Genomic DNA, 57,794 nt, shown 5'->3' on the forward strand with positions numbered 1-57,794 from the left:
ATATCTATATGTATTTTAGTATAATATAAATATATATGTTCATGTTTTCATAGTAAATGTTATCTTGCAGTAACGATGCAGTAGTGCGTAAGCTGAGTACACTAATACTTGGGGAGATTCTAAAAGTTCTCACTGAAAAGTACCTGTTTATTAATTTGGTTGGTTCAAACGATCTGTGCGCTAAAGATATTGAAGTAAGAAGCGATATTATTGAACCAAATTAAATGAACACTCTTATGGAGCTCTGAAATTATCTTTTTTCATTTTTAGTTGGGTCTTGTGGAACTTCAAAACGGAATAGAAAAGCCGCAAAGTATTGGCGTTCAATTGCAAAAGAATCAACCCTACGGTTTACTAATTTACATCTATTTTTACAGCCAGTCTTCAGAGAAGTAATATCTAGAACGATTATAATATGTCTATCGATAATATTTTTTAAAATTACACATTATTTATTGTTTTCTTTCAGTCCAGAAGAATCTACGGCACCTTTGTTGCCTTACTTAGTGGAATATGTTTTGCGTCTACCGAATTCTTTTGTACCACCCTCGTATATTATAAAAGCACTTTGGCTTGTATTTGCTGTAATGTATATTTTAATAACTTGACTATATAGCGATTCTATCGAAAAATATATTAAAATTAGTTTTTTTCTTCCTTTTTATTTATGGTTAAAAAATCGCAAATAAGAATTGAAGGGAATTTACTTACATATAGGATAAAATTTAGCAGAAGTTTCTTAACATTTGATTTTTTATTAATTTACGAACAGATGTCCACAATTTCAAATGGCACAGTAGATTCCTTGAACGAAAGAGTTTATTTGGAAAAGGCCACAGACCGTCTCGTGGGTTTCCTACAACCAGACCCGGCCATATACTATACTCATCATCCAGCTATTTTATTCTGGGCATTTACTTCTTTGCGAATACCAAATTATATAAGAATGATTGTCGTAAGTCCATACCTAATATTGAAATGGAATATTTTAACCCCCCACATTATTATTTTTCAATGCATGATGCATATATTTGTTTATGTATATGACTCATCGTTTTTAAATTTAACCTAAAAATTTTATCATAATTATAAAGAAGTATATCATATAAAAAGTCACGTTTGAATTTTTGTGTTAGCTTCTAAAATATGTAACTAACTGTTCCTGCTTAGCTTTCACAGTGGTTAAAATCAGAGACGAATCTACCAGAAGGCCTGGTAAAGGAACCATTGGTTTGGGAACTTCTCTTAGATGTTCTTACCAAAATAAGAGATAACGATATAATATCAAACTGTGTGAAATCTCTTAACTCATGTTTGGAAGAAGGGGATGGTGATTTGAAGGAAGAATTTGGGGTTCTGATTTGGTCCATGTTGCCGGGAGTGTTGTCTAAGGCTTTGATAGACTGCGAACAAGAAATAGGTCGGTAGTTGATGTAAGAAATAACCAAATTAAAATCATTTATTATTAGAAAGACATAGAACAGATTCTTCAAGGACTCAGTGAATTCATGAATCATAACAACAATAACATTAACGTTTATCAATAATCCCTTAATTCAACATCAAATTTTTGCTGAAAAAAAATTATAAACTCAAACTCAGACATTTTTTATTCCATTAGACTTCTTGAAAAGTAAATTGTGAATAATCATAACACATTTACCATTATAAAAAGTTTGATTTTAACATAAATTATAACATAAACTGTTTGGTTTAAGAAAGGCAGAACCACTTTTATTTATAACTGTCTCATGTCCGGTATCAACTGTCCGAAGCCTAGATTCCGAGATGACAGGATAGAAAGATGTAGTTCCTTTTAATGACCATATCACGTGTAATTTCTTTCTTCTTTTATCGATTTGACCATGAAGTTTGTATGTTTATTGTTAAAATGTTATAAAAAAAAGCATTTTCAGACACAAACATTTGCTATTTCCTCGACTTAGCGACTAATCTCTTGCCGTCGGAATTAGATCAAGCGGTGTGTTTGAAAATATCTGTTCTGTTAACTACGATCTATTCAAAGAACATTCCAGAAAATTCTAGTGAATTGGAAATAAAATTTCACTATGACTACGTGTGTTTAAAACTATGTCTCTTACTGTTACAATTTGCAAGTGACCAAAAGGATTCTAAAGGTATATTAATAACTGCCTACTTACCTATATTATTTAATACTATAATATATATTAAGCTAAATTGTAAATTTCGAAGTATATCCACTAATTAATTATTATAGAGGAATAACAAACTATATATGTATAATTAAATAAGTCCATAATGGTAGGTTAACTCAAACCCAAACATTTATTTATTCAATTAGACTTCTTATAGAAGCACTTTTGAATCGTCAAAACATTCGGAAAGCAATTTCTACAGAAAAGAGCCTAAATAATTAAATTTGCGAATATAATTGCTTTTCAATAAATTTATGTAATTTAATTTTTAGTTTTATTAACATACACGAATAAACCGGGTTTCTTGTCAAAAGTTTTAACAAATATTAACAGTTCAGATGAGAACGTAGCCTGTACCGCACTGCGACTGCTCTCGTATATTGTGCATTACTTCCATAAAAATAATTATCAAGTAAGTTTGTGTATGAAATGTATTTAATAATTACACCTACTATAATGCGAATTTCCTTAGCCTCAATTTATTTACACTTATTAAAATTTTGCCATTTGCTTTAAAGGATTGGTTACAATCACATGAATAAAATGAATGAATTTCACATTTAACTTCCCACTTGTGACGTCCTGGTTTAAATTTCAATATCTTGTATATAATTTAATATTTTTCACTTAAATTAACTACGTTTCGCGTGTATCTATACTATATTAATAATATAAAGCTTAAGTTTTTGGTTGGACTGGACCGATTTCAAAAATTATTACACCATTGTATATGTCCCTGATAGTTGTAGGTTATAGGTTATATATGTACCAAGAACTAAGTCAGGACTAAGATTGGACCGCTACTATTAAGTCAAAAATATGACGTACAAACATTTTTAGTTATGTTTCTAGGCAAAATCCCATTTGCAAGTGAAAACTGATATATTAGTAAGGTCACTCAGACAAGATAGCTCTAGTGATAGGGGTAGTTCCTTATTACAACTTGTCTATACCGTGTTGAGCTCTGGAGTGAATACACCGCTGGTTTTGACTTATTCTATTGAGGAAACGCCTTCACAAAACCAGCAATGTAATGCGTTGAGAGCCTTGATGTTTAGGATACAAGTTATACTTTGTTATAGGGTAAGTGTTTGAATACTTAATTGACTATTATGTAAAGATCAAATGAAAGAAAATTTAATTAGATTTTTTAAATAATAATATAATATTTGTTAAAGCAATTACAATGGAAAGTTAAATGAAAAAAAAATTGCTTTTTATTCGACAATTTTAAATGACATCTGCATTCTAATTTATACCTTATTGTCTAAATATATAGGATGCAAATATTCTCTACCTCCATAATTACTTTAGTTAAAAATATTTGAAGGACTCTGAACATCGGTCCTCAGCTGGGTGGAAAACTTTAAGCTCAGTTTTTAAACACGCCATAGTATACAAAAACGATCCCAAATTAGTAGGTCTTCTGACTTGCCAGCCCTGGATATACACCCTTATTCGGTTCCAATTAGCGCAAGATGTGTCTATAGATTTTCTAACATTCCTTAAAAATTGGCTAATTCTACTCAAAATTGCTATAAAGAAGCATAGACAAGAACGAAAGATACTTATATCCAAGTACAGTTTGATCACTCGAACTATGGTGTTAGTCAAGAAATCTTTGTGTGAAGACGATAATAAGGAAACCAAAGATATAGTTTTAAATACCGTTGGAGAGATTTTAGAGGAATGTACCAGTAGAAAATGATAGACGATCGATCGATCTTTGAATTACAATAAATAATATGCACACCTTTGTTTTTATTTTATATATTATATCCTTACTCGCATTACACGTATCGTCACAACACCTCTCCCTATGTATGCTTAAATCTATAGAACTACGCAACGGATTTTGAAGGTTTTTTTTTAATAGATAGAGTGATCAAAGAGGAAGGTTTATGTGTATAACGCGTGCGAAGCCGCGGAAAAAAGCTAGTAAATGCAGTATATAAAAAATTCCCCATTAAAAAAATATTCGTCCACGTAGTTGTTAATTACTAATCATTTTCAATAAAATTAATTATTGTATTGCAATTTAACCACATAATATGGCGCGAAATAGTTCGGAAGTGAGCAATTACAGTTTCCGGTAAAGATTGGATAATGTTAGTAATGTGAGGAAAATTGCTTTTCGCATTTCCTCGTGTTACGAGCACAATGCAATAAATTAATCAAGACGTTGGTACACGACGGTTCATTAATTCATTTTACGTTTATAACATGCATCTTACCTAAATTTACAGCTGATGCATTAATTACGAGCTAAATGCATATATGTATTATGGGTTCTGTGTGATATTGTATGTTCCCTTTTTTATCATACTTATATAGTGAGGCATTTTCAAATGAACAATAATTGTATCAAAGATCTAAATATAACAATTCAGGAAAATGCTATATATTCGTATTTACAAACCCTTTTCTTATACCCAATGTTTATTTGCAAGACAATACTTATTCGTCTCCTCCTTCAATGTCCATTCCAACAAAACACGGGCAGAGTCACTTTCGCATTTGTAAAATTGGTCAGTAATAATAATTTAATAATTTAATACCTGCCATGTAAATATTGCTGATAGTTATATAACCCCCGAACAAGGACCACGTAATAATTAATTATGACTTTCTATTTTATCGGCTGCCCAAAATTATTGCTGAGGCACTTTCCATACATTTTACATTCAAAGAGTCGGGAGAAATTATAGGCTCACGCGTGTATATGCGCTCTGGAGCCCGACTTGAATAGAAATCATTATGAAAGTAACGACTATGGATTATAATTTATTTATCGCAACGATCGATGGGCATTTCCATTCAAAGGGCAAATATATGTGATATTTTGTAACTTTGTCACAGCGTGAATAGTAAACTTTAAAGCCCTAACTAAATATTCATTATTCGAATCACACATTATTTAAAAAATAATGTCAGATAAAATAATTAAGTTTGAATTTTCCATTTAAATCGTTGTGAAAATATGATCAGCAACTGCTTAATTATTTAATCACACTGTTAATTGCTGTTACACCGAAATTGTTGTAACATGTTACACAGTTTTATGCTAATCCCGTTCAGCTTTTACTATAATTCCGACTTATACTTTGTACAATTGATAAATTTCTATTTGCATTTTTTTTATTTAAATAGGTAAGACATAAAAATAAATTTAAAAAGATTGCAAGTAAGAATTTACTAACCGTTATACATAATATGTGAATACGCTTCAATTTGATAACGCGATAGAGCAATTCCACCAATTCAAATACATATATTCATTGGAGAATTCCGACCATTCGCCAGTCATTAACACGCTGAAAACGAATTTCCATATCAATTTTCCCACCACCCCGTTGAGTAGGCAAGCTCGGCGCTAGCAGCTATCAGACATTCAGACGTCATTTTTGAACGCAGACTGCGCGCGCGTTAGTGAGGTACCATAGTGCTGTGACAGTGATGCAAGCGTGTATACTCACCTTTATTTTGTGATAGATATGCATGTGTGTAGTAGCCGTAGAAAAATGAGCGGTAAGTTTTGAAAATATTTTTTTAATTGAGTATGAATATTAATAACATAAATCTTATAATTGTATTTTGTTTATAAATCAGCTCTTAAATAAACTGAATAATAATGTAAAGTATAATTGAATTGTGAACAACTTCGCTTTAGAATTAATATGTAAGTCTTTCTTTAAGATAAATGAGATACGTATTTACCTAATTGATGGTGCAATATGTATGCACAAGATATTAGATATCCGTTAGCCATTACTAGTGCGTTTAATCTGTATCGCTCTATTGACATAACTAACAAGAACTGCTAATAAAATACCAATACCAATTTATTTTATACTTTTAAATATGAGCATGATTAATTCTATAATTATTGCATTATTGCAAATAGTGGATACTACTTTACCGAGTATATAAATCTTATATCTGTATATCATATACATTTTACCTATTTAAAATTATTTACAGTTTCAGAAAATAAGATAGAATAGGAAAACACCTAAAATATATATTTTATTGTATCAAAACAATACCTGTAATTTCATTTTCGCAAAAAATAAGTCCATACAAAGCGAATTTGAGACAATTTTTCTTTATCATCTGGTTTTAAATAAAAAACAAATGACATAAAAATATAGGACAAAAGAATTAAAACATTGCATTTAAAGGTAAGGGCTAAATCTATCATTATATGGTAGAAAATAGTGATTTTTGTTTCTATTAATGTCAAAATCAACCCATTATACTGCCTTTATTGGTGACAAATTTCATCTCCTTATTAAATCAAACACTTTACCTAACCTTATAGCTAGGTATATTACGATTGCAGTATAAATAGGTGTATAACAATTAAATGATGCAGACCGTTAACTTTTAGCTTTTTAACTAGATTACAGAGCAACCTGTATTAAATATATTATTAATTAAGTTCATACTGAACACAACATCTCCCATGGGTTGAATTTCCAATTGACTCAATTGAACCATCTGTATGTCTTAACAAGAACGAGTATGACCGGCTTACACTGTTTAAATCAGTTTCCATTTTAAATTATTCAACTTTTTGTATACATAACGGTTTGCGTTTACATTTTAGTTTGGAACAAACGTAGAATACAATTAATCTATCATGCACTTGTTATTTCCATTCAATACATGAACCAGGATAAAAATTAGAGAACCTAAATTTAGGGTACTCACATAACTTTTGAATCCCCAATTTATGCGGTACTAAAAATTGCCCCTAAACGTAAGATTTGCTTGAAATTTTAAATAAGGCAAATTTTCGTATATTGTATTGAGAATTTGGTTGAATGTCACAATTTTATTTATTGTCTTTTAATATTCTAAATTCATTGTTCAAAGTTTATGCAATTGAAAGCTCTTCTTACAATAGTACAAAGACACGCTTTTATTTCACTTCATTTGAAGGTTTGAACACAATGTTTTTACTATTATCCAAAGATAGTGGGACTTAAACAAATATAAGTTATTGTCGTTTAAGAATAATGTAAAAATAGAAAGCAAGACGTGATCAATTATTCAGTTTCACTTCTTTGTTAGTTAGAACGATTTGCGGTAAATTAAATCCAGAACATTCTTTTTCATAACTCACCAGCGTAATAAGGAATTTATCTTGAATTTGTGAAAATTTCTTTTGTTTCGATTGTATCAGTGATTTATGTCGTTACACAAACCGAGAAAATGGATCTTTACATGAGTAGGTATGAGTGGGCTCGCGCTTTAAACGTGTACAGTATAGTTTTAATCTTAACGAGTTAATAGGTATAATTAAATATAACGTATGAATATCTTGTGAATCATTTATGTGTTTGTTAATTAAATTTGTGTATAAATAAAGCACTTTCTACTATTAGCCATCAAATTGGATCAGTCGCGATTTATTTAACGTAGATAAAGTGTTGTACAAAATTTATTGAATATCAGTTCAATTTCATCATACAGCTTTATTATTTTTCTTGTATTTTTTGTTTTACGATCATGATAACGATCACTTTTCTTAGAGAGAAGGAAGTACAACATATACCTTATGATTATAAGCGCAACGGTTGGCGTGTGCTAAATTATATGGCTTACTTACGGAACATATTGAAATCGACGGTAGTTTTGAGGAAACTGTTTATCTATGTACCGTGTCTGCCGTAATCTATTGAATTATCTATGAAAACTCTAATGCGCTTAAAAACTAAAATGCTATCTTCTACATCGATTACTTACGGTGATTTATCGTTCCTTTCAAACAAAAAATAACATGGTAACTATTGGACCTATACTGGATCAAATGCCGAGAGAATTAAAATCATTATTTATATCAATCAAAATAGAAATAGTGCAAATACCAATTGGCATAAGTCACACAGTGCTTGACTGCACGTTCATAATGACACATTTTTCGCTCCATTTTGGGCTCATATCTATTTACTTTCGCCCAAGACAAGTGCCTGTTGAAATTGGTCGTGTTTTGTAACACAAGTGTGTATAGTCATGGGTTATATGCTACCGTTGTTTTATGGGCCCTTACATGTTTAGTTATGTAATTCATACGCGAGTATTGTTCTACAGACTTTCGTTTATGGGCGATTTAAGTGCTATATGTAACATAACACGCTTTATATGATGTAGTAAAATGATATCACTGTGTTTATCTTTTGAATTGCGTAATGTGATATTACTAAAAATTTAATTGATACATTAAGATTATTTTTTGTTAATAAAATAGAACTTATGTTTGATGCTATCGCAACAATTATTCAACGTAAAATAGAGTCACAGTTTTAGATGTTCCAGATATTTTTATACAAAATTTGTTTGTTTTTCAAAGTAGGGAATTCTTCACTTCATCGTTCAGCGGTCCGCCCCGGCTTCGCCGGTGTTACTTGTACAACCTAGAGCCATCCTCAATAAATGGGCTATCTAAAACTGAAAGAATTTTTCAAACCGGGCCAGTAGTTCCTGAGATTAGCACGTTCAAACAAACTCTGTATCTTTATAATATTAGTATAGATTATAGCCGTAGCTAACCTTAATTCTTTTCATTATATTGATTGAAGAATGCCATTGACCTGTTTTCTTAAAAAGTAATTTTAACATTTACTAAATAGGATGATACTGCATTATTTTTCAAACATCAATTTTGGATTGTGCCTAATTCTACCAATAACCACATAAAAGTTATAACATCATTCACCAATAATTTATTCTTATTCAACTAACAGTATGATGCTTTCGTATGAATCAGCGATATCTATTGTACTACTCAGATATCCGGCTTGGGTTTTACATTATTGACCATAATGTAGCCTCTTTCAAATTTTCATTAACATAGCTGCAATGTGATTGTAAAAATGTAAGTATAAAATCTGTTTAAAAGGGAATCATTAAAAATAAATTCTTTCGAAGTACACATGTAGTTCATTTTAGATTTATTTAGCTAGGTAATCTAATAACAATTAGCTTGAGTTGAAACAAACATGCAGAAGAACAGTAAGCGAGAAATTACATAGCATGATACAGCATACAGATAACAATAGAAGTTAAAAATCGAATTTTCGAATCTTTTGTTTATTATTTAATCAGATTATTGCCAACAAAACCGCGTTTTGGTTTTGATTCAGAAATGGGTACCAACGATATTAACCATATTCAGCATATAAATAAAAGTAGTAATCAAATACCTGTTTATAGTTTACATTTCATTCAATACGAAAAACACATTGACCTCATAAAAAACCGAATCAAGTTTATGAGGTAACGTAAATAAAGTCGAGAAGAGCATGAGAAGATCATTGACCGTTCGCACTTTGGAATAATTCACTAATATTGAACTGAAATCCGAAAGTGAATCGTCATGGCGCAGGCGGGTCACGTACCCAAGGAAAGTGACCACGCGAAGGTCACGGGCGGTGAATCGTAATGAAGCCTTACTCTTTCCGAATAGTGATTAGTGTCATTACACGCAGTTTGGCTCTGTTGTGTCTTTTTAACTGCGGTATTGGCGTTTTCTATTATTATGTTACTAATTAAGCTGTAGATTCAATTACTGGCTGTAATGAGTGTAAAACAACTTATATAGAACGTTTTATTAAATCGTGATTTTCATGTCACAACTCAATAGCTTTTATTTCCATTAGACATCAACCTCAGGATTAGGGTAGATTAATAGCAATCTCAATTACATGTTGCTTAAAAATGTGTTTATTGACACATATATCAAATACTACAATTTTTATATAAGCTTATTGGATTAACAATATGTATATAGCAGAAAAATTTAACTGATTATGCCAACATTATCCTCATACTCTCACAGTCATTACGTTTTTCCCAGTCAGTTTAGCTAACTACTATACTATGCTGACATGTACAGGCAATCATTGCATAATATAACAACATACGTTGATTAAACTTTTACTAGCAACAAAACATCTATTTTCAACTGAATTCCCACATCATGAAGAATGGACGTCAACAAAAGTGACAGTTCAAATTGCCATGGCAATGACATCAATTGATTTGCATCGTGTGAATTTTGTTTTTGAGCTCCGGTTCCGCAAGAAATCAGGGAAGTGAGTGTGGGATCCTTTATATGATTTGCATATGAGCTTGTTTACATTTGATTTATTGAACGATGATTCGAAAACGTACCAACTCTTAAAATTTATTTTAAGTTTTAATGTTTGATTTTAACCACTTATAGAGCTATGTAGGGTAGAATACATAAACGATTATTTAAAAATGTTTTAAATACAGATTGCATATCAGATTTTATAAAGACGAATGACAGTTGGGCAGTAGTCCGAAATATTAAATCAACAATAGAGTTTCTAATCCCTACATAGTAGGAATATATATAATATATGGTGGTATTATTCCCTGCTGATGCGAAAGTTGAGTATAGTCTTGTCAGTCTTTATGTTACTACTTCACGCTTAAGCCACTGAACTGTTTTGATATAATTTGGTTTGTATGAAATCCTACGAGAACGACTACTGTGTGGGTTTTTGGACCCCAAGGTCGAAGCTGCGAGTGGAAAGCCAGGTAGTATTCAAGTATTAAAATCAAATCAAGTAGTAGGGTGATAAAATCTTAAAAAAAAACGAAAACTTTATGAAAGATTTATTTCTAAAATAATATCTAATATATAAAATTCTCGTGTCACAGTTTTCGTTGCCATACTCCTCCGAAACGGCTTGACCGATTTTGATGAAATTTTTTGTGCTTATCCGGTATCTATGAGAATCGGCCAACATCTATTTTTCATACCCCTAAATGATAAGAGTAAGGCAGAACAGCGTTTGCCGGGTCAGCTAGTTATATATAGAATGGGTATTGCATAAATACATTGCATGATTGGAATTGCAAGCTAAATGCTACAGTTAATCGTATAAAAAAATTATGTCAGTGGGTGACCCACGCAGCACATTATTATCTATGCCCACGCCATCTTTCCATTTTTTTTATACAATACATTATACAACTATCCGTATGAAACAAATAGATAAACAAATAGATTTTTTATTTAAGAAGTAAATAAAATAAGAATTATATATAAAATTGAGTGTTTTATCGATCGACGATCTCTAATAGGTCAGAGTAAGTATGGTAAAGCCAATAATGGATAGAATACATTATACTGTACTATATTAATCATAGCATCAAAATGTCCTACAAAAGAGTTCAACGCGCTACAGGCGCACTAGAAGCTACGTTATTGAAAATGCTTTGTACAGAGTATTAAAGGTACAGTAGACTAAACTCGCCTGTAAAGTTTCCTACTAATATGATAAATGCGAATGTTTGTGAGGATGTGTGTGTTTGCGGCTATTTCACGCAAAAATTACTGAACCGATTGCAATGAAATTTGATGCGAAAGTAGCTGGACAACTGGAATAACATATAGACATCTTTTTATCTCAATATTCCTACGGAATACAGACATACGCGGATGAAATCGCGGGGCACAGCTAGTGTTCCATAATTATTTGATGCATGTCCAACACAAATATTGATTTAATAAATCTGTAATCTGTTTAATGCCTGTAATGTACATGTTCAAAAAACAAGATTTGATATCAATTATATCTAACAATATAATATGTTAATTATATTTAATAGTTAAGTCACCTACAAATTCAAAACTTACCTACATTTTCTCTCAAAGAAAGCAAAAAAATAAATGTTATTCAAATTTTCGGTTTCTCTTTTATTATAATTACCTTTATTTACTTTTAACCTTTCTTTCTTTAACACGGTTGTAACTTTTATTATTACTCTTTTATAAAAACACTCCTTCGTATAGAAAATTTATTATTGCCTTATTTCATTAAGGAGTAGTTATTGTTCATGTGAGTATGAATTTCTTTAAAAAAAATTGTGTTTAAATTCATCTTAATAAAATATAACAACCAAATTACAAAAAGACGATCAATTGAATGTAGATCATCATTTAATATAAATATTATCTTGTCTTTCCTATCCTTCGTATTTCTAACTATATACTTTTGTAAATTTTATTTATCAATTGCATATTAAAATATGAAGTTTTACAATAATCAATTGCAAGTATTTACATAGCATACAGAGGTAGCTATAGTGAAGATAATAAATTGTTGCATTAAAAAAACATTTCAATAATAATATCTTTATTTAATTTCTATTATTAGCTTGCGTTACATTTAAAAGCCGTACCAAATAATCGCAAATCACAAGATAATGACAGCAATGATTAGATGGCACAGCGCACGTGCACTCGGCTATTCGTGAGATGAAAATATGAAAATCACTTTTATTTTCATGCCGTTACAGTGCACTGTTGTTAGTGGGCCGTGCTCTCTCGTGTGATAAAGGCATAAAAATGTATTTTCTCGTAGCAAATAGCTGGAGTGAAACGTTCCACGCTCTGAGGAGCATCGCGAGCGAGTGGCATCTCATACGGCACAACATCACCGTGTGTGAAATTAAGTTTTAAGGCGTACTGTCGCTGTGATCTATGTTACACTGAGGCGAAAATAAAAATCTATTCATTTATTTGTGTTATGTAGAGCAACCATTATTCTAATGATTAGGCATTCCAGTTTATTGATAATTATTAATTTATAGGTAGATAATTATTAATTTATAACAGACTGATCATTCTCAATTTAGTTGTGCTTTGTTTATCAAACAATGACTAAATAGCAGTCGGACAATGACCGTAAAGATTTACAAAAATTAACAGTCTATGACGATTTAAAAATGCCTATATTCTAAATTATAAAATGGCTGAAAAATTTCGTTTGAAAATCTGAAGCTTGGAAAATACTCATCTCTGCACGTTTCATATTTTTAAATATGTAAATGAAACCAATTTTGAATTAATATTTAATCTCACACGAAGGCGTCGTGTTACCTGTCTTTAAGTAGAAGATGCATATAGTCTTTACCACATTAATCGTGTAATTACATTTTCTATTTTCCAATATTACGTGATCAGTGTTGCACGTAATACAAGAAGTCAATATCCTTGGTCATATAGTAAAACTATGTAAGAAGGTAATTTACTCAGATATTGCTAGGTATAAAAAGAATAAGAAAATTAAATATACTTCCCTAAGCTAACGTATTAAGCATCACGATTTTGTCATGAATAAAAAGCGTATTGTACACACCTATGTAAAGATGTATTTACATTTATAGATAACGTAAATGACAGAACATCGATTTTTAAAATAAATTAGTCTTAATTTTCTCTTAAAATTTAATTTTCAAATACACAGAGCATTCTTAAATTTGACAAATAGTCCAACATGTCCTTTGATTGATTTTTTGCACTATGTTTCAAATATTAATTCTACACAGCTATAGACATAATTTAGATTGCTACTGGATTTAACTATATAAACACACATTTAGTAAGTCACTTGAATTACTCACGCATTACAACTTTCAGTTAGGTTAGAGAAATGATGACTAAAGTGTCACGGTACGTACCCAGGACGGGCGAACTATACATTTTTAAGTTGTAATTTCGAAACAAAACTAACAAAATATTCTGGTTTTAAAGGTAGTTATTTTGAATCCCATTTTATATGTGAAACTTGAAAACTATGAAAACTTATTTATTATTAAGATTTATATATACACAGATATGTTAGTATCTTAAACTGAAATCGCTGCTTATTTGTTTATATATCTTAACGCCCCGGCTTCGCCTGTGATACACATAGCCTATAGCACACAAGGATCACGTACATTTCCAATGGTGAAATATTTAAAAAAATTGGCCTAGTAGTTCCTAAGATAAGCGCATATAAACAAACTCTTAGTTTTTTTTGTACTAAAGATTTCTAAACTAAAAGTAAAAGTGTTTTTTCCATACGTTATGGCAACATTTGTGTCAGCTATCATATATAAATGCAATAGCTATTTCCTATGAATATCTTAGTAACATTCTCACACGTGCTATGTCGATTCTACAACATGGCTTTCCGAATCATTGTCCATTCAAAGCAGGTCCCATGGTTATGGTGTAATATCCCCATAACGCAATGAGAACCACGTACCAATGACAGGATAGAAAGTAATTGTGTGTTTGAATGCTTTTCCTGTTGTTAGTTAGTGTAATTTTTATGATGATATCTCCTGACAATTACGGCCGCTGTATTTTACATATTCTTTGTTTATTTAATTGATAAAACAAATAAAATATTGCCTGTGTTTCAAAAGCCTCCTTTTCTTCCCATCTGAAATTATGTCGACATTATATTGCTTACATTGTGAAGTTTAATATTTAACGTAAATATATATAAGTACTAGACGCTCGTCCCGGCTCCACCCGGATATCCGGATATCAAGATTCCTGTTTTATTATAAGGGAGCATATAATCGGGATAAAAAGCATCCTATCACCCAAGTCAACTCATACCCTATCGGTGTAATAAATTTCATCGAAATCCGTTAAGTAGGTTCAGCGTGATTGACAGACAAACATCCTAACAAACAAATTTTCACATTTATAATATTAGTGTGATACCGAATATAGTAGTCATGTTACTGAAATTATTATTTTCTAACTTTCGCACGATCTTCAACGTACATTTTTTATTTAACCAATCTTGTTTCAAATTCACAATTTGTATCCAAGTAAAAAATATAGTAATAAATACACATAATCAGAGACTTATCAATTAACACAAACACGCGAAATAAATACAATTTATACTAAAAATGTCATACCTTACATGAGTTGTTGTACTAGATAGTTATTAATAACGATAGCATTCCGATTCTATTTGTAGTATGTACCAGTTCGTGCAGGTATGAAAAGTTGGTATAACTAAAATTTGTGGGAACCAGCGGTCACGGTCATGCGAAACGTTCCGCTCTAAATATTAACCATTTAAGCTTCCAATATGTCTTCCGCTGTACGTACTCTGCGCAGAACATAAAGAAGCAAATACTATTAAATAAAATCGAGTTGCGTTTCGTAAATCGTATGTAACAGATAGGATCTTTCGAAATCGGGCGGTATACGCTACCGCATTGATTGACTATTGTTTGTAATTGTAATGCAATTATAGTAAAGCACACGTATGTTCTATATGTATATGATTTTAAATGAACTTAGTTATATGGTATTTCAATGTGAATGATAGAGTAATCAAAAAAATAATAATAACGCGATTTGCTGCGAATTAAGAATACCTACTCTTCGTTATATGTTTTGCCGTATTAAATGTATACTTAACATAAAATTGATTTGAGCAATGATAAATCTACTCAATATGTGGTGATATTAAGGCCATGTAACCCACTATTTACAAAACAATATTTAGCTCTGGTTCAGAATAAAAAATTAATTCGTACTATATATAATCAACCTTGGCGTCACTTTCTCAACGAAAAAATAGACAAATATAATAAAACTACATTTAAACCGGTTAAGTCAATACATATAGTTGTTAAATAATTTTTTATGCAAGTTTCTAACACATTAACAGAAAAGAAAATACAAAAAGGAACTTGCGATTGATCAAATAAAAAAAGAAAGTTATAAACAAGCGAAGAAAAGCGATTTAGCCGTTAAGTTATAAAATATTTTTGCTTTATTCATTCTATATTTGGTGCCCACTCTAGTGTAGAATTTTTGTTAATACAATCAACATAAGCAAATTTACACCATTTGGGATAATTTTGATCTGATATTTATAAAACAAATAATTAAATGAATAAATAAATCTATTATATTCCTGGATTATTGAGTTTTTGCCACATTGGCTTAACGTTCAAAGCGATTTGTGAAGACTGAAAAAATAAATATTTCATTGCGCAAATCTAATTGATAAAAATTCAATAAAAAAAATAAAAGAAAACTTTGCGTTAAAAAATGTTAAATTAAAGTTTAAAAGCAAGTGATGAAACCATATACTTACCAGAATTTTTCCATACTGAACCAGCGTACAAACTGTTTTTTTTCGTTCTTGTTTTTATAGCAGTACAAGATGGCCTAAATCTCACGACGTATTGAGTAATATTATCACTGCTCCACTTTTTTAATAGTGTTTACTAGAACACTTATGAACAATCGATATTTCTGACTTTCCGATACAGCAGATTGTATAATTCTTTCAACTGAATAACTGCTTACTATGCGGAAGATTGTAAAAACATTTTTACATAATTATAATTACGTTAGAGCTTATATTGTTGTAGACGGGATTTAAAAATTGCTTTTAAAATCAGACATCGAACTTCAGATAAATCCAACTTTAAAATGTGGTGTTAAATTATGCATTAGTAACTGTGCCCCGCGGTTTCACCCGCGTGATTCCGTATCCCGTAGGAATATCGGGATAAAAAGTTGCCTATATGTTATTCCAGTTGTCCAGCTGTCTCCGTACAAAATTTCATTGCAATCGGTTTTGCAGTTTTTGCGTGAAAGAGCAACAAACGCACACACATCCTTACAAACTTCCGCATTTATAATATTAGTAGGATAGGATTACATCTTATCATCATAACATTTAGTATAATTTGATTCCTATTATAACCACAATATTTAGGAAAAGAGTCCTATACTAAATTTACTGTCTACGAACTAAATAAACTAATAGTAAATAAAAATTTATAAATGATAAAAATAATAATAAATGTTTGAGTTACTTAACTTATATCGATATATTTGCAGAGTTGCGGCTATTGGTGTCGCTCTTGCTGGTGCAATGCTTCGTATTGTGTACAGACTGCATCAAACACCACCGCCGGTCCATGGGGCAACATTCGGTAAGTTGTAGATATTTCTTAGAACAAACCCGTAACTAAATTATTTTACGCCAGACATCATTTAAATAATATAAATTACAGTTTGTGCGCATAAATTGCAAAACAAAAAACATTTTGCCCAGTATACTTATCTATAATAATATGATGATAGAAATAACATCGTTCATGAAGAAGTATGAGATAATAAGAACAGTCAAGCTTTTTTAAATCTAATCTCGAGTGTATAGTGTGTATAGTAGCAGTATAAGACAAATTATATTAAAGGTATCGTAATGAAAGTTATTAAGATAAATAAAATCATTGCCATTCTTCATCAAGATCTTAATTGAATTCAATATTAATTTCAATAACGAATTTTTGGAGAGACACAAATCTAATTTCAAATGTATTTGTTGCAGAATTTACCAGTGTCGAAAAGCGGGTGGAGGCCTGTGGTAGGATCCGAAGGCCTCCTTTATGGTTCCTTTGGCACCGCCCCTCTACACGCTCCATATAGAGTGCCTGTGCCAATTCACGACTACTATTCTTCTACTGGTCGTCCAGTAGCCACCAGAGATGTCGCTAAACTGACATCCATTGCCCAATCCTACCGTCCAACAACCATACGGACCGTACCAGTTTCACAAGTAAACCCAACCGGCAATCAACCCATAAACTCTTATCTCAATCCTTATGCCTTACCCAACAATGGATTCACGCAATACAAGTTCCTGCAAAACTATCCAGCTGACAGCGTATTAGTCAGGAACCCTCAACATCAGTTTCTTTCCCGTCCCGTGTATCAACAACAGTTCCCCACAAAGCAGAAACAACAGCAACAGAAATACCACAACAATATTTTACAATCGCTGACCAGCATTCAGCCAATCCACTTTGGCCATTATTCCACACCGACGCCGGTGAATATCCTTGGGAATCCCATACAAATATACGCGAGACCAGATACAAAGCGACCCCAAGCGAGCGCTACGGAAATTTACAAACAAGAACTTTACAAACTCCCAAACAATGCTGCATCGTCTCAATCAGCGAATCAGCAAGCGAACCAACAAGTAAAAACAGCTCAACAGCAGGCGGTCGCAGCTACTAATATCCAGTCGGCCAATCCTTACGTTCAATATTCTTTACAAGATTTGGCTCAAATACAACAACTGCCTCATAGTCTTTTAAGTATGTATATCTTCGTATAAAATCAAATGCGAATAAGAAATTATTGACCTTTGCATTTTTCGTCAAACGTTTGTATTCATGTATCTATTAAAGTTTAAGGTATAATAAAGTATATTTAATTTTTTCAGGTTCATTTGGATCTTTCGGCATTCAATCTGTTAAAAATAGAGATCCAGGATATTCCACAACGAAGCCTACGTATCAGCAACCACAACCAACCAAGCAGACACTGTTCCAGTCATTAAATTTCCAAAATGGTTTAAAATCTACACCGGCTGTGTTTGCAACATCTACTCCGAACACACAGGCTGTACAAAATCAATTTAGTTTCGGTACGACATTCAACGATCTAGCCAATGTACCAACACCGCGCACTAAGCCAGCACATCCAACTAAAATAGATCCAAACGCAGGTAAGAAAACGGGTGGATTTAAGCCTAGTCCTCAAGATCCGTTTATAAAAACTCACCAACAAGGAGAACAAAACAGAATAACTACGTATAACCCTCAAATTTCACATGTCACAGCAGCGCCCAATCAATACTACGATTATAATTTCGAATTACAAAAAACACAACAACAAAATTACAATCAGGACAATCTAAACTATAATGGGAATAATCAACAATTATATGACAATGTAGGTCTAAATCAACAAGTATCTCAGCAGTACATAAATGCACCCAGTGCTTCAAACGCAGACAGTACTCTCAATGGTGTGTCATATCAACCCACTTATGAAGTTACTGATAAAGAGGCTGATGATGTTACACACGCGTCTACAGGTGGCTGGTTACAAGATCCATATGAAACAAATGAGAAATTAACCGAGGATAGTACATTAAAATCAGACTATTCAAATGCCTTATTTGCTACTCCAACTACTACGCTTAATGCATCACCCGAAGAATATGCTATTGTAACTGAAGCAGATGTAGGATTTGAAAATGGATTTAATTATAATAGCCAAATAGAAAGTCAAAGTAGGCGACCCTTGGGTGATGATTTTGAACCTATTGGACAGCAGAAACTCAAAGATTACTATTACAAAGTATCGACACCATCAACCAGACGTACTAAGAAACCTGCTAAAATTGTACAAGAAGTTACTACACAAGCAGCTGTGTCAAATGAGGTACCAGTAGAGGCACTTCCGACACTGCCACCTGATCAACATTTCAAACGACCCAGTGCGCCTGAAACAACCGAAAAGGAAAGAACTCGTAAAAGAAACAAGATAAGGCGACGCCGTCCAATAGGTAATAGACATAAAGATGAATCATACACGCCAAAATCGACAACAACTACATCTGATGCCCCTCAAACAACAGAAGAAGTTCACACAATAAGGCCAAGGATAAGGCCATTAAAATCAAGAACAGAATCACCACTTACAACACTAAGCGTTACTACTGAATTAACTACAAGTGCCCTTCCAACAATATCTCCTACGTCACCAACAGTTACAGCTATGAAAAAAAAAGTAAACCACCAAAGGTTTCTCACTACTAATGCGGCAAGACAAGAAACCACAACTCCAGTAACAAATGAGGAAGGTAAAGAATCACCCATTATGAAAATAGCGACACGCCCCCAAAATACGAAGAATTCTTACGATTATAGAAATAGTGAAGTTCCAGATTATAGCCATAAACAAGATGAAAAGGATACACCTACTAGTGATATATCAGTCAGTTTAACAGACACATATAAAAATTCAGCTGATATTCTCAAAGATTTCTCATTTCACAGAGATGTCAGACCCGTTGAAATCAAAGAAGTAACTACAGAATCCATTCGCGAAAGTGCTGAAATAGAAACAACAACGGTCAAGACAGAGACCTCTAAAAATATAGGCAAAATACAGCGACCCAAATTAAAGAATAAATATGATAGGCCGAAATTTAGCGTTAAAGATTATAGAAATAGATTAAGTTCAACAACGAGTAGCACTGAAAAACCCACAGAAAATACGCCAAGAACTAGACCACATAGAAAGAATCCCTATTCAGACATTAATGCTGATGTCGAAACGACGACAGAAAGAAAGCGATTTACACCAAAAGAACCAAGACACAAACTAAACAGAACTGACAACAATGAGCAAGAAATACACTCGCGTACTTATAACAGACAAAGGCAGACAACGCCAGATACTACGGAAAGTACAACACAAAAAATCTCTGCAAGAATTCGCAACGGTCAGCGAAGACCCAAGCCCACAGAAGAAACTATAGAAACTTCCAGCACAACAGTCGGCAAGAGGCCTTTGAGGAAAAAAATCAAAGACTCTGAAACCGGAGAATCCGTTCAAGACGTATCTATCAGTGAAGCAGCATTTAACTCTGAACACAAAAACGATTTCACATCAGAGAGAACGAGGTCTGAGAGTGCTATAATGAAAATAGCAGATAAAAAACATCAGGACCATATAGAGCGTCTATTCGAACATTCTAAACGGGTTTCAGATTTGACCCTCGCTGCGAGTAAAGACTACAACACGCCGGGTATGTTCAAAACAGTTTCATCGAACAGCAGGCGAATACCGAACTATTTTACGATAGCTACAGACGATCCCATACTGCCAATAGAAGCATTCTTTCCGCAGCTTAACCAGAAGAAGGAATCCCAACTCTCATAGTTAGTTTTACCAAAGCAAATCTCTTTGTCTGCCAAAGCGTCATTTTCTATTGTCTAGTTTAAGGTAGAATTATTTATTAACATTACTTCTCAATTGACCACGGCAACACCATTAACTGTCAATAGAAAGATAATATCGTATTTTCCTCAAAGAGCATTAAGTGATGAGTATACCTAGTACTCTGCTAGAATCAGTCGTCTTGCTATACTATATTATGAATACACAGTATAAAGCAAAGTCGTTTCGTCGTTTTAGATTTTTAAACTAAACGGACTTTAATGTTTTATTAATATAGATAGAGCAATTCAAGAGGAAGGTTTATATGTATATCAACCTCTATTAAATTACTCAGAATCTAACATTACATACGTTGGATAAATGCAAGAATTTTTTACATAGAAATTATAAATCAGTTGCCGTGGTAAATAATCATGACGCCTAAAGCGGTTGTATACAACCCCACCTGCATTTTCGTCTTCAACTGTCCTTGGTGCTCATTTAATATTAAGTATACTTTAGTGATACGAACGAAGTATTATGTGTGTGTTCACTGGCAATTCAATGTGTGTCAGTGTGTCTCAATATTTATATCGATATAGGATATTGTAAATAAAACACTCTTATTTAATAAATATTTTTATTTTTCCTTTACAAAATAACAAATTTACGCGGCGTGCGCCTGTTCAGCTTCTATTTTGGACATTTTTTGTATACATTTCAAAGCCGCTTGATGTATAGTCTTGTCCAGAGTATCTGAAATTCAAAGAAAAATTTGAATTTATAATCTTCAAAAATGTTTAAATCTTCACATATAAATATTCTCTGTTCATAATGTATCTTACGTATAATGATTGAATTTTTGAAATAGGAGGACAAAATTTGCTCTCGGTTCTCAATTCAACTGTATAAATTTATTCTAGTTCTGTCAATTTGTTAAATAAAATTATATTCTTCATCTATATAATTAATTGTAGTACAGAATAATAGAATCAAGAAAAAAAAGAACAACAATACTCACATATTTTATGCTGTCCTTTGACCGGGAACCGAAGCCGCAGACTTATCGGATTTGAGCAAATAAACATATAGGGACTGTCGCCTTCGCCGTCCGGATAGCTACAATTTATATAAAAACTACATATTTCTAATTTCTTATTTTTGATGATTCGACAGCTTCAAAAGAAAAGTTTAAGCGATATTATGATTTTCTTAGACGCACCCACGTATCTGCGATACTCACATTTTCTCATACTCTTCTTGCGGCAGACAGTCATCAACATTGACGCACCCCAGCAAACATCCAGTGGGATAGAAAGATGGAAACTTGAATTGCTTCTCTGAAACAATACCCGATAATTTAATGACATAATAAAATAAATTGTAAAATAACAGATGAGAAGTTTTTTTACAGTGTTGAGGATTTTTTTGAAAACTTGATGTCAAATAAATTTGTTATAATAGTGGTAAAAACATATCTTAAATGATAAAATGTCAAACAAAATCAGGCTGTATAAGAGACGATACAGGGAATCTGTATGCCTGTATCTTCAACACCTACAACTCACCCCGATACAGTACCCTGTATCAACTTCCTGCCCATCAACATAAAGCACCCTGTATCTATTCTCCAACCTGCATTGCCAACTTCCGATTCACCCGGATAGAGCATCCTGTATCTAATCTCCAATCTGCATACCCAACTCGCGACTCACCCGGATAGAGCACCCTGTATCTATTCTCCAAGTCCCGGACAAGGCCAGGGTCGGCCGGTTTAACCGTAGCCGCTATCCACAACCTGCCGCGATGGCTCGTATACCACGTGCGACCCTCGTGCCTAGTAATAAACTAGCGATTAACATTATACTTATAGATTATTTCTTAAAGTGTTCAATATATTATAGATAAAACCTAAGTTGTGATATAAACAGACAGATATTTTATTTTATCACTACCTCTACTCTGATCAAAACATCGAATCATTCAGTCACTTTATGAAGTGGTGCAAATTATGAACAAACTTTTTAATAGAAGTAACAGAAGAAGAAGGATTTTTGCCCCCTTTATTAACAGGATATTATTATTTCTATGGCACTTAGACTTAAGTATGTGTTACTAATGCGTCTGGCCAGTATCATCAATATCTTTGTCATGAGCTAGATGCTCTCAGCATATTAAATCAAAGTCTATAGTATTGTATAAAGGGTGTTCAAATTACAATTTGCTCACTTTTCTCGAAATCTCTTAGGAGTGTCATAGCAGGTTTAAAAGAATTAAGACTTGTCAGTAGTAGAATATAATTTTGGCCCGATAAACTTTCTATGACAAACCTGGTCTTTTGATGAAGGAAGTCACAGCAAGCTAGCTTTATGTTTATTTGTAAAATACATATGAAAATAATTAAATTATATAAAGATTGCCTTGAACGATGCTAGATCTTAAACACACTGAAAGTAATTTAATATTTAATATTAAAATAAGAATAAAAAAAATTTTTGCTCGAGGCAGCAAAGGAATGAGCTATAATCAGATCTGCCTACTTAGAGATGTACTTTGGAACAAACAAATAAAAAACCGGTAATAAACAAACAAACAAACTCACAGCTTGATCCCCTCCACAAGCAGAGACGCCCAGGGTTGGTGCATGGACAGGCACTTGCCCGTGTCCACCATCTCCTGTAACTCCGCATCTTGGATGCGGGAATGAACGGACCAGTTCGGTCTGCTTGCCCCGTAATTGCCGGTTATTGATTCATCGAACTGCGTGATACAATATATTGTTTATACAATTATACTAGAAAACAAGTTATACAATTATACAGGAAAAATAATACTAATTTATGTATAAGTATGATCAATTTTACAAAGAGGACATGAAAGTATAAAAATAAAAAAGAAATGAATATTCGATAACGAATGTAATGAAGAAAAGGAGTAGAATTCTATTTTTGAAAATGAAAGATATTATTGAAATATAACATAATAGTTGCGCCCCGCGGTTTTACCCGCGTAAGTCCGTATCCCGTAGGAATATCGGGATAAAAAGTTGCCTATATGTTATTCCAGTTGTCTAGCTATCTACATACCAAATTTCATTGCAATCGGTTCAGTAGCTTTTGCATGAAAGAGCAACAAACACACACGCATCCTTACAAACTTTCGCATTTATAATATTAGTAGGATATAGTAGGATGTTGTTCACTGCTTTAAAATAAATAAGAAGCCTGCAAACTGTACTAGTAGAAAAATAACCAGAACCCACCACGAAATCAGTTGGGTAAATATATTTTTTAAAATTCAAGTATACAAATCCATATGTGACTTATCTGTTTATAGAACTATTTCATCTTAGATTATGTTATTTAATAATTATTAGAAGAAAACTAAAGTCTATTTATACTTAAACACACAGTTTACAGTATCATAAAAAATATATTTAAAGATCTACTTCTAAACTTCAAAATGACCACAAAATACCTGTAACAAGTTAGCATTGACCCCCGGCGCGACGTCCCTATCAGAGGACATGTTAGCCAACAAGTCGCTCCTCAACAATTGGCTATTGGCATTGGGGTTCCCACTGGTTATACTGCGTATGTGATCTTCATCCACGTCGTAATCTATTGTGTTATCTTCTACCACTTGACGACCTGTTTAGAATGTACAATAAAATAGAAAAAAAAAACCGACGTTTCCAAAAACGAAGGAGGTTTACAATCAGGTGCAAAATAGTTTTTTTTTGCCTTCTTACTCAATTACACCGTGGGTTTACTTGATTCTTTTTGGAAATTGTAGTCATTTCATTTTAGAAACTAAGTGGTACCTCCCCCCACTAACAGGTAACTTTTTTTTTAATATTGATGTGTTCTGTGTATTATATATTATGTTATTACACATTTTTAATTAAAGAACATAGATTGAATTAAAGCAAAGATATTAATTTAATAAGTTTATGAATGTCATGTTATTATTTCCAACAATTCTCCTTCGAATAGGAATGTAGCACAGATGAACGTGTAATATTAAGAAGTGAAAAATTTAGTGAATTAATTTTTTAATTACTAGTATAGCTATAACTTTTTTTCTATTTTCTTGTCCTTATTCTGATAAAAAGTACTATAATTAAATATTTCCTTTATTAATTTAAAATAATATAAAAGTTAAATAGCTTATTCTTTATTTAAATACCAATGCCAATTTTTAAAGTAAACTCTTCGTCAGGGTCTTTATAAAAAAGCGACATCTAGCGGTATAGATCATGAATTAAATGAAATAAATCCAATGAGGCCTGGTGATCTACAATTACATTTCATCTTAATGATAATTAATTAATATGAGTTTTATATGATTTTTAGATGATATGGCGTATTCTTAACTATCTGTGTAACATAAAAAGACTAATTTGTGAAAAGGATCTATTAAAAACAGATAATCCATATCAAATCTATTAGTTAGACGCTTCACAATTTAAATTTGGCTTATTGTATATTAAGACTCAGTTACATTTGTTTAGTTTCATGATGCAGCAAATCTATACTAATATTATAAAGGTGAAGACTTTGTTTGTTTATTTGAACGCACTTATCTCAGGAACCGTTGGTCCGATTTGAAAAATTATTTCAGTGTTAGATAGCCCATTTATTGACTATATGTATCACGGGCGAAGCCGGGGCGAACTGCTAGTTATTAATAAAACAAAAACAACTCCATGAATTGCCTGCATTTGAACAGTCATTTTAAATAAATTAATGAAGGTCAGCAATACAATCTATTAAAAAATTTCAACTCATTTATATTTGAAATATTTGCAAGTCTAAATGTCCAATGTTGTAATGTTCCAAAAGACAATTCATCAAGTAGCAACATAAGGTTTCTTAATACCACACTATAGCACTAGGTGGCGCTAAAATATATAATGGTCCTGACGAATTGATAATGTAACGAGGACAACGTAAACTTGTATGTACCATCTTAGCTAGATGTCGCTAGTCACGAAATAAGGTTCGTACATCACACTATCGATATTTTTTCTCATATAATCAAGTAAATCGAGAGAGCGTATCACGGCAAGACCTTACTTCATAGGATCATTTCTATAGTAAGCTCTTCACGAGAACTCTTACATTATGTAGGATCAGACCAACCACGATGAGGAGACGTGGCGCGGTGCCCTGAGCGTGAGGCGGGCAGAGTCAGCCTGACTCTAGCCCTCGATGATCGTTCATCCCTTTGCTTGCAAAGGGGCGTGGGGTACTGTCGCTGTCTGAGTGGTCTTTTTTAACCCTTATAAAGCCCAAACATTAATAATTACATAAAGATTGACATTAAAGTAGATGATTTAAGATAACATTTAATAAACAAAACCTAGCAACTGATAAAATATTAACTATAAAACTAGAAATTCGATTAAATATAAATCTGAAAATCGTATATTATCTCCTTATGTATAATCACTTGGCCAATAATGAATGCATACATCATCATATCTCCTCTACCTATATATATATAAAAATTATAAAAAAAATCCTCACCACCGAAGTCAAAGGTCATCTTCTTATTAAGCCTCGACGCATGTTTTTTATCGTGAAGTGACTGTTGATACTTCTGCAGTTTCTCTTTCTCACTAGCGCTCAACCATACGCTGTTAGCGTTGAAATAGTCGCTGTCATCGTCCGTCACTTTGGTGCGGCGTTCGCTGCAAAAGAGATGACATGTCAAAGATCTTGAAAAGATATAATAATAATTTAAGTTCTTTATATATTTAGAATGATAAGACGTAAATGTGACTCCATAATTATTCATGCAAATTATAGGGTTACAATTTAAATATGTAATATGCATTTAGAATTAATAAATTATATGTGCAATAATATAAAAGTTCTAACAAACTTGACAGCATATCATTAACATTAATACACAGTATAATTTATAAATTGTATTATCTTGCAGTTAGTTTATGTGGTTTAAGTTAATTTGATGCAATCAATTCTTACAACAACTAATGAATTGCAATTTCTTTAATCCAAAAATTTTATAACAAATGCAATAAATCTTAAGATCCAGCTAATGTTTAAAACACAAAATTTTTATATTTGACATTATTTATCAACTACATATTATTATACCTTGTTCTATCATACTCCAAAAGTCTATTCCTATGGGATACAGCAGCTTCCCAGCCCTTGGGCCTATTGCGTTCCATCAGTGACTCCATTAACTTGGCACTTGATTTGGTCTTAGCATTGATTTCTTTTTGCTCTTGGGGAGTGCATACCTACATAAATTTGTTGCACATTATGTGGGATTCATAAAAATTCATATATCAACACTTAATTCGAACAGGAAAATAAGATCTATATTGTATTATATTAATTTCACAGATAATCAAGACAAAAATTTTAAGTTAGGTTAGGTTAGGTTTATACTGTATTATACACCTGAATTGTTTTCATATTAGTTCTATTGTCTATTATGTGCATATTTAGATAAAAAAACAATTGCAACATGCAAATAATAAATGGATCTTGATCAAATTTAGAGGCTAGTTATTAAAATAGTAATCACCAAATGTCCACAGAATAGGCAGGGACCAGAACCTTCCTGCTTGCAAACAATGCGTCCACATTGTAAGCAATTATTTATAAGCTCATGTTTGGAAGCCTGACAGTCGCAGTGAAGTCTGCCTGCAAATCAAAACATACAATTTTTATGCGTTACAAGTATACATATTGATCGATTAAATAGCTGATGATAGGATATACAAATCCTTTCCATGAGAATGATTTTTTTCACATCTTCCGTATCTATGTCTAAAATATGAAAAATATCAAAAAATTAATTATTTATACTGAGAGCAAAGAATTTGTAATGAGTTTCAAAGAACAGGGATGAAATCAGGGGCAATTATAAAAAATGAATATAAATAATACTTTTAAAAGTTTACTTGAATAAAAAAAGAGAAACTTTATAGTTTTAAAACATGTACTGTTGACCCAAAATAATTTATAAATAATACCATTTGACTGCAACACGCTTGTGATGTTTCACAATTGGTGATAAAAAGAAAAAAAAATAGTATGCATAAACTTTTTCAAACTAAACCTTTATTTATGATCAAATCTAGGGATGTATGTGATGCTAATATTTTCCATATACCTATTGATAACATACCTTTTATTAAAACAACTTGGGCATTCTTCCCTTCCTGCGAATAAAGGTTGACAAATTTTGTCCTCTTTTTATTTTTTGTTTCCTCATTGCTTATTGTTTCAGAGGGTTTCACTTCTTTAGTCTCTATTTGTGGCTTATTTTTCGAAATCTTCTTTTTGGGTTGACGTGGTAGGGAAGACGCTGAGAATTTGAATTAAATGATTAAAATATAAAATTTCTTTTATTATTCAACTACTGGAATCATTCATTGAAAATAAAATTATGCAATGTGCATTTTATTTTGTTTACCTGTAAAGAGACAATCTTGTCTTTAAATAATAGACATGAAATTAATAAGAGATAACTTATGCATTTATTTAATTTGTTACTTCATACCTTTTGTGGGAAACTTTCTCTTACAAAGCTCATCAAAAAATGTTTTATGCTGTGAGTTATCAAAATCTATTAAAGTTTTCATGTATTCATTTAGATCAGCTTGATTTTCTATGGAGAGCACATATCTGTAAAATTAAATGAACAAGTTACACAACGATGGTATAATATGGTAATACAGTGTTGCGACCATTCTTGAAGATAGATGAATCCTAAGTATAATTTTCTTATGATAACTATAAATAACCCACTTCAAATCGGGATTTAAATTAAAATAATACATTTCCCTCACCCTTCCAATTTTCTCATGGTAATATAATTAACCTAATAGTTATGCATACAATAAAACATACTTTATAAGATCTTCAGGTACTTCAAAGTCTAATATCCTGGATAGACTCTCTTTCAACCACTGGTCCATAATTGATAAATTTATATTTTCTCTTGGATACTGATACAAAGCCTAGATATCGGTTTTTCGATATCTGCGATTCCAACTACTATGTATAGCTGTAGCAATCGAGAAATGAATGAAAACTAAAAAATTATATCCTCCTTATTTGAATTTTATTTGAATTCAGTGTTGACACTTGGCGACTTGACATCAGCAATGTCATTGGTCGTAACTCGTGTCCACACTTTAATCTTCACCACCACAGATAACTATGTTTGTCAGTATGTACTATGTATGTATTACCACAGAGATAACATATTACTATACTAGTAGTCGTGTCATAATAGTTAATACCTGACATTTAGGGTGCCCGCTAAATTGTTGTAACATAATAATAAAAGGTTATCAAATTTTAACATATATTTATACGTTTGCGATTTCTATTCATAATTTAAAATTATTAATTTCGACTACAACAATATAAACAATCCGCCCTGCCCACACTGAGTTGTCTCAATACCTGTCGATAGATCGTACTTACTTCATTTTTTGTCATTCTCTATGTACAGGAGATAGGTATATCACACACTATTTGTTTTATGGGAATGTAATGTATTAAAAATATAACTATTTGAAGAAATATTGATATAGAAAATATTGGATGTTGTTGGGTTAGCTTATTCCGTAACAACTACGTAATAAAACTTTCACTTTAAAACATTTTTTTTTACTGGCGATAGTAAATGAATATCCGTTGTGTCTATTTTGGTTGAAAATTGACATTTGACGTTATTAATCAGTTGTGGCATTTGACACTTTCAAGTGTCAGTGTCAAGCTTACGTACAGTCTATTAGCTATCATTTGTTTCAAATAAATTTTGAAGATAGAATAACAGTAATTGCGTAAACTACAAGGTAAATACAGTGCCCTTGCTTCCTTTTTTAAATATTTTAAATTAACTATGAAACAATTCAAAAAAATATATACAATTCGTTGAATCCAACAAATCTTCAAATGTATTGTTTACGTAATTTCTAACCTTATTATATTAATCGTATTCCAGTAAAGATGTCGATATCTCCGTTTCTCCGTTCTCCATTCACGGACCTGACCGGAGGCATGTACAGCCACCAACTGTTGGGTACATGTCAAAAGCAAGAGATGCGCTACATGGACTGCCTTGAAGCGTACGGATTAGACCGCGGTAGAAACAAGTGCGCACACCTATTCGAGGACTTTCATGAATGCCAAACAAAAACCAAGCAATTTAAGAGATTTGTGGTATGTTACAAATTGTTACAAGCCCACTAATACAACCATATTGTAGACACCACAGCTTGAACTTTAATTTTCTTAAATCAAATTGTTGAATGCATCCTTTTACTCAGCAGCAGTCCTACTTGATAATTAAAGTCCTAAAATTTTTAAAAGGATTAAAATTGGCTTATAATTTAAAAGAACAATTCTACTTCAAGCCAGGTTGCTATTAAACCAAAAATTAAATTTAACAAATGCTACATTCCATCTATACTATAATAGCTGCGCCCAGCGGTTTCACCCGCGTAAGTCCGTATCCCGTAGAAATATCGGGATAAACTGTTGCCTATATGTTATTCCAGTTGTCCAGCTACTCTCATACCAAATTTCATTGCAATTGGTTCAGTAGTTTTTGCGTGAAATAGCAACAAACACGCACACATCCTTACAAACTTTTGCATTTATAATATTAGTAGGATTAGCAGGATTGTAATCATTATAATAATGTTTCCATTTTGTTGAGATGGTTCTTAATCATCTGAATAGATGGGGTGGGGGGTCCCTTGGGCACATAAAACCGAACAAGTAGAAGAAATTCAATTGCTGAGGTGGGATCACGGGTGGTAGCCCTAGCACTAGCCAAGGTATTGCTATAGTTTAGCAAAAAGACATGGGTTCAAATCCCGCCTCATTACCATTTTTTTTCTAGGTTTTAAAAATTTTTCATTCAATGCATTTCAATACTATCAAACTAAAAATTTATATGAAGCATACCAGCCTTTCAATTGGTTATACACAAGGGATAGAAACAGCACTACAACACAAGCAAGTTCCTGTTTGGAAGGCAAACATTAAAAGCTTTCTATATTTTTTAATTGGATTAAATATATACTACTATCATAGATATCTTTATTTTTTTACTAATAGCTCTTATATAAAATACTCATTGGTCATTAAGTATATATTTTTTTTTGTTTCCAGGCAATGCGCAAGGAACGTGAGCGTCAAATTGCTGAAGGCAAATTGACAGGAGACAATAAATATGTAACACCAAGAGTTGATAGCTTTTAAAAATTATGTTTATGATGCTGTTATAAAAATAATGTAATATAGTGATTTACTTCACTGAGTTCGTTTTTCTTACGTCAATTAAACCCAAACATTTATTTATTAAACTAGACTTTGTTTAGAAGCTCCTTTTATTCACCATACAAAAAAATATAAATCTACACATAGTAATGTCAGTGTCACAGAATATAAGTATGCGGTCCATCACATAAAACAGAAAGTAAATTCCGAAAAAAAAAAAATAAAAAAAAAACAATTTCTACTATAAAGTTGACATAATTTTTACACGCTTTTTTCTGACAAGTGTCATTAGTTGTTGATAATAAATTACTTCAAACATATTTTAATTACCATGTCGGATATTGTTTCTCCCGCTATCCGCACAGTTTTCACCGACATTACGGGCGCAATGCTTAGTTATCAGATGTTAGGGCGTTGTGCAAAGCAAGAGATGGATATGATGAATTGTATGGAGGCATACGGATATGGCCGAGGTTTGCGTAAATGCAAGGATTATATAGACGAGTATCATGAGTGCCATACGAGAAAGAAACAATTTGCGAGATTTGTGGTGAGCGATTGTTCGAAAAAAAATATTGCTTTTAGATTTCAGTAGGCGTTTTAAATTAACTCCCAAGTCCTTTCTTTAGAAGTAAATATAAAACAAATATAAATGTCAAAAAAATACTTTCAGATAAAATCGTTATTACAAGCGTAGAATGTTAATTTCTTATTAAAATAAAAAAGCAACCCCTAGCAAATAAACTATAATATAATGAATATAATATTTTATTAGGCCATGCGTAAGGAGCGAGAAAGACAAATAGCTTGCGGCCAGCTGACTGGAGACAAACGATATGTAACACCAAGAATCGACAGTTATTGATCTATATTTGAGTGGTGATAGTTTTGTTACTATGTTTGAATGTTAAAATACATTTAATTCTTTTATATTTATGGATTGTTTAAATTTTACCATTCTACCTTTAACTCTTTTGAAAAAAAATACGAAAATGATCGCAATATAATTGTTTAAACGATATAAGTATGGTGTTTAATTCACGTGCACATTGCATAAATGAATTAAAAGTTATTACAAGCAAAATGGCGGATCGGATCTCTATGAAAATTTTCACGGGTGCATAGATTACCAATAAATTTCTCAAAGGCTGAAGCTCATTATAAAAATCTGCAAATATCCAATAAGCAATTCCAGCAACGTGCAATTCGCCTAAAAAAAGCGACGATGAACATAACACATGCCTATGGACATTAATTTATAATAATCACAAAACATTCGCTTCCTGAAATATTTGATATTAAATTCTTTAATACATTTGTCCGACAAATACCTCCTCAGTTTTTGTCTTATAAAGTCACGGTCGGTCGAAGTTTTTGTCTGCGGAATTTTGGCGCCAAAGCATATCAATGATTCCAATCTGACACCTGTATCTACATAATGGAATACCTAGTTAGCGTATGATATGTCACCGCCCACGATAATTAATCATGCATTCGTTTTGAATATAGTTTTGCTTTTATGTGACGTAATGTTTATCTGATCTATGAAGAATGCGGGTTATACCTTCTACAAAAATAATAGTAGCTAAGTACGTAGAATTAGATGCTGCTCTAATTATGAATAATGTTGTTTCAACACGCGTGTCTAATTCAATATGGGTATATATACGTTTATTGTTTTTTTTACCCATTTGACCTAAAATAGGAATATTTTCAAAGGAATGCGCTGCAAAATCTTTCGCTGTACAGTGAAGATTTCCCGCTGTATTTAAAATGCCAATTCCTTTACTATTTAACGGGTCTTTCTATAAATAAAAACCTCAATCACTATCTATTAAAAAAAACAATATCAAAATTTGTTGCGTAATTTTCAAGATCAAGCAACTCACAGACGGTAAGTAAACATGTACTTAACTCTTGAACAATAAAAAAAGTTACACACCTGTGTATACCATAGAAATGTAAGTATTTAAACTAAATTTTTAATTTTTATATAGTTACACTCAGACAACATCTGGTTTTATGTAGAATACTTAGCCATATACATCAAAACAGGTCCTTCACCTGTGACCAAATTCGTAAATCTCTAACAATATTATAATAAGAAGCAATACTGTAGCCAAATATAATGTAATTTAATCACACCTAACCAACAAAAAAGTGTTTGTTACATACTTTTTAAAGAGCACTGGTTTGTGGAGGTCCTTTGGCGTCACGATTTGATTAAATTATAAAATAGTTGTCTAGAACATTGAATAATATAAGGTCATTGACCGGCCTTTATTGATGAAATACGATGGAAGGTTAAATCAGGCTATGTCCAGGTAGTTGACGAAATCGAGCGGTGGTCCTTTGAATAAAAAATATAAGACGGAAAACTGCGGGCAATTTAATAGTTTTCGGTTCAATTGGGCACCTACTATTATATATTTAAAGTAACGTAGTTGCAGTCCGTAAGTACAGTAAGTCCGTAATAGGTAAGTCCTACTACTATTATAAAGGCGAAAGTTTGTAAGTATGGATGTATGGATGTTTGTTACTCTTTCACGTAAAAACTACTGAACCGATTGCAATGAAATTTGGTATGTAGACAGCTGGACAACTGGAATAACATATAGGCAACATTTTATCCCGATATTCCTACGGGATACGGACTTACGCGGGTCACTAGGTATGTAACGTATTACCGTAGTACGACAAAAACCTCCTATGTATACTCATATAATCATCAATATAGTTCAATGGGAATAAAAAATGTAATGCCTTCTAGGAGTATTGATGGGGTATTAATGGAATAAAAAAAATATTACTCATATACTAGTTTTAGAAAAAAGTCCAGCCATGCTAAACTCAAATGTTAAAATATCCATTTACGAATGTCAGCCGATTTTTTTTCACTTAATTTCAAACCAGCTTTCTCGTTTGCGAAGCCGAGGGCAGAAAGCTAAAATGTGTAGACAAAATAAATTTGCATGGGAATATTTCATTGCGAGTAGGCTAAGCCATTCTCTAGCTTCCTAACTAAGTATCTCTAATCCACAGATAGCATAATATTATACTAGTATTCAGACTTCTAAACCATAAAATCGCTCTGTTGTGACGTGAAAGTCAGAAACGAAAACATTTACAATATTATTAATAAGGATTAGGAAGGATGTCATCACTTCTCTATCGGTCGGTTCGTGGCCAACCCAAGTGGTGCGGTGTGTGTGAGTTCTTTATTATAGATAGGACAAAGACATCAGGTTGAACAATCTTATGATTCGTTTTTAGATCAAATACCTTTTTTCTGCAGATACGTTTATTTTGACGCGACGTTCTTTTGCAGATTATTAACGGACTGTTTCGTACAGTAGGAATATCGGTTTGAATAAAAATAAAATAACATTTGCATTATCGAAGCGAAGACAGTCAATGTGATTATGATGGTATGAGAACATTTTTTTTTTAATAATTTCGTTTACTGTGTGTAAAAACTCAATTGCTACAAGGTTCATAACATGTGCCAATACTAATTGTCTCTATAGTAGACACAGATAATATATAAGAATAAAAATTATAAACTATACTTTTATTACAAACATTAGTTATAGGTTCGTTTATGTATAGTTATTCTAAAGAGTGATAAATAATTAAAATGAAATAAAATAATAATACTTTTTTCCTTTAATTTTTCCACACTGGAATTACTGCTTAAATACGCCATCTTACCAGATGATAAGATTCAATGTCGATTTATTTTTTACTAGCTGCGCCCCGCGGTTTTACCCGCGTAAGTCCGTATCCCGTAGGAATATTGGAATAAAAAGTTGCCTATATGTTGTTTCAGTTGTCCAGCTGTCTGTCCAATTTATGTTATTGCAATTGCAATTATTTACGTTAATTGCAATCGGTTCAGTAGTTTTTGCGTGAAAGAGCAACAAACACACACACATCCTTACAAACTTTCGCATTTATAATATTAGTAGGAAGTAGGATTATAGACTTCAAACAAACTATAATACAAAGCATAAATGTTTTGTATTGTCTGATAAACATAACCAACTCACTGCATTTGTGGGTATCGCGATGAAACGTAGGTACCCTGAATCTGCAATGCAATACGGAATCTTGGAATACGCACCTATATTTTTTTTCGGGTTTTACGACCACAAATTTAAAATAACCACCGCGTTTATATTAATTCAGTATCAGAATGATATTAAATCTGACGGTCGCATCGATCATTCGTCGTTTTATCAATATAAAACGAATGTATTAATTATACATACAGTTGGTACTGAATCACAAATAGGCCGAACTCATATGGGACGCGAAAATATAAGAGCTCTGTTATATATCTACCTAGTACCTAGGTACATGTCACTTGGAACACAAAGCATAGTAGGAGAGCTGGAAACAATTTTTGGTTATACCACAGACAACATAATACTATACAGCGAAATTGCAGGCGTGAATCGCGAGTGGCGGTGGAAATACATTTGAGGCTATATGCAATTGTTGCATGTTCTAATTGAATTCAGAAAGGAAGAAAAATGAATATTACCAGAACATTTTGTGGGGGATTTAACATTTACCAGCCGTGTGCAATAATATTTTGTATATAAGAGTGTACTTGAGACAACTGTAACTTTTGATTTCGCCAGAGCCAATAGTCACGGAGTAAGCCAGAACGTCATAAGTTTTACAACTAACCGCAAATATCTACACAAAAATTAGTGTCAGCCCTAAAACTATAAAATAACTAGAACTATAAAGAGTATTAAAGAGTTTAGTTGTGCTAAATTCAAAAATTATGTTTAAAATTAATTAGTTCAGAGAGCCTACTATAGCATTAATGAATATATGCAGGATAAAAATCCATGGAATGTTGTCGCTTATGAACCACAGGACAGTTCTTTGGCATCATTGTTATGAACAAATTACATATTATGTAGAATTAAAATGTAAAATTGATGCTATTTTAAAAGAGCAACTACAGACCTTCTTGCCGGCTCTTCTCTGTATAAACTGCTTCCCGAACCGATTGTAAACGTTAAAACTATGTAAAGATGATTCAAAAATGTTAAGAAATATCTAATTGAATAAATAAATGTTTGTGTTTTTAGTTCTTTTTTTATGGTGTCTCAAAAATCAGTCAACATGATATTGATTTGAACACTTTTGTATATATAATTTCATGAACACTTAAATATACCTTTAATATATATCTACGTAATAGTATAAAAGCTTTTTAGTTGAAGGCTTGTTGCAGTACTTTTTTTTTAATATATAAAAAAGGCATTAGCAATTTTCTACTAACATCAATATGCACACACCCTGATTATAAAACGAATAAAAAAGAGATGTGTCGATCGAACTATCAATGGATTCTAATTATTTTAAGTGATAACATTATTTTAATTTTGTTGGAATTGTAGATATTGGATAGCTTTTGTTATTTTTAATTACACACACGTTCTATTTAGATATTATGTAAATGTGATAAGAACAGGGGATAGTTTTTAATTTTTATAAGTCATTGCAAACTGTATATAGATACTTCTAACTGGTGGATTTTTCCACTTAAAATATAATGTTTACAAGCAACCATATTATGTCCAAGCCACACCTGAACGCGATAATTTGAAATTACAATGATTTTCCTGACTCGTTCCAATTTGTATTTCATTGTCCCGATTTGAGATCATTTCTTGTTTTAAGATATACCATATAACCTTGACTGCAGTTTTAGATAGGTAGAGGCTTTAAGAAGCGATTATTGAAACTTCCGTACTTGTGTCCAATCAATTTACATCTAAGGGCATTATTCGCACCCAGCACCCAGTTGGCAGGAATCTTGCACCATCGTAAATAAAATCTGAAATGTCCTCATCAATTCGACATCGGAAAATAAGGTACTTGGGGTAAAAGGTCATAAAAAGGCATCGCGATTTTAGCAACCCGCTACATTTTATCATAAAGTGAGTTTAAAGTCAAAAATCATACATCAGGATCTACAAAGGGTGTCAATACTTTTTCCCTTTTACACTTTTTTAAGAGCTACAGATTCTGAGGAACGATTCAAAGCCTTTGGAAAGACTATATTGTGTCTTGATATAACGGTAACTAGATTGTTTATTTTGCTTGAAAGTTCTTTCAACTTTTAAAATAATGCTAATGTTTGATCCAAGGGAATTCAAAATAATATAAAGTGTTGTTGTAAATTTATTTGCATTGTGGTTTATATAGACAATCGACCAGATATCATTTAGTATCACATGACGATGAATAGCTATGTGTGATAACAAAACTGGAGAAGCAACGTTCCTGCTCTCTATTAGCATTATTTCATTCAATTGCAAACATTGTAAAAGTCTTAAGAGGTTTATCCTTCTGCAGAATTTAAAAGAGTTCAACGACAGAAGAGGTATTACAAAGCATTATATAAAAAAGTAACTGGCCACTAAATAAAATTGGCGGCGACGGCGATGACAATGATGAAATTAATAAAAAGTTAAGATCATTCTTATTCCAAAATTAAACATTCTCATGAAAAAACAATAATTGCTTTAGCTTCATTAGTTTCTAGATCATAATTTATGCTGGTTTCCGAATTTAATTGATATATTAATGCTTTCAATGCTTCCTGCTATATCGTTCCACACCACCTACCACAAAGACCTCTGTAGAACTACGAATGAGGATGATTACTCTTTCTCTCTTGTAAATTCGTTAAATTTTGATATGTTCATTTGGTCCTTACACGACTATATCCAATAGGTTTTAGGTAGATATTTACAATTTGATTTTAGACTCAAATTGTAAGTATACCATATGATACTCGCTAAACTGACACCCTAAATTTCGTGCTAGCATTCGTACAATTTTTGTGTTTTCGTGCTAATGTCTGGTGCCTGGATAAAGCGAAAGAGTAAAAAACACTATGTGCTAGGACTGGAACAGAATATGTACATCATTATAATATTATTTTATAGATAAGTTTTGAAATCCAAGTCTATTCGATATACCAATATATTCAAGTATCAAAATCGAATGTTTATTTTAGATGACTGAATAATATTAAGGAGGCCGTCGGTAAGTAAATAATAACAGATTCATGTTCGATCCCATCGGATGGGAATGGAATCTCGCTTTATCGATATGTATTTGCCAAATATTAAATATAAATGATTATATTATCAATTCATACTACTTTCAACTATACCATGTGACATGTCAATCTTCTATACTACCAAACAAGGTGAAATGAAAGTGACAGTATAACTAATCAATGACACGATTTAAAATGACAAACTTGCATTAATTAGAGATACGCTTGAGATACGATATTTTTAAGCATTTTTTATAATTGATTAATAGGGCTACCACATTAGGTAATTTTAACATTATAATTTTTAAACGAAGATGTCAATATTAAAGAAAAACCATTATTAACGATTATTCATAAAGCATTTATAAAAAATTACATTACAATTTCTGGTGATATTGTTCTACAATTTGATCTTATTTGTATTTTGTAAATAAGCTTTTTATAATAAATCACAGCAATATGCATCCCAGTGGTACAAAGTAAAATGTACTATCCCGTTTATCGGGAAAAACTGTATATGTATTTAAAAGAGTCATAGACATAAACAAAAATTAGTAAAGGATTTCTTCTATAAGTAAACGGATATAAAACGAATTTAATCAAACCGAAAGTATTGCATTTATTTCTAAAGGTTTAATCCTTCACAGTGATAATGATATCTTGTCATGTGAAGACAAGCTGTATTATTTTGCAAAACCTGTAACATAATTCGAATGCTAAATCGTTTGATTTTTCGGCGCACCTTCCATAAATCCACATCAGCTGTTGTGATATATGCCCAATCGGTGAAGAGTTGTTCGACGACATATTATCATGTAACGATCATATGGGCTGATGATTATAATTTAATAATGTAAATCATCATTTGAATACATTTTGAACTGTGAGTGCATAATTATTTTTAAGAAAAACCTTAACCGCTTTTAAATTGTCAGAATTAGATCAAATTTTAATGGGACCGCACGGGAAGCATCAGCTTTCAAATAAAAATTGAATCATACAGTCGAGTTGAAACCTTACCTTTTTTGAAATCGCTTGAAAATGAAACACGCGATATATGAAATACTTGTAAAAATATATTTCAAATGATTCCACATATCACAATCGTTATTAGCTTATCATGTACAAAAATGTTTTATAAATAACATCCCAATATATATATTGTTCTTCAAAAACGCTTATATTTTAATTAAACGATGCTTGTCTACGCTTAACTCATATTTTCGCTTTGTACTCATTATGCCCTTGTAACATTCAAATTATTATCACGAAACTTCATTCAATCATAAATAATTTGGATAACTGAACTGAGAAAAAACATAGAGAGGTAAAATATTCCTCCCGTAAGCTCATAAGCTGCGCCCCAGTTCCGAACGGAGGGCCAATCAGACCGTGCGCGATAACTGCGAATAAGTCACGCAAACACGTGCTATTGACGTTTTGAAGCTAACGCGTTCTTAATTCGAATATTTTTTTTTTTATAAATTTTAAAACTCAAAGTGACCAGTGACTTCAAATAGTTATCATTCTATTAAACCTCACTCAATATAAATGTTGAATCAATAATCAAATGTTGCATCATCGTAAAAACAAAGTTTGAAATATTACTAATAATTATGATATGATATATATAAAACATACTTACATGCAACGAAAATATTGTTGTTATCCCAATTGTTATTACTTAAATTAGCAACAACGTAAAAGATAACTGTGTAAATGAAGTTATCGATAAGAAATACTATTGTTTTGAAAGATATTTCCGCTTAAAGTCATTGATAAAATGCATCTTGGATTGAGACTCGAATATTTTATACTAGTCATTTTACAATGTAGTTTTTTGGGAGTTTTTGTAAAAGCAGAGATGGTATCAAAACTACCCGCATCATACCTTCAACTACAAAATTTAGCGGAAAATGTATGTCAGGACAACTTTTTTGACACGGTAAGTCTTGTTCTTGTTTATATCTTTTTTTATGGAAATACACGTGTAACGTACATTATTATTGATTTTTTTCCAAATTCAAATTGAACATTTTTCATTGGATAAATATTACCTAAGTACCTATTATGTATGAAGTTAAGTTTATCTTGTAGTTATAAAATTATCTAATATTTGATTAAGATACTACAAAACATTAAAAGCTTTTGAGCTGTCCGAGTACATAGCTTATTATGTATTTATTTATTTTGATTCCAATCTGCCAATTAAAAAAATGTTAAAACTAGTGAACACAGAATATAGAATTTATATCATACTTATATCAAACAGATAGCACAGATGACGGCCTTACGACATATATGTAAAATATGAGTTAGATGCGAGTCGGACTCGCGATACTAAGGGTTCCGTACAAATGTGCTGAAGAGAAATTACAAAAATCTAATTTATTACCGTACCAACACGTGCTTAACCTAGATTTTTTAGTGTTTTTTGCTTCAGAAATATGTGTATATAATTAACGGAAATACAACAGCTTTGGATATTTCTACCGATTATCTAGTACGATCCATGAGATAAAGTCTAGTGACAAACGGGCGAACAGACATACAGACTGACAAACGATGCTAATAGGAATTCGCATTTTACTCTTGCCCAGTGGAATCCTAAAACCTTATACGACTGTAAATATAAATCTACCGTTTTTCATTTTTTATGAAAAAAAGAAGAAATGAAAAGCTGTAATGGCGCTAAAATATATGCTACAGAAGAGTATAACTTAGTAAAGATCAAGATTTCATCCTGGGCGTAAAACAAAAAAAAAAAATAAATTTCAAAATAAAAAACAAATCATGTGGCATTATTTATTGATCGAGCAAAATAAATTAATAAAGAATGATAACGTTATGTTAAATAACTGAATATGTTCAAATTATGAATGCAATTATAAAAAAAACTGTTATTAAACACTTTATTTTATTTTATCGCATTATTCTTACTCCATCATTACTTACTTATTCATACATCGGGTCACCTTTTTAATGAATAATATTTTATCTATGCGTCACTTTGATATCTTACATCACATTTTTTAACTTTTCATAATTATTTTTTTCTTTTTCCAACCGACTTCGAAAAAAGGGAGAAGTTATTAATTCGACTGTATTTTTTTCTTTTCGAATGGTCAGTTTAATAAAAATAAATGATTGTTTTTTTACTGAAAAACTTATTCTTCTTAAGTTTTATTAGTAACTTGATACCAATCAAGTTTTATTAGTTACTTTGTAATGACAATTTTCGGTTTAGCTTTTTGTAATTTTTATATTGGACTAGGCTGCATAGTAGTGTTTCTTTGAGGACATTTTCTTCTCCATCGAGCTTTGTTTCGTAGTATGCAAATGCCAAATTCAAATGTGAAAAAATTGACCAATATCGGCGAAAGGGCGAAAGGGAAATTAAGTAATATAAACTTGGCTTTATAATCAAAAAAGGTTGAATTATGAGCCAAAGTTTCGCAATCCGAATGATCATTAGTATTATTATTTATCCTGGATCAAACAGGGCGAGGGGCTAGTCTATAATATAAAAATAAAGGTAGTTAGATTGTTAAATCTTATAATATTCGCGAATTTATACAAACGTTCATTAGTCTTTTTAGATAATGAAAAATAATGGAAAAGAGCTTTATGACCTAACTGTAATGTCATACTTGTGCCATACTCATCCCAAAACATTAGTGTTAAAAAGTTAACTAATAGAAAACAAATTCAAAAAAAAAAACTCGTATCTCCTTATAACCGATTATTTAAAAACATTCACTTTGTTTCGAAAAATAGATATATAGATAGATGGATAAATAACTCTTTATTTGCACCAATACAAAAGAACAAATACGAAAAGGACACAATCACACGACACAATTACACACAAATAGGCGGCCTTATCGCTAACATAGCGATCTCTTCCAAGCAACCTTAAATGTTAACACGAACCAATCTGAAATCTCATAATCGTGAGCTTTATGTGCTATTACAATTAAATCAATTCGATAAAATAAATGACAATTAATATTGCAGTAGTTTAAACAGTTAACTACAAATACATAAGCTGTAATTTAGCAATCGAATCTTTGATCTGTTATCTGAATATTCGTTACATATGCAATATACGTCACAATATATGCTTCACCGGCCAAAAGTTAATCTTCAGAATTTATTATACTGAATTGGAACATTTGTGGTTTACATGAAGTGTTTATTTATTACTAGGCATTAGTAATTCTATTTGCATACAAATTTATCCTTTACATCTTTACTAATATTATAAATCTGAAGAGTTGTTTGTTTGAACGCCCTAATCTCAGGAACTACTGGTTCGATTTTAAAAAATCTATCAGTGTGAGACAGCCCATTTATTTAGGAGGGCTATAGGCTATATATGTACCACGGAGTGGGCCGCTAGTATTGTATAATTCAAGTGTTGATGGACTCGTAAGGTAAAGCATTTTATTACAAATTAATAAAAACGGAAATGGTTATCAATTCGACAATTTTTTTGTTTATTTGTACTCATTACTTTTTACTGAGTGAACCGTTCATAATTCGATTTTTATTTGAAAGCTGGTGCCTCCCAGGTAGCGCTATTTAATTTTTTATATCCCTAGTTCTGAAAATTTTTAAGTCGGTTTAGTATTTTTGTTAAAAATAAATTTGTGTTTCGTATGATTTTGTATTCATCTCAATTAACCCACTGCAATCTACTATCGCTAACTTGTACAAATTTACTTGAAAAATATGTTATTTTATTTACAGCTTTTAAACAAATGTAATTGCTGCGACTACTACTAGAAGTAATATGTACAGTAAGATATATAATATATCTGTCGATAAGAAACTGGCTGAAAAGCACGTAGTTCTCGATCGTTAAAATGGACCTATAGTAATAATACGATGCGGCTTACTATGGTTAACGCATTCCCGATTAAATATTTAAAATAATGAAACTCGATACAACTTATGTATAACTAGTACCTATACTATATGATATTGTGCTATAATGTGTATAACACTATTATAATAAATAAAAAGTAAAGATCAAATGTTTTATTAATTAAAAATGTAATCTGCCATATATATTACTAGTACTTAACTATTTTAATATGGATAATTTGTGTCTGAATAAAAAAAAAAAACAACACTATTCTTCATAAACTGGATGAGGGTATTTGATTATCCGAAAGCCTAATGAGTGTCTTTTAAGAAAACTTTCATCACAAGCATTCGCAAACATATATTAACTTCCAAAAGAGAATTTTCCCGATGAAGTTATCATTAGCTACATTGTAAACAAGATACTCATCGAGATAAGTATTTGATATTAATTGAAGTAGCGCATTACACACAGTAGCGGTGACGTTTGTCAGCTTACACCTATATATGGATATAGGTGATCCCTTATGTACGCTGCGAGATATGGTAATCCTAATGGACTCAAAATATTGCCACTCGTTATCCTAACATGGATAATATCTGAATATACTTTATGTATTATTGTTGTATTTGCCAAACTAATTCACGCTTAAAGAAGTAAGAAATAGTGTTGTGTGTTCATGCTTTATCGGTAGCACGGCAACACTGTTTTCCTGACTTTAATCACTAGGTTATTATTATGAAATTATGCATAGTTTCTTATCGAAATTATAAGAATTGTCGCATATTTCTGAAGCTGTGATTGCAATGGAGTGATAGAATTTTGCTTTTTATTCCAGCCTACTACCATAAGTATATTGCCATTAAAAACACATGTATGATGAACGTAGATTTTTTTTTTTACTGAACCGAAGAATACAAGAGAGAACCAATGATTGATTTTAAAGTAAGAATAAGACGGCAAATTAAATGTTATAATTTATTTAAAAAATCGCAAACAACGAAGTAGCGATATCGCATTCTATATGGCGTAAATAAGCTACTTATCACCTTAATATGTGTTTAAGAAATCAACGAACCTGCTGCTCAAAAGGATCGTTCAATTACAAAACGGTAATCTGTATAAAATGTAAAAAATCGTCAACTCGGATATTACTTTAAACGAGCTTTTTGTGAACTTGAAAAAACCGCATCAAATTCCGTTACATAATAAAATGGAGGTTTTATTCGTCTCGCCGGTGTAAAAATATTTTTTAACACACACCTTTTTGTGGTTATATCGTTTATGATTCAGAAACATTGAGAAGCGGGGACCCCTATGTTTAGGAAACATTTTGAAACCATGAGACTAGAATTAATATTTTAATGTGGACAATACGTCATTATTGGTTGATATTTAGTAAATATCAACCAATTCATAATTGCATTTTCCTTCGGAACCTACCTAAACGTACCTATACGTATCTTTCTCCTCGATTGTAGATGTGATAATAACATAATCAACTTCCTATAAACTTAATAAAAAAACACAAGAAATAGGGTTTTTAACTGACGTTCACAAAAAAACGAACGAGGGTCCAATTCGATTGATTTTTTTTTTGGTTTTGTTACTCGAGAACTCCGTGAGTTTTCAACCGTTGACATGATTCTTTTTGTGTTTGATAGGAAATTGTTTTTGGTGTCGGTGACCATTGTTGTAGGAGACATTTATGTTTTGGCATTAAGGATTTACGTTTGACTTATTATGCTTCAAGGTTAACTTTGTATGAATAATGTTAACTACGAAACTTGTGCAAATGAAGGGTGTTTCGATAAAATAGAATTTAGTGTATTTTAAAAATCAATTATCATGTAACGAAAAATTATTATCCATTCCAATTGACACAGGATAAAATCAATTATTATTTTTACGCTCTGAATATTATTAAATTAAATATTTCAGTATTCGTAAACTTAAAAGAACAGAAAAAATCGCTTATATGGCGAGATTCGAACCTGCGTCTTATTCCAAATAATTTCGATTACTTTTTAACCGTTCTGGGTTTTTACGAAAATAAATATTTTGCTTTTTTATTTAGAAATTTTTAGAACATAGATATTATGTGTATAAAGCGCCGCCCTAGTTATTTTCCCGAATGACCCTATGGAATATATTACGACTCTGCTACAGTGGTATGTACATTGGATAAGTATTTGAAAAAAAAAACTTGCTCGCGGCTTTACTCGATATCATTACATGCACCGCCCCCTATTGAGTTGACACTGAAAACATATTTAAGAATCATCCAAACCCGAACCCATAACTGAAAACTGCATCGAAATTCACTAGAATTTTTGGATATAAATAGGAACATGTTTGCACAAACATCCTCTCACCCCTACTGCCTCCATTCCGTCGTGGGTTATAAAAAATATGTAAACATCCATTTTAAAAGCGTAGTTTTAAAACATTAGTTTTTAACAACACAATAAAACAAACACATTTTACGCATTATTCTACACGTAACAAAAAGCCAATAAAAATTCAACAAACAATAATGCATACTATAATTACTGTACAGTATTATATTATCTGTGGTATAATGTACGTAATTAATAGACAACAAATTTCAAACCAATGAAGCACGACCACCAATATATGTACTTGACACGGTTTTTGTACCAATAAGTATGTCCGATTAGGTTATTGAACTTCGACAGGACTCAACAAAGACCTCTGTTTATCTTGATCCGTACATTTTTTGCTACTTCACTAAATCTGGTTACATTTAGAATTAAAAGCGTTTTTAATCTAATTGAATGGCATATCATTTTATAATAATGAGAATTACCTGCGGATAGTTTATTCGAAGAATAAAAAATAGGCTCCATTATATTGCTTTTTCTATTTTATTATTCTTTTGTTTAGATTGTTCAGGAATAAGTATTGAAATAATGATATGATACGAGAGAAAAAGCACAAAAAATAACAATAGGTATGGAATGGTGATACAGATAGGTATCTATCGAACAATCGAAATACAGCGCTTCATTTCAGTTAGATAAACAACTTGTAATTTGTAGCAATTTTGTGTTCCTCTAAAACTTTTATGCATAAAAACTAAGATGTTTTTACATATTTAATTGCGCAGCAGTGTTTTTTTTGTACAGTTATTAATTTGACATACTAAAGGTGTTAAAAAACTGTACTCGGTATATTTACCTTACAGATAAAGGTATATGTATTACATTTCTAAAAGAGATGGTGGTAGTAATAGGGGGTTGTGAGGGCAACCTCTGTGAAAGTGCGCCGGAGGGTCCCCCACGTGCATAACACGTTTCGGAGAGCATTCCAGCGTGCGCCCTCCCGCCGGTCGGTGTTGGGGTTGGGGTTTAAGGGAACGCAGATGGTATGACGGGTAACACAGTGTGGTAGACTGAGCTGGCAGCGTGAGCGTTGTGTTCTCTTGCCTCCTTTTTTTATGTCATAGCGGGCAACTGAGCTGGTGGTTCGCCTGATGGTAAGCTATCACCACCGCCCATGAACATTCGCAAAGGTGGTGCCTCTACGAATGTGCTGCCCGCTTTTATGGGGAAAGGGAAAAGGAAAGGATTAAAAACTGGAAAGAAGGAAAGGATTGGGATGGGTGAGAAAAACGGGCCTCCGGCTCCCCCACTCACCGTACGAAACACAGTGGCATGCCACTATTTCACGCCGGTTTTCTGTGGGGGTGACCTCTTGGGAACTCTTTATCCTAAAGTCCAAGACGATTCAGATATAACATATCTACTTAAGTATAATATGCAGTAAATTTAGCGCCTCATAAGTTTTAAAATACACAAATAAGTAAAGATCGAAAGAAGATCTATGGAATCAAACAACTATTAATAAAGCGGTTTAACTCTATAAACCCGGATAAAACGTAAAGAAGGTAAACCCACGTTGCTTGTGGTTAGTATTTGTATGAAACTAAATCAACATGAATCTTTTGATATTTAACTTCGTAGATCCATACAAAACTATTCGAGTCCGTATTGTTGGGTCGCTTTTAAAACTGTTCTAAACTTTAAAGTCTTTTACTAGGAATCTACGATAAAGTGGTAGGTCTAACCTCAGTAGGTACTAGTAATCAATAGGTCCTATTCCTATTTCGTAATTGTGTTTAGAATTTTATCTGATACTAGCTGTTGTCCGCAGCTTCACCTGCGTGGTCAAAATAAATTTTCATGGGAATAAAGCATACTGCGGTAATATATATAAAAAAATTGAAAATTTTCGTGAAAATTTGCGACAAGCCCAAAATGCCCGTAATACGGCCCTATTGCTAAATCCGTTCTTAGGGAAGGTCAACCAACTATTAACTACCTCTGCCAAATGTGTATGTATATGTAAGTTATATGTAAGCAACAAAAAAATTAAAGAATTTCACACAAACTATCGGCAGCCCTAGGTGCCTTTAGCGTAGCCCTATTGCAAAATCCGTTATAAATAGTTCGCGTCCACTGACTATAAACTAGCTTTCTGCCAAATTTTATCTGTATACGTTCAGCCATTTTTGAGATCCGTGATCAGTGAGTGAGTGACCTTTCGCTTTTATATATATAGAAGATATGTCAAACGAGACGAACAATTTATATGTGCATATATAACGCTTCATCCAGTTAAGGTCACATCCCTCTCCAATATTCAGGCGAGATATGCGCGAAATGAGTTATTTCAGTTTGTTGATAAACAGGTAACCGGTGACGGTGACTCAATCACGGATTGAGCACACGTCGTGGCTGTAAACATTGGGGAGTATTACATTAAACGAACGCACTTTAATATATTTACGTCTCTAAATGTTGTCTTTTCATTTGTTATTTGACCGTAGTCTTGCGTCATGGTTTTTGTTAGGAATCCTTTTTTTATATTTAAATGGATTTGCTTAAGGTCTTGGCAATAGAAAAAACGTATAATTAGAATATAAGGGATGAAATATTTATTGATTTAATGCTTAAAGACTTTAGAATCCAATAAACCGTTTCGCTGATATGTGTTTTCAGACAGACTTACACACGAATTTTTATTATATTATCCTATTGTATGAATACATCGTATTAGTAAAATAACTGAGGCTCGATAAACTAATGATGTGGGACATGCAGTTTCCATTAGTCTTTTTTTTCTACCCTATAACTAGATACATAGATTTTATAAAGATTTATGAACTTATTTCAGCGTCAAAGCTTCACAACCTCACGACTACATAATATTATGAATAATTTTACGAAAAGGTTGTTTTGAAAGGATAAACACGTATAACATGATTGAAATTTTACATCGAGATACATACATTTATCGAAATAAATAATTCATGGTGGCCTTATTATTTTGTATACCATTGTTTCAGCAGCTGAACTGCGAGAAAAACTTTTTAAGTAAGTCCCATTTTTTTATCATCCGGGCTAAGAGAAATCTCGAAGGTTTTTTGCATGCAAAATATAATAATTCGGTTTTCCACTTGATTGTTCACTTCAATCATCATCATTGCTTTACCAGACAACAATTTGACAGGCATACCATAAAAAAATAAAAAAAAAAGATTGATTTTGAAACAGATTTATTGCTTATGAAATTCCACTGTAATTTTTTTAGATTTGTCCTGGCCAGTAAAATTAAGTACCTTCCTATATCAATATGAATTTGTTTGGATAGTCTGAACTTATAATACCCCTGTAGTACCCTATATTTCCGATCACATTGTAGGAAATGTAAATTAGTGTACCTATAGTTTGAAAAGCGTGGATTATAGTTTAAACTACAAAACTTATTGTATACTACAACCAGGTCATCATTACGAAACTCAGAAGGAGCCGCCGTCGGTGGAAATAAAATGCCGATTGGAGAATACGCTTGCGTTTGTAATACCACCATCGAAGGAAGCGCAGATAGTTGTTATTATTGAAGATAACTCGCCTAAATCGATAGTAAGTGGAAGAGGGTATATATAAATATAATAAACATAAAAAAAAACTTATACATTGGTGTTATTCATACATTGTCTCATTAACAAGTTTTTTTACTCTAAACTTAATACTACGTTTAACTTAGTATTAGAGGAATTTAATCAAAACCCAATAAAATGAACATTGCATTATAAATTAAAAAATTTCTACACACAAAGTGACAATTACTGGTACACTGATAATAGTTGCGGGATATTCCCCAGTATATATAACTGTAAAATGTATCCTCTTATCTAATCATGTTTTAATAGATTATTAAATGACACAAAAGATTATCCTGTTTGTTTGTACATTTGGTTAATGGGTCGGCGTGTACACGTGCGGTATGACGATCTTCTCCAAGTTCATAGACTTGCAAACTACGCGAGTTAACAGCGAACTGTCACAACACTTTTGAAACATGTTTGTTTACTTTCACGTTACGTTCACGTAGAACTCTTTAGGTCTATTAAAAATAAACACACCTAAATTGTTAAGCCTATCCTACCTAATCTAGTATAGTATTACATTATCTGTGACCTAACGTCACATTTTTAACTAATCTTCATTCATTCAATTAAATGCTTTATACAATAATTAGCTGCGCCCCGCGGTTTCACCCGCGTAAGTCCGTATCCCGTAGAAATATCGGGATAAATGTTGCCTTTATGTTATTCCAGTTGTCCAACTACCTACGTACCAAATTTCATTGCAATCAATTCAGTAGTTTTTTCGTGAAAGAGTAATAAACACACACATATCCTTACAAACTTTCGCAATTATAATAAGAGTAGGATAGTAGGACAGTAGGATATGGACCATATAAAATATAAATATATTCGATAATTATGTACTACATTAGATGACATAGACCAATTAAAATCGTCGTTTAATAGAATAATAACCACATTAAAATATATCTTACCAAATTTTATCCCCGCAGCTAAACTTTGTATTGGTAAAACCGGGCAATGAAAGCGGGGAAATTAATACACCATCAGGCAACCATACCTTATGGACGGCAGTTATGAACAGTGACGGGAGACCGTCATTTTGGAAAAAAAATCGATACATTCAATCGTGGACAACTTTACCCCCTACAGCGAACAAGACCTATGTCGCTTCACCCACTTTTCGATTTGACAAGTATGAACCAGGCTCAAGCGATATTGATGCAGAATTGGTCTGGAATACTACGGATCGTAAGTATATGATCTAAATGCTTTAAAGAAAATGTTTCCCCTTTATAATATTCGTGTACTGTTTTATGATATCGCTCCTTTTAATTTTAGCGACGGATATGTGCTTTGAGGTATTTAACCGCTGTGAATCTTACCAGCCAGGAAATGCATTCAAATTAAGCATACGAGTAAGTAAAAATGTGATATTTTTAAGTAACTGTAAACTCATTAAATTAGAATATATAATATAATAAGAAGAACTAATATATTTCAATAATAATTTATAATATAGACACCATTATACGTGATTATTGTAACTATAAAGTTTTTTAGGTATCTCAAGCTCTCGTACCTTTCAAATATTCATTAAATAAAATAAATAAAATAGAATTTCTTTATTTGTTTCAATAATTTTTACACGATATAGATACATATATTGCATTAATTAATATAAATTTCAGCCAAATCAGCGCCGATTGGTGGCGCTGAAAGACTTACCTCTGGACGACATTTGCACCATTACAATCCTGGGAAAGTATGGGAGAACGGATTTTGATTACCAAACACCATCTTGTCATGACATTCCCGGTTGCCTGCCTAGTAAGAGAGAATTTTTAAAGATTACGTAAACTTGTTTACCAACGACTTTCAATTTCCATTTAAGTTTTGATTTCGCTCTAGAAAGATGTCTACGCATTCATATAAGATCACCTTCTTCATGACTCTTCAGATTTTTTGTGAAATTTCATTTATATATAAACATTCTTCGTTTATTTAATATCTGAATCAGTAGATAGTATAGTTACACGTAGAACATATTACTAATATCTGGTATGATTCTATTAACTCCCTCCCTGACTAGGACGAGAAAAAAACAAATTAATTAAAAATAATAATATCAGATTATTACGAAATCAAATTATCAAGTAAAAATAAAATACCTTACATTTTTCAGTTCCAGATAAAATAGAAAATATTAGTGTGTCAGTGACAGAAATGAGTTCAGAATCTTGGAGCGTTCACGTACAATGGTTGAAGCCAATACACCCTCCCAATTACTACATCGTGACTTTGCGGGCTGAAAATGATTATGAGCAAAACGTTACAGGGGTAAGTTGTACGTACCATACAAGACGTGGATTATAACATTTACCTAATTATGAACCGCCTGCAAGGGATTAAATTAGTTTTTGTTAGAGCTACATTATACGTGAATTATGCTGCCATATTTTTTTCAATATTAAGCATTTTATATTCACATTCCTGCACGTTTTACTGCAAAATGCATTTCGTAGAGATTTCAACAGCGTCATCAACACTAATGGAATATTGGCTTTTGACTAAGAGTGCGCTAACATTGTAGATGATGATATTGACGAAAAGCGTAAATTGTTTATGTTGATAGCTTACGAAATCTTAATGAAAAGGCAAACAAAATATTTCCAAAACATTGATTGTCTTCAAGACGCTATAATTGTTATTTTTTTATTTAATTTTAGTTTACTTAAGCAATGATTGTACTCTGTAAAATTAAGTGAAAATTTTGGTTTCTCTCTCTAATTTTCAGAATAACCTTAAGTTATTCCATTATTTATAATAGATGTTTATGAAAACTAATTGAAATATTTTAAACCAATATTACCAAACGTAATTACAGTGTTTCTGTAAAGCGAAAATAGTTTAAAAAATAATTGACTATAACTTTAACGTTAGTTACGTAAATAGTCGTGATATAATATTTCTCAGTTAAATAGTAAGTCTATATAGTGTAGAACCAAAAATTTTATACTATAAATTGCGAATAACTCGCAGTCTGCGTCAGAAGTGACATTCCCGGATGTCCACGAGGAGGGCAGGTACTACGTGTCCGTGTTCGCATTCACGGAGAGCGGGAAATCCGGGAACGGAATACACGACTTCTTCCCACGTGAGTTCATTTTTAGATCCTTTATTGTTTTATTTATTATTTTTAAGGCAAATTTATAAAAGTGATTTTAATTGTTTTGACGTTTGTATTATGTAAGAAATAAAAATATACAAAAAGCAATTTTGAAGTGTTAATTTGTAAGAAATATTAATACATTTTTTTTGTTTTTTAGTTCACGAAGAGCATGCTTCAGTGAGTTTGCTGGTGGGAGCGTGGGCTGCCGTCGCTGTCATGTCTGTTGCATTTGTTGTGGCTTTTGTGTGGTGGAAACGGTACAGAGACATCAAGAAGAGGAATATGTACTTCCCGGTACTTGATTTCTAGAAGATTATTTTACAATTTCAGTCTACACTCTTACGTATATTAAGTATATTTGAATTCTATAGGACAGGTATAAATCCAATAAATTTGGATGGGTTGCATTAAAAACCGGGGCTAGTGAGACATAAAATGCATAATAACGAAGGTTCATTACAGTCACAGTGATGACTTACTATAATTGATCACAAAAACCCACAGGGCCTTACGGAAAAGACGAAAGAGAGCGACGCGGAATCCGAGTCAGTGTGGGAGGACGGGTGGGAGGTGCGCGCCGAGCGCGTGGTGTTGCACGAGCTGGTGGGCGAGGGCGCGTTCGGCGTCGTGCGCCGCGCCACGCTCGCGCCTGACAATAGGGACGTCGCGGTCAAGATGCTCAAGGGTACGTCCGGCTCGGAGTATCGTGTGTTTTTGCTCTTCTTATTGGATGGATAATCAAAGGTCTGTGTGGACTTTTGGCTAGGAGGATCAATTGTCGATGGTTTTGATACTGATAGATACACAAACGTGAGTTCTACCTCGAAGGATTAAGTTTAGATGGCCTTGATGCTGGTAGATATACTAAAAAGTGAATTCTCTACTCGAAAGATGTAAGCTTTATAGAGATGCTGTGCAGCGATGAATAAGAACGTAATGGTTAAGATGCTCAAAAGTGAAATCCGGTTCGTAGGATCAGGCGTTGTTAGCTAGCTAGTTAGTAGTATCATGTACCACGCCGATGAAAAGACGTTGCGGTTACGATGCTATAAGGTCCGGCTCGAAAGACCAAATGTGTTATTTTGTAGCGGAATTATCGCTACAATTGAATACAGAGACGTTAAGGATGACTTGCGGCTCAAAGGGCCATGCGTTTTTCCTCCAAATATTATAAATCCGAAAGTTTGTAAGGATGGGTGTGTGTGTGTGTGTGTGTGTGTTGGTTAATCTTTCACGCAAACCTACTGAACCGATTGCAATGAAATTTGGTACGTAGATAGCTGGACAACTGGAATAACATATAGGCTATACTTTTTATCTCGACATTCCTACGGGATACGGACTTACGCAGGTAAAACCGCTGGGCGTAGCTACTAATCTTATAAAGTTCGTAGACGATGCTGATGTATATAGACGTTGTTGATAAAATGCTTATATGTGAGTTCTAACTCAAAGAACCAGGCGTTGTTTAATTTATAGAAGCGAATGAAAAACATGCTACACACATACTATAAAATATATAGGTAGTTTTGTGCCATCGCGTACACGTTAAACATTCCTTTATAAAAAGATTGCCTGGAAGAGATTGCTCTTGAGCAATAAGGCCGCCTTTTAGTACATATGTGCCAACATGGTCTTTTTTATAATAACAAATTATTCTTTTTCTTTTTTCTTTTCGAAGATATGTACTATAAAGAATATATAAATATAAAATATGTTTTTAAAAATACTCATCGTCGTCATCTGATATTTAGTTTGTTAATGAATTATTTTATTTTAATACATGTTATATCTTTATTTACACAATAGATTTCCCATCTGTGGAAGAAATTCGTTCTTTCCGCGCTGAAATGGAACTAATGAAGAGTGTTGGAAGTCATCCGCATATCGTGAGCCTGGTGGGATGCTGCAGAGGCAGAAAACCTTTCATCATTGCTGAGTACTGTAGTCGGGGAGACTTGCTTACTTATCTCAGGTGTACCATCAGTCATAACTTTTCTTGGCTTAGTATATAGGTAACCTCAGAATAATTACTAGTGGAACTCAGTATTTGTTTCTAGCTATCAAATGCTAGAGTAGAAGAAAATCATATCCACAGCTCTTTATATGATTTATTAGGAATACTTATGAGTTGTCACACTTGTTTTAATGTTCTTTAGGATTCGTAGACAATCTGCTCTTATCTGAAAACTTCTACAGCTGCTTACTATATTTCAGATGTTCCTGGGACCTAATGGTTACAAAGCGCAACGCTAAATACTACAACAATAACAAAGAATTCGACTATCGAGACGATATTAAATACAAGCGAGACTCCAGGCTCGTGATCAACAGACTGTACGACCTTCAAGGAGTCTGCGACACAGAGCTCACTGTACTTGACCTTCTTTCGTTTTGCCGACAAATCGCTATGGGCATGGAGTTTCTATCATCCAACAGAGTTGTCCATAGAGATTTGGCAGCAAGGAATATATTGGTGACTGCTGATAGAACGCTGAAGATCGCCGACTTTGGACTCTCTAGAGATATATACCAGGACAACCAGTACAAGCAGAAGGGTAATGGAAAGATGCCCGTGAAGTGGATGGCGCTAGAGTCCTTGACGCATAGGATATACACGACGCAAAGTGATGTGTAAGTTATTTTGCATGTATTTTATGTGAAGTTTAGGATTCAATATAACAGTATCTTTAAATTGTAAATAAATAAAGATATTTTAAACATTGTGATACACGTCATAACTCGTACTAATATAAAGAAAAGGAACAGGGACAAGGGATACTAAGGAGTGTCTTAAATTGATCCAATGGTTTTAAATCTGACAAAAAGTCACAACATATTAAATTTACAACCTTGTACAACATGACTATTCCGATAAAAACGCAATGATAACTTAAAGGTAATTTAAACTAGTGTCCATACTTAAAACGCAATTCATTCTATTTGTCACCTGTTTCGATTCGGTGCTTTTCTGTTTCCCATCTGCACATAGTATACTTAGGATATAGTGCATTACTACTACTTGCTGTACAGGTGTGGTCGGGATTAGCGCGCATTCCAATACTATTTGTAATTGCCATAGTATAGTCCAGACTCCAGTATAAGAGCGGGAGCAATGTTACTCACGCAGATGTCATGTTGGCAGGTGGTCGTTCGGCGTGGTGATGTGGGAAGTTGTGACGGTGGGCGGCGCGCCGTACGCGGCGGTGAGCGCCGCGCGCCTGCCGCGCCTTCTGCGCGCCGGATACCGCATGCCGCGCCCGCCCAACTGCTCGCCGCTGCTGTGAGTGTGCAAGCTATGGTTTCTCTGAATCGTGCGCGTGCTACAAAGCGCATATGCCACCCGAAATCCAGTTAACATGTAATTCATCTAGCTAACATCGAGGTTTGAGATAAAGAAAAATTTCATTGAGATCGAGTACACCAATTTGTTCGGTCTAAAATTGTCCTTTTGGATGGGAGAATACCTCCTCCTAACATCACGATGTGTGGCAGGTACGAGGTGATGCTGTCATGCTGGCACGCGCGGCCTCGCTCGCGGCCCACGTTCGGCGAGCTGCACGCGCGGCTGGACGAGCTGCTGTGCGCGGGCGCGCGGCACTACCTGGAGCTGGCGCGGCCCGACGACGAGCCGCCGCCCTCGCCCGCCCTGTCCCCCGCCTCACCCCCCGCCCTGCTCTCCGCCCCGGCCCCCGCGCCCCCACCTCCACAAGCCCCTCTCTCCGCTGTCGCCACGCCGCAGCGGTACGTGCGCATGATTGTGAGGTGGGTCAAAAGCATACATACACGTACATAAACATAAACACGCTACACATCAATACAATATAACTTCTCGCACAACGCATTTATAATACGAATTTAACGCACACGTTAAGAATTATTGTACAGTTGTAATTGTAATGAATTATTATATTAGCTATTTAATATGTTGTCTTATATCATTATTATTATTATACATACAGGCATAGAGGATGTTTGTATGTATCTGACTCTTTGAACGCGATTCTGACCTATTTTAAACAGACGATTCTAACTTTGCAAACTCACGAAGGACTGGTGACATACCATAATTTTCTTGCGTATACTCTGAAGTAAATGTATCTCGTTAAAGTGTGTTTTTCAGTTTTATAAACTATATATATATACATATTTCAGAGGAAAATGGCCGTGGTCGAAGCGAAGCTACAACAGGTCGAACACAGCAAACAATTATTCGCCTGCAGGTTATAAGCTATCTAACTCTCTACAAACTGACTAAAATACAACGAGAACTTTATAAAGTTCATCATTAATAATTTGTATAATATCTCTCTAAAATCTACCTCTTATCTATTACTGTTACAACTTGCTTACATACAACTAAGGCCAGTTTCAAGACCCAATGGTAAAGTCACTACTAGTCTATATGGCACTTTTTACGTATATTTTCATATTCTGTTATTTTACATATGACAGATAAAATCAACTTTTCATATCTATAAGCTATGAAACTCGATAGAAATCTATGAATTGATAATAAAACAAAAACAACGAAAGATGAGTTCAAAATGGACGCGACCCTGCAATATGAGAGCTTGCTTTGACGTATTTGTTAAAGACCAATAATAAAATCGCTCTATAACGAATTTCTTCATATTTCACTGAGACTTATTTCACAGCGACGACTCTTCGATTTTGTTTGTATGTGTTTGTAAATAAATCATCTTTTTATTATCTGTACCGATTCTTAGTGACCATGACCATGACCGTCTCCTTGGTACAGTGGTTAACGCGTGAGCGTAGAACCGAGGGGTCCTGGGTTCGATTCCCGGTGGGGACGCACAAAAAAAATGTCTCGGTCTGGCAGGACACAGAAGGCTGATCACCTACTTGTTCCTAAAGAAAATCGATCAGTAAAACGGATGTACATCATCTGCCCCATACCCCACTAGGGGACACGGGACTTCACACACACCGATTCTTAGAAATAATTTTTATTCGCGGATGACATGACGCCATCTAGCAGCTAGAAAAGAAAATTAATGTAGTATGAACTGTGCACACCACACGTGTGGATATTTGCAGTTGAGATGTTTAAACTTAAATATGTTATAACTTTACATTATTATGGACTACTGTGTGACAAAATTTTATTAAATTAATGAATTAAGTTAAGCTATATAATATTAAGTTATATAATACGTTTTTATTGTTTAAAGGGCGCCATAATGTATTCCACTCTGTTGTAAATAAGAGCTCGGGGCCGGCACTGTATACTATACCTATTTGTAAAGTATTGAAATGAATGTTCCTATGATCTCACTAAATAAGTTAATTTAAGGCTTAGACTAAAAAGAATAATATAGATGGAACGCGTTGAACTAAATAGAGGAGCCAAGACGCTTTCAATGTGTGCTGTCTGGTGTGTGGCTCTGATTTCTGTGTCTCGATAGCACCAGCGGTGTGTGTGTGTATCATAATTCCCACTACATTTTAAGCGTTGTTGAGGGTCGCTGAAAAGTAATATAGAAACATGTATTTACTAAACTTTTGAAACATTTTTATTTGTAAATATTTTTTATAAATTATTTTGTGAATGATGAGTGTACCTAAAACATGAATATTACCTATTATGTGTCTTTCTAAAACACACAGCGTTGAGATGAAGAAGCTGTCTATGAATTCTCTAAATCTCTATGGAA

The 57,794-nt window shown here is 32.8% G+C and overlaps 6 protein-coding genes and 1 non-coding gene across 8 annotated transcripts in view; 6 read left to right on the plus strand and 1 right to left on the minus strand.

The window, feature by feature from the left end:
* The window catches only part of LOC119831898, a 7,811-nt gene extending 3,926 nt beyond the window's left edge, over positions 1 to 3,885 (plus strand). Inside the window, exons 5-13 of the mRNA XM_038355468.1 lie at positions 71 to 194; positions 271 to 392; positions 470 to 584; positions 773 to 955; positions 1,171 to 1,420; positions 1,917 to 2,138; positions 2,450 to 2,589; positions 3,030 to 3,260; positions 3,508 to 3,885. Coding sequence (XP_038211396.1) covers positions 71 to 194; positions 271 to 392; positions 470 to 584; positions 773 to 955; positions 1,171 to 1,420; positions 1,917 to 2,138; positions 2,450 to 2,589; positions 3,030 to 3,260; positions 3,508 to 3,885 — 1,765 coding nt within the window. The remainder of the gene's footprint in view (positions 1 to 70; positions 195 to 270; positions 393 to 469; positions 585 to 772; positions 956 to 1,170; positions 1,421 to 1,916; positions 2,139 to 2,449; positions 2,590 to 3,029; positions 3,261 to 3,507) is intronic.
* A 1,657-nt stretch (positions 3,886 to 5,542) lies between these two features.
* LOC119831835 lies at positions 5,543 to 21,405 on the plus strand. The gene is made up of 4 exons (XM_038355378.1): positions 5,543 to 5,705; positions 16,876 to 16,970; positions 17,369 to 18,140; positions 18,269 to 21,405. The coding sequence occupies exons 1-4, from the start codon at positions 5,672 to 5,674 to the stop codon at positions 20,779 to 20,781; spliced, it is 3,414 nt and encodes a 1,137-aa protein (XP_038211306.1). The 5' UTR covers positions 5,543 to 5,671; the 3' UTR covers positions 20,782 to 21,405.
* On the minus strand, positions 21,246 to 28,954 carry LOC119831836 (activating signal cointegrator 1). Of its 2 annotated transcripts, none has more exons than XM_038355379.1 (12): positions 28,674 to 28,954; positions 28,324 to 28,448; positions 27,949 to 28,128; positions 27,343 to 27,461; positions 26,904 to 27,052; positions 26,310 to 26,473; positions 24,256 to 24,428; positions 23,381 to 23,538; positions 22,494 to 22,615; positions 22,022 to 22,118; positions 21,800 to 21,897; positions 21,246 to 21,534 (listed from the first exon to the last, which is right to left on the minus strand). In XM_038355379.1, the coding sequence occupies exons 1-12, from the start codon at positions 28,739 to 28,741 to the stop codon at positions 21,446 to 21,448; spliced, it is 1,542 nt and encodes a 513-aa protein (XP_038211307.1). In that variant the 5' UTR covers positions 28,742 to 28,954; the 3' UTR covers positions 21,246 to 21,445. The 2 variants fall into 2 exon arrangements, with proteins under 2 accessions (XP_038211307.1, XP_038211308.1); XM_038355380.1 differs by lacking the exon at positions 28,674 to 28,954 and adding an exon at positions 28,613 to 28,644.
* Positions 25,847 to 26,050, plus strand: LOC119832110. The gene has a single exon (XR_005287908.1). It is a non-coding gene; the product is annotated as a small nucleolar RNA U3 (small nucleolar RNA).
* A 548-nt stretch (positions 28,955 to 29,502) lies between the features above and the next one.
* Positions 29,503 to 31,098, plus strand: LOC119831838 (NADH dehydrogenase [ubiquinone] iron-sulfur protein 5-like). Its single transcript, XM_038355381.1, has 3 exons — positions 29,503 to 29,629; positions 29,779 to 29,996; positions 30,954 to 31,098. The coding sequence occupies exons 2-3, from the start codon at positions 29,784 to 29,786 to the stop codon at positions 31,041 to 31,043; spliced, it is 303 nt and encodes a 100-aa protein (XP_038211309.1). The 5' UTR covers positions 29,503 to 29,629; positions 29,779 to 29,783; the 3' UTR covers positions 31,044 to 31,098.
* A 294-nt stretch (positions 31,099 to 31,392) lies between these two features.
* Positions 31,393 to 31,926, plus strand: LOC119831997 (NADH dehydrogenase [ubiquinone] iron-sulfur protein 5-like). The gene is made up of 2 exons (XM_038355575.1): positions 31,393 to 31,611; positions 31,837 to 31,926. The coding sequence occupies exons 1-2, from the start codon at positions 31,393 to 31,395 to the stop codon at positions 31,924 to 31,926; spliced, it is 309 nt and encodes a 102-aa protein (XP_038211503.1).
* A 14,719-nt stretch (positions 31,927 to 46,645) lies between these two features.
* Positions 46,646 to 56,371, plus strand: LOC119831899 (tyrosine-protein kinase receptor torso-like). Its single transcript, XM_038355469.1, has 15 exons — positions 46,646 to 46,649; positions 48,833 to 48,972; positions 49,934 to 50,192; positions 50,283 to 50,359; positions 50,633 to 50,771; positions 51,127 to 51,281; positions 51,984 to 52,098; positions 52,271 to 52,407; positions 52,618 to 52,798; positions 53,923 to 54,088; positions 54,331 to 54,747; positions 55,259 to 55,396; positions 55,609 to 55,757; positions 55,845 to 55,878; positions 56,269 to 56,371. The coding sequence occupies exons 1-15, from the start codon at positions 46,646 to 46,648 to the stop codon at positions 56,369 to 56,371; spliced, it is 2,214 nt and encodes a 737-aa protein (XP_038211397.1).
* The last annotated feature ends 1,423 nt before the right edge of the window (positions 56,372 to 57,794 follow it).

The sequence above is a fragment of the Zerene cesonia genome, chromosome 14 (assembly GCF_012273895.1).
Source record: "Zerene cesonia ecotype Mississippi chromosome 14, Zerene_cesonia_1.1, whole genome shotgun sequence".
Lineage (NCBI taxonomy): Eukaryota > Metazoa > Arthropoda > Insecta > Lepidoptera > Pieridae > Zerene > Zerene cesonia.

Excerpts from the sequence above, each read along its gene's own strand:
- LOC119831835 (XM_038355378.1), top strand. The coding sequence starts at position 5,672 with ATGCATGTGTGTAGTAGCCGTAGAAAAATGAGCG. Across the intron at positions 5,706-16,875 it reads TAGCCGTAGAAAAATGAGCG|AGTTGCGGCTATTGGTGTCG; the intron begins GTAAGTTTTGAA and ends ATATATTTGCAG. Across the intron at positions 16,971-17,368 it reads GGTCCATGGGGCAACATTCG|AATTTACCAGTGTCGAAAAG; the intron begins GTAAGTTGTAGA and ends TATTTGTTGCAG.
- LOC119831838 (XM_038355381.1), top strand. The coding sequence starts at position 29,784 with ATGTCGATATCTCCGTTTCTCCGTTCTCCATTCACGGACCTGACCGGA. Across the intron at positions 29,997-30,953 it reads AGCAATTTAAGAGATTTGTG|GCAATGCGCAAGGAACGTGA; the intron begins GTATGTTACAAA and ends TTTTGTTTCCAG.
- LOC119831997 (XM_038355575.1), top strand. The coding sequence starts at position 31,393 with ATGTCGGATATTGTTTCTCCCGCTATCCGCACAGTTTTCACCGACATT. Across the intron at positions 31,612-31,836 it reads AACAATTTGCGAGATTTGTG|GCCATGCGTAAGGAGCGAGA; the intron begins GTGAGCGATTGT and ends ATATTTTATTAG.
- LOC119831836 (XM_038355379.1), bottom strand. The coding sequence starts at position 28,741 with ATGGACCAGTGGTTGAAAGAGAGTCTATCCAGGATATTAGACTTTGAA. Across the intron at positions 27,462-27,948 it reads CCAAGTTGTTTTAATAAAAG|GCAGACTTCACTGCGACTGT; the intron begins GTATGTTATCAA and ends TTTGATTTGCAG. Across the intron at positions 26,474-26,903 it reads TTGGAGTATGATAGAACAAG|CGAACGCCGCACCAAAGTGA; the intron begins GTATAATAATAT and ends TCTCTTTTGCAG.
- LOC119831899 (XM_038355469.1), top strand. Across the intron at positions 50,193-50,282 it reads GGTCTGGAATACTACGGATC|CGACGGATATGTGCTTTGAG; the intron begins GTAAGTATATGA and ends TTTTAATTTTAG. Across the intron at positions 51,282-51,983 it reads ATGAGCAAAACGTTACAGGG|TCTGCGTCAGAAGTGACATT; the intron begins GTAAGTTGTACG and ends AATAACTCGCAG.